We start from the raw sequence: 72,089 nt of genomic DNA, 5'->3' as shown, positions 1-72,089 counted from the left end.
GAAACTTTCTCAAGATCACACAACTATAAAGTAATAGAGGGAATAGAAATCCATGTGTGGCAATTTTCAACAAATGCACATTGTGTGGCTACTCCTCTTTCATCTATAGGCCACTATGTTTAATGGATTAATGAATCAATCAACAGTATGTGAATGAAATTATGGAGATGTATTAGCATTAGGTTTACTGTTCATGACCAAAAGTCAAAATAAGTGTTTCAAATAAGATTTTTTTTCCTCACATGAACCTGGGCCTAGTAGGAAGATTCTTACCAGGACCCTAGTTTGTTCTGTCTCCTTGTTTTATTAACCTAAACACACAGCTTCTGCTTCAAAGTCCAAGATAGTTTCTCTAGTGCTGGCCATCATATCCTCATTTGAGTCATGGGAAAAAGGAGGAAAGGAGGCAGGAAGTGGTCACAGCATCCCACCTCCAATGATGTATCACACTTCCCACACGATTTCCATTCCTTCCCATGGCATAGAACCCCATTGCAAGGAAGGCCAGAGACAGTCATCTTTATATGGGGCAAATGTCTCCAGCTTGCATTAATTGTTCTATCACTGAAGAATAAAGGGAGACATGATTTTGAGGGACAATGAGTGTCTGAGCTACAGGAAGAATGAGAAAGATAGGAAGACAGGACAAAAGAAAGCAAAAGGGGGGAGGAAAAAGGAAGAATATTAATGTAAACTGCATAGAACCTAGTAGATCCTCAATAAAGATGAGTTATCTTTCCTCTTCCAATCCTCCTTTGGAGTTGATTAAGTACTATCACTAGCTGTTCTGATTATAAGAGGAAGTGGCCAATTATTTAAAACTAATAGTAAAACCTAAATGCAAAACCTAAACTAAATTTAAATTAAATGCAGACCAGAGTGCAGAGAGCAGAAGCAAGAAGAACTAAAAAACTGCAGCCTGTGGAGGAAAAAACACATTCACAGAAAGATAGACAAGATGAAAAGGCAGAGGGCTATGTACCAGATGAAGGAACAAGATAAAACCCCAGAAAAACAACTAAATGAAGTGGAGATAGGCAACGTTCCAGAAAATGAATTCAGAATAATAATAGTGAAGATGATCCAGGACCTTGGAAAAAGAATGGAGGCAAAGATCAAGAAGATGCAAGAAATGTTTAACAAAGACCTAGACGAATTAAAGAACAAACTAACAGAAATGAACAATACAATAACTGAAATGAAAACTACACTAGAAAGAATCAATAGCAGACTAACTGAGGCAGAAGAACGGATAAGTGACCTGGAAGACAGAATGGTGGAATTCACTGCTGTGGAACAGAATAAAGAAAAAACAATGAAAAGAAATGAAGACAGCCTAAGAGACTTCTGGGACAGCATTAAATGCAACAACATTTGCATTAGGGGTCCCAGAAGGAGAAGAGAGAGAGAAAGGACCAGAGAAAATATATGAAGAGATTATAGTTAAAAACTTCCCTAACATGGGAAAGGAAATAGCCACCCAAGACCAGGAAGTGCAGAGAGTCCCATACAGGATAAACACAAGGAGAAACATGCTGAGACACATAGTAAGCGAATTGGCAAAAATTAAAGACAAAAAAAATTATTAAAAGTAGCAAGGGAAAAATGACAAATATCATACAAGGGAACTCCCATAAGGTTAACAGCTGATTTCTCAGCAGAAACTCTACAAGCCAGAAGGGAGTGGCATGGTATACTTAAAGTGATGAAAGGGAAGAACCTACAACCAAGATTACTCTAGCTGGCAAAGATCTCATTCAGATTCGATGGAGAAATCAAAGCTTTACAGACAAGCAAAAGTTAACAGAATTCAGCACCACCAAACCAGCTTTACAACAAATGCTAAAGGAAATTCTCTAAGTGGGAAACATAAGAGAAGAAAAGGACCTACAAAAACAAACCCAAAACAATTAAAAAAAATGGTCATAGGAACATACATATCGATAATTACCCTAAACATGAATGGATTAAATGCTCCAACCAAAAGACACAGGCTTGCTGAATGGATACAAAAACAAGACTCATCTATATGCTGTCTACAAGAGACTCACTTCAGACCTAGGGATACATTCAGACTGAAAGTGAGGGGATGGAAAAAGATATTCCATGCAAATAGAAATCAAAAGAAAGCTTGAGTAGCAATACTCATATCAGATAAAATAGACTTTAAAATAAATAATGTTACAAGAGACAAGGAAGGAACCTACATAATGATCAGGGGATCAATCCAAGAAGAAGATATAACAATTATAAATATATACGCACCCAACATAGGAGCACCTCAATACATAAGGCAACTGTTAACAGCTATAAAAGAGGATATTGACAGTAACACACTAATAGTGGGGGACTATAACACCTCACATATACCAATGGACAGATCATACAAAATGGAAATAAACAAGGAAACAAAACCTTTAAATGACACAATAGACCGGATAGATTTAATTGATATTTATAGGACATTCCATCCAAAAACAGCAGATTACACTTTCCTCTCAAGTGTGCACAGAACATTCTCCGGGATAGATCACATCTTGGGTCACAAATCAAGTGTCAGTAAATTTAAGAAAATTGGAATCATATCAAGCATCTTTTCTGACCGCAACGTTATGAGATTAGAAATGAATTACAGGGGAAACAACATAAAACCCTCAAACACATGGAGGCTAAACAATACGTTACTAAATAACCAAGAAATCACTGAAGAAATCAAAGAGGAAATCAAAAAATACCTAGAGAAAAATGACAATGAAAACATGATGATCAAAAACCTATGGGACGTAGCAAAAGCAGTTCTAAGAGGGAAGTTTATACCTATACAAGCCTACCTCAAGAAACAAGAAAAATCTCAAATAAACACTCTAACCTTACACCTAAAGGAACTAGAGAAAGAAGAACAAACAAAACCCAAAGTTAGCAGAGGGAAAGAAATCATAATGACCAGATCAGAAATAAATGAAATAGAAACAAAAAAAAAAATAGTAAAGATCAATAAAACTAAAAGCTGGTTCTTTGAGAAGATAAACAAAACTGATAAACTATTAGCCAGACTCATCATGAAAAAGAGGGAGAGGACTCAAATCAATAAAATTAGAAATGAAAAAGAAGTTACAACAGACACAGCAGGAATACTAAGCAACTTAAGATACTACCACAAAAAACTCTATGCCAGTAAAATGGACAGCCTGGAAGAAATGGACAAATTCTTAGAAAGGTATAACCTTCCAAGACTGAACCAGGAAGAAATAGAAAAAATGAACAGACCAGTCACAAGCAATGATATTGAAACTGTGATTAAAAATCTTCCAACAAACAAAAGTCCAGGACCAGATGGCTTCACAGGTGAATTCTATCAAACATTTAGAGAAGAGCTAACACCCATTCTTCTGAAACTCTTCCAATAATTTACAGAGGAAGGAACACTCCCAAACTAATTCTGGTGGCCACCATCACCCTGATACCAAAACCAGACAAAGATACTACAAAAATAGAAACTTCCAGACAAATATCACTGATGAATACAGATGCAAAAATCCTCAACAAAATACTAGCAAACAGAATTCAACAACACATTAAAAGGATCATATACCATGATGAAGTGTGATTTATCCCAGGGATGCAAGGATTCTCCAATATATGCAAATCAATCAATGTGATACACCATATTAACAAATTGAAGAATAAAAAACATATGATCCTCTCAATAGATGCAGAAAAAAGCTTTTGACAAAATTCAACAACAATTGATGATAAAAACTCTCCAGAAAGTGGGCATAGAGGGAACCTACCTCAACATAATAAAGGCCATATATGACATACCCACAGCAAACATCATTCTCAATGGTGAAAAACTGAAAGCATTTCCTCTAAGATCAGGAAAAAGACAAGGATGTCCACTCTCACCACTATTATTCAACATACTTTTGGAAGTCCTAGCCATGGCAATCAGAGAAAAAAAGAAATAAAAGGAATACAAATTGGAAAAGAAGAAATAAAACTGTCACTGTTTGCAGATGACATGATACTATACATAGAGAATCCTAAAGATGCCACCAGAAAACTACTAGAGCTAATAAATGAATTTGGTAAAGTAGCAGGATACAAAATTAATGCACAGAAATCTCTTGCATTCCTATACACTCATGATGAAAAATCTGAAAGAGAAATTAAGGAAACACTCCCATTTATCATGGCAACAAAAAGAATAAAATCCCTAGGAATAAACCTACCTAGGGAGAAAAAAGACCTGTATGCAGAAAACTATAAGACACTGATGAAAGAAATTAAAGATGATACCAACAGATGGAGAGATATACCATGTTCTTGGATTGGAAGAATCAATATTGTGAAAGTGACTACACTACCCAAAGCAGTCTACAGATTCAGCGCAATACCTATCAAATTACCAATGGCATTTTTTACAGAACTAGAACAAAAAACCTTAAAATCTGTATGGAGACACAAAAGACCCCGAATAGCCAAAGCAGTCTTGAGGGAAAAAAATGGAGCTGGAGGAATCAGACTCCCTGACTTCAGGCTATACTATAAAGCTACAGTAATCAAGATAATATGGTACTGGCACAAAAACAGAAACATAGATCAATGGAACAAGGTAGCAAGCCCAAAGATATACCCACGCACCTATGGTCAACTAATCTATGACAAAGGAGGCAAGGATATACAATGGAGAGAAGACAGTCTCTTCAATAAGTGGTGCTGGGAAAAGTGGACAGCTACGTGTAAAAGAATGAAATTAGAACACTCCCTAACACCATACACAAAAGTAAACTCAAAATGGATTAGAGACCTAAATATAAGACCTATAAAATACACTATAAAACACTTAGAGAAAAACATAGGAAGAACACTCTTTGACATAAATCACAGCAAGATCTTTTTTGATCCACCTCCTAGAATAAAGGAAATAAAAACAGAAATAAACAAATGGGACCTAATGAAACTTCCAAGCTTTTGCACAGTAAAGGAAAGCATAAACAAGATGAAAAGACAACCCTCAGAATGGGAGAAAGTATTTGCAAATGAATCAACAGACTAAGGTTTAATCTCCAAAATATATAAACAGCTCATGCAGCTCAATATTAAAAGAAACAAAAACCCAATCCAAAAATGGGCAGAAGACCTAAATAGACATTTCTCCAAAGAAGACATATGGATGGCCAAGAAGCACATGAAAAGCTGCTCGACATCATTAATTATTAGAGAAATGCAAACCAAAACTACACTGAGGTATCACCTCACACCAATTAGAATGGGCATCATCAGAAAATCTACAAGCAACAAATGCTAGAGAAGGTGTGGAGAAAAGGGAATACTCTTGCACTATTGGTGGGAATGTAAATTGATACAGCCACTATGGAGAACAGTATGGAGGTTCCTTAAAAACTAAAAATAGAATTACCATATGATCCAGCAATCCCACTACTGGGCATATACCCAAAGAAAACCATAATTCAAAAATACACATGCACCCCAATGTTCATTGCAGCACTATTTACAATAGCCAGGTCATGGAAGCAACCTAAATGTCCATCGACAGATGAATGGATAAAGAAGATATTGTACATATGTACAATGGAATATTACTCAGCCATAAAAAGGAATGAAATTTTGTCATTTGTTGAGATGTGGATGGATCTAGAGACTGTCATACAGAGTGAAGTAAGTCAGAAAGTGAAAAACAAATATCGTATATTAACGCATATATGTGGAACCTAGAAAAATGGTACAGATGAACCTGTTTGCAGGGCAGAAATTGAAACACAGATGTAGAGAGCAAGCATATGGACACCAAGGGGGGAAAGCAGTGGGGGGTGGGGTGTGTGTGATGAATTGGGAGATTGGGATTGACATGTATACAATGATGTGTATAAAATGGATGACTAATAAGAACCTGCTGTATATATATATATATATATATATACATATATATAATTAAATTCAACTTTCCTGGTATTTTTATTCAAACAAAGAACTAAGGGTTTCATCTCATTCTCTTTCTAACAGCTTTTTCATGTGAAACATCGTTATTATAATATTTTTAATTCTAGAGTTGTATTCTGCTGCTTTCTGACACTAATTCATCATATCTGCTGTGCTTACAGCCTTTACTTCTAAGCTGGTTTCCCCTCAAAGCTGTAGGAACACAATATATTATTAATTTTTTTGAATCTCATGCTCATTTCATAGCAGATGGTGTAGGAAATATATTGCATGACAAATGGTTATTAAAGAAGTTTGCTGGTCAATCACAACCCATGTGGACTTTTTGTTTACAGGTCTGATCATGCACTGAAAGGATACATTTAAGGAATTCTCAGAATAATTTACATTGTTTTCAACAACTAAAACTTGAGGCTGAATTACTTTTCAGTTACATATTTATGATGGATAATTTCATTATGTTTTTGGTACTTAGCAAACTATGTATCAAGAAAAAAATACTTCATACATTTATTCTATTTATTCAAAAAGTTTTCACTGCATATCAGACGTTGTTCTAAATGCTGAAGAATATTGCATCATATTGAGAGCAAATGAAAGGTAGAGGTAAGACTCTCAGATCTGCATCATCTCCTGTAGAAGTTTCTTCTGGACCCCAGGTTTAAGGCTGGCATCCTTCCTCTGCACTCACACATCAGTCTACCCATGACCCTCTCATGGAACTCTCCCCACAGAATCACAGTGCTGGTTCCCTTGCCTGTCCTCCTCTTAGTTTGAAAGCTCCTTGAATAGAAGAATCATCTTTGTCACCGCTAAATACTGCGTACCTAGCACTGAACACAAGTTGGTTGGATGAATAAAGAAAAAAAATCACAACAAAATTTACAACTCGTATTTTATTTAATTCAACAAAAATGCAAACTATGGGAATATACACTAAAAATTATTCAAAGAAACAAGGAATGATGTAGATTTGAGAAGCCATGAAAGGCTTCAAGAAAAAAAGTAATGAAAATCTTTATCCAAGTAAAGGTATTGGCTCTGTCTCACAAGGAACATTCTCACTACTCTAATATTAAAGTTTCAAGTTGTCTGTAACTTGCATTGTCAAAGGAAAAGGAAGCTCTGAGATAGTCAACTCCCTCTTCAGCAAGTAAAATTCTACATTTGCAACTCCTAAGAACTGGCTCTTGAAAAGCTACCATTTTCTAAAGAAATAGCTATGTAAGAGATACCTACTTGAATGGCTAATGCTTTCTCTTTACTCTGTTGGATACGTTGTCCTAGGGTGGCTGAATTCACACTGGCTGACAGGCTGACAGCTCTGCAGCTGCAAATGTCACCAAGAGATAGATCTGATCAGGCAGACTTCACAGTGACCTGGTAGGAGATGAATCAAGAATGATGAAATGATAAATTACTTTGTTTTATAACAAAAAAAAAACTAAACCAAGTGAACTGTTATGCAAATTTAGCACATTTTGCAGACATTAAAATTTGATATTGGAAATAGTTTAAATGGCTTCAAAACTCAGTGCTTTTTCTCTAGAATACTGTATTATGTTTTACTCTATATTTATTACTAATATAATGCTATGAAAAACACCCAGAATTTGGGAAACTGTACTGTGCAATGTGATTGCACTAACAGATTTTGGAGTGCTTGGTAGGCAAGCAGTAGGGCACTAGAGCAAGCCAGTAGAAATTTATGCCTTCTTTACTTCTCTCCATCATATCCTTTGTTACTTTATTTGCAACTGATTGTAAGATGTACTTTGTACTTTTACCCATTTAAGTGACACTTCTGAAGAAAATAATTTTTGCATTTTTCTATAAAAGTATTTCCTTTGCAGCCAAAGCACAGACCTACTGTTTCATTCATTTCCTTTTTCTCTCTCTTTCCTACCACTCATATTTTTATTCAATGGGTATTTATGACACACTTTTGCATAGAACCATGCTTAGTCATGCAAAAGGTAAAGAAAACACATATATTCCTTTTAGGTCAATCTTGTCTGAGATGTTAACTGAAATATTTCCTGTTGCTCCACAATTGGTGACCAGAAAACAATGGTGAAGGCAAAGGCATGAAATGCTCATTATTCTGAAGAGAAACCCAAACAACCAGTGAGAGACACCATCTTTAAAATATTTTGAAAGGCCATTAAATGAGTTGTGCTGCTCCATCTCAGCCACTGCCCATCTTCCATCCCATTCTGTATTTGAAGACTGGGAGAGCTAGAGAAAGGGTAGGAGCATTATAGTTATGAGTTATTGGCTATCTGTAACTGCTGGAGCTTGTTCCTGCCTTTCCAGGAAGGAGAGGAAAAGGTGCTTCCTTGACAGCAAAGTGGCGGAGGGAATCGCTAAGAAACGCAAACGAAGACTTAGGAAATCTCTTAGAGTTGGCATGGCTAAGGAGACAACAATTAAATGCAGTGTGTGATCTTGGGTTGAATCCTAGAACTAAAAATTGATGTTAGTGAAAAAGTGGTAAGATTTGAATACGGAACGTAGTATAGTTAACAGTATTGTACAAATATCAATTTCCTAACTTTGACCATTGCACTGACTGTTATGTAAGGTGTTGAGATTAGGGGAAGAGGGGTAACATATATATAAAAACTCTCTGTGCTAATTTGCATCATTTCTAAAGTCTAAAATTAATTTAAAATAAAATAATTTAAAATAGGTAATGTTGATACAAGAGAATATATAATATATATTAAATATGTACATATATAGTAAATTCACTCTCTCTCCAACACACACACACACACAAACACACACACATGCATGCACTTGCCATCCTAAAAACAATTCTGCTGCAAATTACATAGAAAATCAAGGTAAAATACAACAGCATATGCTCAAAGAAGAAGTTCAAAACCAGAATGGTAAGCATGAAGTGTCCTGATATGCCAGCTTTTCTGAGAGAATTTGATGATCTCTATCACAAAGAGCAGTAGTTCTCAAGCATCAGTGTGTATCAGAGTCACCTGGAGAGTGTTAAAACACACATGGCTGGGGCTCACTATCAAGGTATCTGACTCAACAGGTCTGGGCTGGGGCCCAGAAATGTGCATTTCTAACAAGTTCCCTGGTGACACAGATGCTGCTGGTCCAGAGAAGACCCACTGAGAACCAGTGAAGTGAGAAATGGGGAACTAAGAAGTAGAGCAGGTGCCAAAAAGGATTTCATACACATGACTCCTCCAACACAGTCTTGTCAAGGTAATCATGACCTCTATGTTTAAAAAAAGTGAAACCCCAAGGATCAATTCTATCCCTCACCTTACATGAGCTATCATTAGCCTTTGCCACATATGAGTGTTTTCTCTTTTTGAAATATTTTCTCAAGTTGTGTTCTACAACACTAACTCTCTTGATTTCTTTTTCTAACTTCACTGACCTTGACTTCTCAGTCTCCTTTCCCTGTTCCTCCACATCTTCCAAGCTTTAAGTGCTAAAGTAGTCAAATAGCATCTTAGGCTAAAACTCATAAATGTATACCTCCAGGCTAGACCTCTCCAGTGAATTCCCAACTCATATATTCATTTTCTCCCTAGACATTTCCATTTAGACGTCTGATAGATTTATAAAACTTAAATGACTTTGTATTTGTCTCCCCATAAACTGCATGTTCCACAGGATTCCCTATCCCAAAGAGCAGCAATTCAAAATATTTCTAGTTTTTCAGGGAAAAATGTTGGATTTAGTTGTTCTTCCCTGTATTGCATTCTGCTTTTATTGGTCTCCCAGCTTCACCTCTTGCTTTTTTCCATCTAGCAGAGAGAAAACTCTCTTAAATTGTAAATGAGATCACATCACATTGTAGTCTAAATCCTACCAAAGTCAACATCTTTTCAACTGTTAAAAGCTCCTCTCCTCCTGCCCTGTCACTCACTGACACAAGCTTCTACCAATCTCTTTCCTCCCACCCAAATTCGCCCTCTTTGTAGTTCTTTTAATTTATTCAACTTGCTCCTCCATTGACAGGTACTTGCTTCTCTATCTGCCTAAAACATTCTTCTCCCATTCCTTTAATCCTTCAGGACTTTATTCAAAAGTTGTTTCAATAGGCTCTCCATGTCTACCCTGTACAAGATCGTCAGCTTCCAAGACTCCTTGTCCCTTTTGCTATGCTTTATTTTTTTCCATAACACTTCTTGCAAACTTACACACTATGCAATTAATTGTACATTGCATATTTCTCTCTACAGAAAAATAGAAAACAAGAACATAAGTACCTAACATCAGGGACTTTGTCTACATCTTTCACTGCTCTATTCCCACACCTTAAATAGTTCCTGGCATACTACTGTTTGTCAATAAATATTTGCTAAACGAATGAAATTACCCAGATCGCAGATCAGATAGACAGATGAAAAATCTCAAAGATCGGTTAAGAGATATGGAAAACAAAATGAGTAGGTCTAATATTTGTCTAATAGGGGCTCTAAAGAAAGAGAATTTGTACAATGAGGCAGAGGCAATATTTGGAATAAATGGCTGATAACTTTACAGAATTTATATAAGGCATGAATCTTCAGAATTAAATAATGTAATGAATCTCAAATAGCATAAATAAAATGAGATCGTGTACACTTTAAAAGGTTATGGTGAAACCAGAGAACATCAAAGACAAGAATAAGATCTTCAAGGAAGTCAAAGAAAAAGGTCAGAATAGCTACAAAAGAAAGCGAGACTACAGCAAATTTTTGACATAAAAATGAAGGCCAGAAGACAGAGGTATTAGAATAAAAGCATTGAGATAAAATGATGGTTGTATACTAGCATCTTGCAAGAACAAGAAATGAACAAAGAAATTTTTTTATCAAAAAAAAAGTGATTCGCCTGTAAACCCTCACTAAAAGATAAACTTTAGGAAGAAAGAAAGTGAGATGGAAGAAGAAATGATGAGTAAACAAATAGGTACATATTTGGTGACTAAAATATATATAAAGCAGAAACCACAATGTCTTACAAGATCAAAAATTATTGAAATAGAATACTGGAAAAATTACATATAAGGCTAAGGACAGTTGAAGAAAACTAATTTTCTATTGTTCAGGAAGGAATAGACTCACTTTATAATTTGCCAAGTATTTATGTAACAATATATTTAAAATAGAGACAGAGTGGGAGAAAGGAGATACAGTGTTTTAAAATTAACCAAAGAAAACAAGAGAGAAAGAGAGAAATAAAGAGAGAGAAGCCTACAAAAGCTGGAAAATAAAAAAGCACAAAATATGGTGACAAAACAAATCCATACACAAAACAAATAACAATAATAAATGCAATAAATGTAAATTATTAAAAGCACTAATTTAAAGAAAGGTTATCATACTGGATTCAAACATTAAGTAATTACTCCAAAAACATAAGTCCATAGAAATGTCGAATGTTTAAAAAAAAGAAGAAAATATATATATTTGTCAACTTCTAACCAGAGAAATTAGTGAGGTTATATTATTAGGCAAAATAGACTTTGAGGGGAAAAGCATTACTAGAGATTAGTAGGGCCAGTACATAAGGATAAAACTAGTTGAGGAGAAAAAACAATTCTAAACCTGTGTGCCAGAATTTCCGGCCAATGGACCCAGAACATTGGGGTACCCTGGTGACTCATTGTTGTACCATGCAATACTGATGAATGTATATCATGATAAAATTTGAAAGCAATGTTTGCAATAATTTAAAACTTTACAAGGGCTAAATTATATTTGGCCATTATTAGTATGACTTCCTTTGTAAATTATCTAAATTCAAACACTCTTATTTTATTTTGTCACCTTGATCACATTTATATCTCTGCACTAAAGAGTGCTCTGCACTATCTACACCACATAACACCTGCTCTTGACCTCTGGCTTAATCACCCCAACTAGTCCATTTGTCACTTTAGATCTAATTTTTAAAATACTCAATTAACTTCTTTGTACTGTGTTTGCATGTATACATTAATATCCAAAATAAGAATCTTTAAATTTAATTTGCTTTCAGCTTTTACATTCTTCCTAATATGCACAGCACGTATGATTGGAAACTGAGACCTTACTGTTACTGGCATTGTTAATTTTTTTCTCAAGCATTTTTTCTTTATTGTTTATTTTTTTAAACAGCTTTATTAGGGTATAATTGCTTTACAATGGTGTGTTAATTTCTGATTTATAACAAAGTGAATCAGCTATACATATACATATATCTCCTCCCTCTTGCGTCTCCCTTCCACCCTCCCTATCCCACCCCTCTAGGTGGTCACAAAACACGGAGCTGATCTCCCTGTGCTGTATGGCTCCTTCCCACTAGCTATCTATTTTACATTTGGTAGTGTATATATGTCCATGCCACTCTGTCACTCGTCCCAGCTTACCCTTCCCCCACCCGTGTCCTCAAGTCCATTTTCTACATCTGTATATTTATTCCTGTCCTGCCCCTAGGTTCTTCAGAACCATTTTTTTAAAATTGATACAGCCACTATGGAGAACAGTATGGAGGTTTCTTAAAAAACTAAAAATAGAACTAACATACGACCCAGCAATTCCACTACTGGGCAAATACCTGGAGAAAACCATAATTCAAAAAGAGTCATGTACCACAATGCTCATTGCAGCTCTATTTACAATAGCCAGGACATGGAAGCAACCTAAGTGTCCATTGACAGATGAATGGATAAAGGAGATGTGGTACATATATACAATAGAATATTACTCAGCCATAAAAAGAAATGAAGTTGAGTTATTTATAGTGAGGTGGATGGACCTAGAGTCTGGCATTGTTAATTTTGTTATCTGCTATTAGAAGTTCCAAAGTAGAATATAAGCTATATTTATTTTTACTTCTTAATTTATTTGGTTTTGTTTTCTTGTTTATTGGCTTTGATATGGTGAATAGCTAAAGTAGGAAGGAATCTGATTCTATGAAATTTCTAATGAATTATTGTTTGCTTGTTTATTTTTTAGAGTACTTTCAGATTCACAGAAAAACTCAGCAGAAAATACAGAGAGCTCCCATATACCCCCCGAACCATCCCCTCACACATACACAACCTCCTTGCTATCAACATCCCACATCAGTGGTCCATTTGTTGTAATCAATGAACTTATATTGACACATCATTATCACCCAAAGTCCATAGTTTATATTAAAGTTCACTTTTGGTTTTGTACATTCTATGGGTTTTAACAAATTTATAATGACACGTATCGACCACTACAGCATCATACAGAAGAATTTCACTGCCTGAAAATCCTCTGTGCTCTGCCTGTATATCCCTCCTTTCTCCCTAACCCCTAGAAACCACCTCTCTTTTTACTGTCACCATAGTTTTGCCTTTTCCAGAATGGCATATCATTGGAATCATGCAATATGTAGCCTTTTCAGACTGGCTTCTTTCACTTAGTAATATGCATTTAAGTTTCCTCTATGTCTTTTTATGGCTTGCTAGATCATTGTTTTTTAGTGCTGAATAATATTCCATTTTCTGGATGTACTAGTTTTATACATACATTCAGCTACTGAAGGACATCTTGGCTGCTTCCAAGTTTTGGCAATTACGAATAAAACTGCTACAAACATCCATGTGCAGGTTTTCATGTGAATATGTTTTCATTTCATTTGGGTAAGCACCAAGGAACACTGCTATTTTTTGCTTTTAAAAATTAAAAACATTTTAAAATAGATAGCTAGTGGGAAGCAGTCACATAGCACAGGGAGATCAACTCGGTGCTTTAAGACCAGCTAGAAGGGTGGGATAAGGAGGGTGGAGGGAGGGAGATGCAAGAAGGAAGAGATATGGGGATATATGTATAAGTATAACAGATTCACTTTGTTATAAAGCAGAAACTAACACACCATTGTAAAGCAATTATACTCCAATAAAAATGTTAAGAAAAAATTTAAAACATTTTACAAAAGAATATTTGAAAACAATAAAATACTTATTAAACAGGGCTCTATCATCTGCTGTTTCAACTATAGTATATTTATCAAAAATAGTTTATTGTACATGAATTAAATAATATTCATATTTTGTGGATTTTTATCTCAAATATGGATTTATGTGCTTCAATAAGTCTTCTGTTCCTCAGCCTAAATTGTTCCAAACAAACTATACCAGCACCTTAAACTCAACAAGCTATTTGAAGCAGAAAAGAGAAAGAGAGAGAGAGACAAATAATTTTTTTTAAGTGTTTGCATTTACAAAGTATAAAACATATGAATTTAATTAGATTGCTCACCGAAGTATCAGGTCAAATATATAAAGCAACAATGAACTGAGTTACAAAGAAAAATTGATAAATCTACACTTCTCTCAGTAATTGATAGATCAAAACTACCTTCCTCATCACACACACACAAAAAAAGACATCAAAGATGAAAACAATGCATAAGCCCTCTATTTCTTTGTACACTATATTTTCCTATTTTATTGGGTTTTATGCTGACAGTAGCTCCAAGCCATTTCTTTTGCCCTTCTGCAAGCAACTTGTATTATTGTGTCATTTCTTTTTGTCAGATCAAATTACACTTTTATTCTGTTCTGTATTCTAATCCTCACAATTGTCTTACTCTAGCTTCTATACTCAGATATTTTCAATGTTCCGTAGCTGTTCTTTTTCTTTAGTTCCCACTTCCTCTAGCATGAAAGTTTTATTTAAATTTATTTCTCTCTCTTTTCTGATCTAAATTTATCTTAACTATTATTTACAATTTACCCATATTAACTTAATATACCATTTTATTTATTTCAAACCAAACTACCTATTTAAATGTTATATTTTTAAAGCTTAAAAGAACTAAAAGCATAACCAAATCATATTTAAACAAGTTCTAAAATAATGCTCATAATAGTTGACCCATAAAATACAAGTCACTTTATTTGGGACTTTAGGGAGAACAAATGTACACATAAAAGATTAAATAGATAAAACGTGCAATGTGATTGTGTGAAAACTCTGCACCTATTTCTTTTGGGACCAAAAATATTGAATTTAGTTTTACAGTATATTAGTCTACATGATACTCTCTGTTAGTAGTATTTTAATACAGTACTAGTTATTTGGGAAAAAAAAAAAAACAAGTTTCAACCTACAGTTAGGAGATCTCTGGAAAGAAGCCTGGTATGTAGACAAAATATTATATAAGTAATAAATTAGAAACTATTCACAGAAACAAGTTTTTCAGATTTTGACTAATATTTTTTTTACCTTTTTAACATTATATCCAAGTACAAACCTAGATTTTTTTCAGTATAAACATATATTTGCTAGTGGCTGAGGTGGGCCCTAGCTCTCTGAGTTCTAACAACCACCCCCAGGTGATTCCGAGACACTAGGGTAGATTATGTCAATACATTACCCACAAAAGGGTATTGTCCAGAAGGGTGTGAAAATTATTACTTGGGAGAGAAAAAAACCTTCAGTATTACAGGGCTTACGCCAAAGCTCTCCCTTACCGAACAAGATCTTATTCCTTAGTATTTAATTTCATGGGAGAAGAGCAAATGTCCAAAAATTTCTCTTATGAGAGCCTAAGAAAAAAAGTTGAGAAACATGGGGGTTGATCAACAAGGATAAGGGAAGCATGAAAGCCTTTGTAGATGAAAAGAACACTGATCCGAGCCCTTTAAAAAATGAGTAGCACTGAGAAAAGCAAAATGCAGAAGAGGAAGTGAGTTCCAATCGAATCCATGCCCACTTCTCAACTGCACTGACCAGAGTAACTCTAGTACGAAAATGGGGTCAAGACAAGGGTAAGATCAAAAACTTTAATTCAAAAGTTATTGGGCCGGTTCATTATCTCAAAAGGACAGAAGTAGTTGTTGTCTCAGAAGTGAGTAAAATAAAATCCTAGTTAAAACTGCTGGGTGTCCAGAGCAGTATGTAGAAGTGGCACTGAGCATCAGATCCAAAGTGGTTGTGCAAATCCCACTACTGGAATCAAGACACTGATAGTTTGGGATTCAGGAAAATCAGAATAAGTTTGGGAAATGAGGTCCAAGATACATGAAAAAAAAGGATTTAGAACATATAGGGTGAACAATAAAGGAAAAAGAAAAGTTCACTTTGGGTACTAGTTGCCTGGAACAATGAGTGTGTGTGTGTGTGTGTGTGTGTGTGTGTGTGTGTGTGTGTGTGTGAGGAGAGAGAGAGAGAGAGAGAGAGAGAGAGAGATGTACAGTGATTGCATAGATCAATATGCAATCTGTTATTACTGGTTTGTTCCCTTTACCAGTATAGAATTCACTTGTTGCTGGTTTACTACTATATCTCCATTATCAAGCACATAATAGATGTTCAGTCAACATGTGTTGAAGGGATAAATCTAGGATGTGGTAGGACTGCCATTGCTGTCCTTGAAAACCTAGCTTTGTCCTTTAGGCCTGCATATATTAACTTTATGAGACAAGGAACATTTCAGAATATAAAGAAATCTGTACCGTGCATGTGTACCTTTTTGTGCACAATTTCTGGGGATCCCCAGTTGCCTAGTACCCTTCTATAGAAGAGCCAATGTTGCAAGCACTCGGGGACTTTGACATTTCTCAATAATGACTTCCAGTTGGTTAACATCAAAAAATGCTTTTTACAAAACGGCAAAAATCACAAGGACTGATTCTATCTTTGCAGTGGCATTTAAACTTGATGTTCCTTCAGGCCATTTCCTTGTCCTTCCTTTGGCCTAGTGGTTCCTATACTACCCAAAATCTAACACCCAGAATTTCACACTAAGAACCCAGGAGGAAGTCAGAGAAGTTTTTATCAATTAGTGATCACTCCCAAACTGGGTCAATTTTATGCTCAGAATCATGACCAAAATCTAAAATCAAGCCTGTCTCTCCTTTCAAATTAATATGAGGATCTTGGACCCCTGTCTGTGAAATTTCTATCCTAGAGTTTGTAAACCATGTGCTTTTAAATAATTTAAAACAGATGAAACAATAGAAATCTCTAGCAAAGCCACATAACCTTTTCACTAGAAATCACAATAAAACTTCTCTAAGTACATACATTTCACTAATTACAACAACCTGAAAGGATTTAGTGTCACTTCTAACTGGTTGGCACGTCAAAAATGATGCTTGTCAGACCTAACAATCTTTTCATATAACTCTTGAAAGAGCCACAGCAAGATGAGAATGGAAAGCACGTAACACAAAGCTTTCCTTCTCCTTCATTTTCGTCTCCCTTTTAGTTATGTCTCATACTGGCTAAATCTTTTCAGAAAGAGTAATTTAAGCACTTACAGCTGCAGAGGTGCAAAGCCAACTGCACTCTGTTTAAAGAAAGAGTGAGTCTAAGTACTGCATTCCACACACCGGGGCACCAGGGGAGGACAGACGTTCATAAATCTCACATTCGTCTAAGGAAGTAAGACTCTGGTGCATGATGGATGTGTAACAAGCTTCCCCCAAACCTCCTTCTGGAGGCATGTGTCTACTTATAAGAGCAAGAGGCCCAGGGTTGTGTGATATAGCACTTGGTCACACATTCAACAAGCTTATTTAGCACCATCTGTATGCAAGTCACTTTGTGTAACCTGGATGATTTAGAAGATAGCCTTACTAAGAGCTGCTGCCTGGATCGATCCTATGTGTAGAAAGGGGCAATGGCTGTTAATATATCATGATTTAAAAGATACTAGAAGGCCTCCTCTGCCTAAAACTACTGCATCTCATGGCCTGGTATGGCTTGAATAAAAAACAGGGAACTCTGACTACGAGACCTTCTGACCAGGCAAATTCCTATCTCTGTACAAGCTGAGGACTTTAACTTTATAGCAGTACCTACATGAGAAACAAGGGGATTTTAGTAGGCTGCCATGTAGATTGCATATGTATTCTCTGGCATTATTTTTTTGTTGATTAAGTCAAGCAAATAATTTCAGTTAAGATTCAGTCATCATTCTCCCCAGACATTGACAAGGGCAAGCATTCTAGTCTAGCCTAACTCAGTATAGGAAATATGAAATCCCAGCTTAGAAGCCTGCTCCCTTAATTGGAGTGTAGTACCTGAATTCTTTCCAGGAAGCCATGGAGCATAAACCCCTAGGCTGTCTTCAAATGATGTGCTGTCTCCAAAGCAGAGCCATTATCGAAATTTCAAATCACTAAAGATAGATGACTTTGTCACTGAGAGAGGAACAGTGAGATCCACTAGGAGATAGGAGAAGCTGGCCAAGATATTTAATATATGATTTTATGGAAATTAAAGGAAGAAATTAACTGTAATCAAAAACTTTAAGCAGGTATTTCCAGGGTTTTATTGCACAGAATGTCAATTCTCAAGGCTTAAATAATTGCATCTTGGCAGACTACCCAGTAAAAAGAACATGAGTTCTGATATCTGGCAGATCCAGTTTGACACTTAGTAATGTGACATATTCTCTTATTTTCTCATTCATACCACAGATATTTATTAGAGTTTAACATGGATCTGTGAGGAATACAGATTTACATAGGACAAACACAGCCCCTACCTTAATGGAACACACTATCTACCTGGGGGAGAATAAAACCAGCTGTTTTTAAATAATATACAAATATATAAATATAAACATTTATGAGACATATTAAAGAAAATACATCATGCTCTACAAGTATTAATGGGGGCATCTGATTTAGATATTTAAAGAATCTCCATCTTAGATTGGAAGGATAAGGAACTAATTAGGCAATTCTGGGTGTGTGTGAAAGAGTTCCAGGCAGAGAGAACTGTCTTTGCAAAATACCCTGTACATTTTTCATCTGATTGGTAAATATCACAGTTTGGTGATACTCTCTAGTGAATTCATGGAGAAAAATTTCTCTTCTATACAGCTCATGTAAATTGGTAAAACACCTATAAAGAGCAATTTGGAAAAATCAAAGTAAATTATTAACCCACACACCTTTTGATCTATTAACTCAGTGTCTGCGACTATAGCCTATTCATGTACACATATGGCAATATGACGAATGTATCTGTAATAACATTTTGTAATAACAAAATGTTGTAGCAACATTTTGGTTGATAATTCAAAAATATGGAAACAATTTAATATTTATCAACTGGGGGGCTAGATCAATAAAATATAATAGATTCACCCAAAGGAATACCATGACACAAAACATCATGTAGTTATAAAAAGGAATGATGTAGTGTTAGAGGTATCAGTCGGTTGTTTTCTCTTTAGGAGACACTGCTGGGATCCTGCCTAGAGCCTCTTCACTGGGTTGGTGGACATATTCTCAAACTATGATGAGTGCCAGCTGCTCAGGGATGTGACCTTCCTGGAGAACTACCTTCAGCCAATGAGAGCTTCCACTTCAAACAGATATGCCTGGGAGATTATACACCCTCCAAGAGTCTAAGGGATGGTTGTCTACAGCCAACATCTGACTGATTTAAGGGCATAAAAGCCAGCCCCCTTTCCTCAAGGTAAAACAATTAGTGATGTGATTACTACTCAGGACTTCTTGTGGGAACAGGTTGAAGCTTGACTTCAGGAGAAGCCCAGATGTGTCCATCTTCTTCTCCTGCTGTACTCCATCCCTCACTTATAGGTTTTCCACCTGAGAGTACTTGTTCAATAACTCATTAGAACAAAAATATCCATTTCAGTATCTGCTTCAAAAGAACCTGAACTAAGAGGGTTTTGTTTTGTTTTGCTTTCAAGATCTCCCAAACCATTAAATATATAAAACCACATTTCATAAGAAGATCATAAGTAATTGAGAAAGAAGGGGAAGTGGTTTGAGACGTGGATAGTTGATCAAAACAAAATATCCATCCACTTTTCCAAAAAAGGTTTCAAAAACAACTCAATTTACTCTGCAAGCTGAAAAATCCATTTATTCCTTAAATGCTCAAATCAACTAATCCCTACTACCTCAAAACTATGATCAAGTTTTCTGCAGCAGTTCTTGACAACCTGACACCTGTCCTGAGGGAAAATGGATTCCTAGAGCCTCTCAGAGCAGATAAATATGGCCCACATGCTCCCTAACAGAGCCCACAACTGGGATAGATGGAAAAAACAACCCAAAATAAACCAAAACAAAAGGAAACAAACACAAAATCTCACCCCCGAAACAATCTCCACTGATTATACTCAGAAACAAATGGCTAGAGATACAGTGTATAGTCATTTCCATTAATTCTCTTCTGATTCCCATTCCATTGTGAAGTTACCTTCCATCCATCCTTATAAGCCTCCAAGTCACATTTCTGGAATTGTTATTTCAAGCTTAACATAAACATTCATTAAACATTCTTGCCCATTGGGAACCTATAACTGAAATGATCATTTCCACAGCTGCCTTTAGTTTGCCTTAATCCAATGGAGTTGAGCCACCATATGTACAGTTCACATTTTTGGTGCAAATTTGAAAATTACAAACCACACCTGATGGTATATGAAGGTCTGCTCCCTTATCTGTGTTTGAAAAATCTATTTTGTAAAAGTCCAGGAATATCATGGCCCTTTAGTATTGTGGGTCTCTAAACAATGGTGATTGATTTTGTTTGGTCTGGCAAACACAAATTATCCCATAATCATTTTAGCCTGCCAGCCATGCTTACACTGATTTGTTTGTGTTTTAGAGAAGAAAATGCAGTGACTGTTATGCAAAATGGAAATGGTTAGAGGCAAATAAAAGATTTCTCTGTGCTGAGGAAAAATTCAGCTACTTTAATTTTCTACACTGAATGGGTTTCATTTGATATCAGAGTAAAGTGAATTTGAAAATAGAAAAGGGTACTTCACTTTTCAAGTAAACTGGTCCTTTAGACATCCATTATGAATTTTTGCTTCACAGGCTTGCTCCATGCAAAAAAGAAAAAGCAGATGCTAAATGGGATGACAGTTTCTACCTTTCCCATTCCCAAAACAGTGCTACTTATAATGACACCACAAAAATTCAGCAATGGGTTTAACACACACACACACACACACACACACACACACACACACGTAAAATATTTTCATAAATATTTTAGAGGGAAGAGGAAAAAAAAGAAGGAAGGAACAGAGGAAAGAAAGAAAGGAGGGAAAAAAGGAAAGGGGATAAAATAATAATCTTTGTGTCTGCATAGCTGATCCAATGACATCTGTTATCAGATAAAGGATAGTGTAACACTGTGGAAACACTAGGTCTTCCTTATGCTACTAACTAAGTCTAAGACATTGAAAGTCAGTATCCTTTTCTAGGTATCTATTTCCTCAACTGAAAATGAGCAAGCAGCTCTACTTCTTCTCTAAGTCTCCTCCTAGTGTTGACCTCCTATGATTTTAAAGTAATTTCTGCAACAGCAGGCATTTGATAAATGTCCCTATAGTACCAGCTGGAAGGTTGATAAAAGACAATAGGGTACCAGGTTTCCAGAGAACAGTGCATAGTTTGAAAAGTAAAGAGTCACTGAAATGTTCCAACAAAGAAAAGTGTCAAGTCAGCAATGTGGAAATACCCTTTTGGGTAAAATAAGAAACAATTATCCTCCATCAGATATTTCTGAGTAGTCGCCTTGATGGTCTTCACCATTTCAGCTTTGTCTCTGAAGCATATACCTCCCACATTAGATCTAATTACTCTTCACTTTGGATACTCTAAGTTACTCTGATGGCTACAAAGTTTAAATGCAAAGTATCATCTATTTTCACAATGTTCATTTTCATTGTTTGACTCTTCCTTCATTTAGAGATGGGGATAATATGGCCAATTGTGCAATGATTAACAAACTATATCAAAATAAAACAAACAAAACAAAAATACATATGCCAGGTATTTTTGGTATTTGCTGCTGTTGTGATTGTTTCAGAAACTGAATCTGAGTAGATATCTAAGTTTCCAGTATCCCTCTCTATAGCCCTGAAAATTTATGTATTAGTTTCAGCATTATTGTCCCTAATAACATGAAAGACAGTAAACCCCATGTGAATCTCATTGAGGTCTGTATATACATTCAAATTAGCTCAACATTTATTGAGCACTTCATATGTATAATGATCTCACAGGGAAATTCTGGAATAGAATGATGTGGAAGATAGCAAAATTAAAGCATAGGGTTCAAGTTTCAATGAAATTATAATTTTCTGTACTTTACTACTCAAAGGTAAGCCATATCCATCATCTATTTTGGTCCTTTAGTCCTAAAGGTCTTTGGATCTTTTGTGGTAAGCAGTGCAGGAATTCTCTCTTTTCATAGACATAAAAAACTAGATGATTATGACTTTCCCAAGTTGCTTCAAACTTGTGGAAGAATCAGCAATAACACACAAGGCTTTATACTAAAAGCAAAACCTCTCTCTTACACATCAGATTAAACCCATAGGCTACCAAACTTGAGTTCAAGGAGACAAGCATGAAACAATACTATTAAAGACAATAAAATATTGCATATGTGTGGCAGATAAAACATCTGGTTTAACAATTCAACAAATATTCATTGGGAACATAATATGTGTCAATTCCTATACTAGGCATCAGGAATAAAATGATGAATAAAATGTAATCTATATCCTCGAGAATCTTCAGGTCATTTCTATTATAAAAGTCAGAATAAACCACAATTTAGAAAACAAAACAGAATAATTATTATAGTAATATTTAAAAATTAAACACATTTGTAGCCTTAATGAAATAATCAGTACCAGATTTGCCCTATGGTCATTTAAAAAATAAAACCCAAAAAACTATACAGAATGTACAAAGCATCTATTTTTTTTTTAACATTAGACAACATGCAATATAGGGCTGTGATCCCTTAGACAAGGTTAACCAGTAAGTTGAGCCCTACAATGGCTCCGGCTTTCTGCCAGGAGGTACTTTCTGGACCACAGTGTAAGATACAGAACAAAACAGACACTGGCAGTTACAATGAGTTTAAAAAACAGATGTCAGGGTTCAGGAAAGTGGATCCAGTTGATAATTGTGAGGCAGACTACTGGAGAATAGATAAGTGTATAGGACAAACATCCCCCAAAGTACAGGAATCTCCATCGGGTTTATCTTGAATCTTTAAGCCTGAGGATGGAACAACTGCTAGACAGCAGTAAATTGAAAAAAAAAAACTTCTAGAGATCTACAGATTCCATATGATCTTTATCAACATTCCAAAGGTCTTTTTTGAAGAAATAGAAAAGCCAGGCTTCAAATTTATACATAGAATTGCAAAGAGCCTTGAATAGCCAAAACAACATTGAAAAAGAACATAGCTGGAGGACTCACAATTTCTGATTTCAAAACTTACTCCAAACCTATAGTAATCAAAACAGTGTGGTAATGGTAGGCACATACACTAACAGAATAGACTTGAGAGTCCAGAAATAAATCCTTAAATATAGGGGCAGTTAATTTTTTACCAGAGTTCCAAGTCCATTCAATGGGAAACGAATAGACTCTTCAAAAGGTGTTTCTGCGACAGCTGGATTCTCACGATCAACAGAATAAAGTTTGGCCCCTAACTCACATCATATACCAAAAGGTACTGAAAATAATCAATGACTTAAATATAAGAGCTAAAACCATAAAATTTTTAGAATAAAGCATAGGATAAAATCTTCATGGCCTTGAATTAGGTAATGGATTCTTAGCAGGAGCAACAAAAACAACAAAAACAAAAAAAAATAGATAAATTTGATTTCATCAAAATTAAAAACTTTTGTGGATCAAAGGATATTATCAAAAAAGTGAAAAGACAACCCATGTAATAAGAGAAAATATTTATTATCTTCCAACTTTCCTCTAAGTCTTTGTGCATATTCCTAACTGTTTTAAAGGCTTTGTCTGCCAGTTCCATCACCTCTGTCATTTCTGGGTTTGTTTCCATTGTTCAGGTTTTTCTCCAGACTATGGGTCACATTTTTCTACTTGTTTCACATATCTCAATTTTTTAATTGGATATTGAATAGTGTGAATATAGAATGTTGAGTTTTCTGCATTTTGTTGTATATCTTTATGCATTGTCAGATTTTGTTTTGGTAATTAATTTACTTGTATATCAGCTTAATCCTTTTACATCTTGTTTCTTAAGCTTTGGTAGGTAAGATCTATAATGGACTACTATACACAGCTAATAAGGTGTAAAACTTCTGGTGTCCCTGTTGAATGTCCTGGGTTCTCATTAAAATCTTGTTCCTCCAGAGAGTAAGAATTGTTTTGTTTGTTTTGTTTTAGTGTAAATAATTTGTTCATAAGAACATTGCACAATTGGCCATATTTTCCTTATCACTAAATTAAAAAAGAGTCAAACAATGAAAATGAACATTTCTGACTTTAATTATTGCATCTTCTCTCTTTCTTTCTTTGTCAGTTTAGCTAAAGGTTTGCCAATTTTGTTGATCTTTTAAAAGAATGAACTTTTGGTTTTACTTTGTTTTTCTGTTCTGTATTTTATTTACCTCCACTTTAATCTTTTATCATGTTCTTCTCTCTACTTTGCTCTGGTTTTTCTACTTCCTCAAGGTGGAAAGTAGTTTATTGATTTGAGAGCTTTCTCCTTTGGAGAAAAATTCCAATTCTGATTCAGAGAGGAATTCTGACTGAAGACATTCTATCAGCATTTGATTAATTCATCTGCTCAGGCAATCATAATTTCCAATACAGTTAGACATTTATAAATTTAAAAAAATTAAATAAACCTTCACCTACACCCAGGAAGTATAGGTAAGATGGATGGACACTCTACTTGTAGGTTTCATAATCTAATGTAAGAAAAAAACCCATCTCATTTAATGAATATTCTCCCCTAAAAAAACAACTCTGAAGCAGAACAACATTGCAAAATGGCACTCCGACCTGAACTAAATATCCTCAAACATTTGGAGATATATATTTATTTAAAAGGAAAGATAAAACTAGAATCAAAAATTTGAAAATTAAGAACAAAAAATGATCTGTACAAAAAGGAACAAATTTAATGAAATTTATTAAACTCAGAAGAGAAACCGAGAAAAAGGCAAACTCATCTAAGAAATAAAGAATAAATTACAAATTGACAAGGAATAATAAATCTGAGTTAAAATTTAATAGAGTGCTTTAAAGAAAATTAAAATACACACACACAAGAAAATTAAAATAAGAGAAAGGAATGAGGACCACAGAGAAAGTTGTTAAAATGGAAGACAAACCAAAAATGTCCAACATATATATATAACAGCTTCTAAAAATGTGTGCAGTAGCAAAAGAACAGGAAAAAATATAATTCAAGAATGTGTTACAGAAATAGAGAAAAATCTAAATCTTTATATTGAAATGTTCCACGATGTACCTGTCAACATTGACCTAAAAGGATCAGTTCTCAGACATTTCCTCATGGGAGGAAAAGGATAATATCTAAAGCCTATATTCTGAAAAAGTAGAAAGACCACAAGTCAAAAATAGGGGGGAATAGGAAGAAAGAAAAGTAGATAAGTTAATTGATTGTTGTGGAGGAAATAGGTGGAATCAGAGATTACCATTTAAAACTGACACACTATATAGTAAAATATCAAGTAAGAAAAAAAGGAATTGAGGACAGTATGTGGTGTAAAAGTACAATATACTTTAGAACCAAAATGCAAACTTCCAAAATAAAGTTTTAGATAATAAATAAGATCCAGCAAATAGGAAAAGAAATATAGTAAATTAAATGTAATTAACACATTAATATAAAACAAAATAATAGAGTTGGCACTAAACATATCAATCATATCAAGAAATGTGATTACATTTAATCAACCTATTAAAAGAAAAATTATTTTCAAATTCACTTACAAAGGAAAACCTATTTATTTGCTATTTACAATAAACATACCTTAAACAGTGATTTAGTAAGAATCCTCACAGCATGGGAAAAGTGATGGCTCATTCTAAGTGAAGCTGAAATGCCAGAATTGCTCTGGCAGACACTGGAGAAAGGCAATGAAAGGCTTGGTTCTTGGGGAGGACCAAGTTCCTTCATTTATTAAGACCATAAGTATATCACTGGTAAAAAGAAATTAGTGCCACCCTAAGTATCTAAAAAGTGATGAGGAGGAATCTATTATATCCCCATTTATTTCACAAGGCCGGCTCCTGAAGAAACCAGACATATCCTGGTGGGTGATAGTAAATGATCACATACTCAAGCAAGTAATGTTCCCTATTATTGCAATCACAGTGCCAGGTGTAATATCTTTGCAACAGCTGAGTAACACGGCCTAAGATATGTGGTCAGCAGCCATTATCTGGTAAATGCGTTATTTTCTCTTGATCAGAAAAGAGAATCATAAACAGCTTTTATTTACATAGAAAGGACAAAAATATATATATTTTCAGTTTTCCCTAGGGCTAAATTAACTATCCTACCTATATTATACTCTAGAGATCTGGGCATCCCATAAAATATCACATTAATCTATTACATTGATAACTTTACATTGATTAGGCCAGATAACACAAGGTTGTCAGCATGCTATAAGGCTTTGTAAAGCACAAGAGCTCCAGAGGGTAGGAGATAAACCCTATGAAGTTTCAGAGACCTGGTGGGACTCTGGGTTCTGGAGACTGTGAAGTCCATATCTAGTGATACTGGACTAGAGTTTGTATATTGGGTGATGAAAATCTTCCAACTTTGATTTAGGGCCTGGAGCAGGAAAGTGCTCTGGGAATGGTCCAAACTAACATGTAGGCAGTCCTCTGGCATGGGACACAGAAGAGCAGATTATATGGTATAGGATGTATCAATGGTAGAAAAAGAAGTGGTTTGAGGTTTGTGGCAAGCCTCAGTGGGGGAATCACAGTAAATGTGGTGTTCTAAAATAAAACCATGACATCTCTTAAAACCTTTTAAAAAACAGTCCCTGCTCTCATAGAGACAGAATTCTTGACCATGGTTCATTTAGTACTATTTCTTGATGACACCAACCCCCTTGACTGTACCAGGCCCTCTTCATTCTGAAAGGGACAACAGTTTTTCCTCATGGATATAGATACCTGTTCTGGGTACAATTTCACTTTTCCTGCCCACAAGGTGTCAGCATCATCATTTTCCAAAGGCCTGTGCCATAGTTTACTTACCAGCATGGAATCTCACTTAGCATTTAACAGACCAGGGAACCTACTCCAAAGCAAAGAATGGGATTATAACTATGGAAATCCCTGGTCATATTACTACACTGCACCTGAAAGCTGCTGACCTGGTAGAGTGTTTCCTGCTGAAGTCATAGCTGAAGTACTCCATAGTTTGAAGGCAATACATGCAAATACAGTGCCCTCCTCCAGAATGCAGTATATGTGTTGATTCAAAGATCTCCATATGGCAGTGTGTCCACAATGGGAAGAGTACAGGAGTCCAAAAAACAGAAAGTGGGAGCAAGAATGACCCCACTCACCATTCTTCTCAATATTCCACTGCGAGCCACGTATTTCTTGTTCCTGCAACTCTAGTTTCCTCAGAGTCAGAAGTTCTCATACTTAAAGGGGACACACTCTCAGGAGGAACAAAGCAAGAGAACCATTGATTTGTAAGCTATAGCTGTTGACAAGGCACCAAAGGCCCCTTGGATCTAGGACCAGTGGCAAGAAGAGGAATAACTGTCTTAGCAAGAGCGAGAGACCTAAATTATCAGGAGGAGGGAAGTTTGCTGATATACTATGAAAGCAGGGAAGAAAATAGGTAAATCCACAGGATTGACTTGGGCAGCTCTTAGTACTGCTTTTCCCCATTGGGACTGTAAATGTGCAAGTATAGTACCCCTGATCTCATATTGGAGCTCAGGGATCCCTGGCTGTTGGGAACAGGGGCTTAGACTCTTCATATATGAGGCTGTAAATCACAGTACTAGTAAATCACAGAAGTCAGCAGAGGTGGTAGTGGAAGGTGAGGAGAACCTAGAATGGACAGTGGAGAAAGGAGAAAATAACTATTAATTGTGGCCCTGAGACTCTCTTACATGTTTTATTTCCCATAAGGGACAGAAGTTCACTGGTCTCCTATAAAAGCTGCTTTCTGAAGGTATATGGAGAAGGAGATCTAAGTATTGAGAGGGATGGGATGTGATAGGCAAAAAAAAAAATTTTACTTTTTTTTTTAATCCAGATCCTCTCGCAAGGAAAGATGGACCATGAGGTTGCAGAGATTGCAGTCAGGAGCCTCCAGTTCTTAGCTCCTTTAGCATCTGCCCCAAATGCAGACCCAAGCTACCTCACCCATGGGCATGGACTTCCCAGGAAAACTCACATCTGGTAACTGAGCTAAATAGGTAAAATCTCAGCCATTTCTCTTGTTACAGGACAGATCTGACAGGTAAAATAGAATCTATCTCAGCCTCTTGTAAGAATCAACGCTATGGCACTTGGATATTTCCAAAGGCAAAGAACAAAATATTTACTAAACAATGGTCTTCCTGCTCTAACACTTATGCAACAAGCCTAAAAATGATCTTGTATGTTGGTCCTATCACAATGGAATTTTTGCAGTGTGGCACTTTTGTGTGAGGAAAAATGATATGAATTCAATTAATGGTATTCAGTGGTATATGTCATTATTTTAATGAGTTGAATTATAATGGAGTTGATTTTTACACTCCAGGATGATTTTATAATTGATAAAATCACCTTTCTCAAATAACCTCCTCTCTTAGCTACTCAATTCCATATTGTTGGTTTTCTTTCTCAGTTTCCCTATAATACGTATCTCATATTATAAGAATGAGAAGTAGTGTTCTTCCTATACAAAAGTAATCCTGAAGCAGAAGTTTTTGCTGTCAGTGGGTTAGAGGGCCTTTTCTTTGTAAAGTCAGCCTGGGAACACTGATTCATGGCAATGATTCGAGACAGAAGGCTAGACTTAAGGAGTCCAAAATTCTTATTCTATGTATGATCTTAAATTTATTTAATCTCCCTGACACATAGTAGCCTTATCTTTTCTATAGAGATCATATTACCTGCCCCATAGGACGATATTATTTTTGTAGGATCTGAAACGTTCTCATAAGAAAGTGCACGGAAAAGTTAATGATAGAGAGAGACCTTCAACATGGTGGAAGAGTAAGACATAGCTATCAACCTCTTACCTACAAATACATCAGAAATACATCTACACGTGGAACAACTCCTACAGAACACCTACTGAACGCTGGCAGAACAGCTCAGACCTCCCAAAAGACAAGAAACTCCCCATGTACCTGGGTAGGGCAAAAGAAAAAAGAAAAACAGAGACAAAAGAATAGGGATGGGACCCGCACCAGTGGGAGGGAGCTGTGAAGGAGGAAAGGTTTCCACACACTAGGAAGGCCCTTCGTGGGCGGAGACTGCGGGTGGTGGAGGCGGGAAGCTTTGGAGCCACTGAGGGGAGTGCAGCAACAGGGGTGGAGAGGGCAAAGCAGAGAGATTCCCGCACAGAGGATCGCTGCTGCCCAGCACTCACCAGCTCGAGAGGCTTGTCTGCTCACCCACTGGGGCTGGCGGGGCTGGGAGCTGAGGCTCAGGCTTCAGTCGGATCCCAGGGAGAGGACTGGAGTTGGCGGTGTGAACACAACCTGAAGGGGTTAGTGTGCCATTACTAGCCGGGAGGGAGTCTGGGAAAAGGTCTGGAGCTGCTGAAGAGGAAAGAGACCATTGTTACGGGGTGTGCGAGGAGAGGGCATTCAGAGTGCCGCTTAAAGGAGCTCCAGAGACGGGCGTGAGCCGCGGCTATCAGCGCAGAGCCCAGAGACAGGCATGAGACGCTAAGGTTGCTGCTGCCGCCACCAAGAAGCCTGTGTGCGAGCACAGGTCACTCTCCACACCTCCCTTCCGGGGAGCCTGTGCAGCCCACCACTGCCAGGGTCCCGTGACCCAGGGACAACTTCCCCGGGAGAACGCACTGCACACTTGTGCAACGTCAAGCCAGCCTCTGCCGCCACAGGCTTGCCCCGCATCCATACCCCTCCCTGCCCCCGGCCTGAGTGAGCCAGAGCCCCTGAATCAGCTGCTCCTTTAACCCCATCCTGTCTGGGCAGGAACAGAGGCCCTCAGGCGACTTACACGCAGAGGCGTGGCCAAACCCAAAGCTGAACCCTAGGAGCTGTGCGAACAAAGAAGAGAAAGGGAAATCTCTCCCAGCAGCCTCAGCAGCAGTGGATTAAAGCTCCACAATCAACTTGATGTACCTGCATCTGTGGATTACCTGAATAGACAATGAATCATCCCAAATTGAGGTGGTGGACTTTGGGAGCAACAATATATATGTATTTTTCCTTTTTCTCTTTTTGTGAGTGTGTATGTGTATGCTTCTGTGTGTGACTTTGTCTGTATAGCTTTGCTTTTACCATTTGTCCTAGAGTTCTGTCTGTCTGTTTTTTGTTTTGTTTTGGTTTTGTTTTTAGTATAGTTTTTGGCACTTGTTATCGTTGGTGGATTTGTTTCTTAGTCTGGTTGCTCTCTTCTTTCTTTCCTTCCTTCCTTTCTTCCTTCCTCCCTCCCTCCCTCCTTATCTCTCTTTCTTTCTTTCTTTCTTTCTGTCTTTCTTTCTTTCTTTCTCCCTTTTCCTCTGAGCCGTGTGGCTGACAGGGTCTTGGTGCTCTGGCCAGGTGTCAGGCCTGTGCCTCTGAGGTGGGAGAGCCAAGTGCAGGACATTGGTCCATCAGAGACCTCCCGGCTCCATGTAATATCAAATGGCGAAAGCTCTTCCAAAAATTTCTATCTCAACACTAAGACCCAGCGCCAATCAATGACAAGCAAGCTACAGTGCTGGACACCCTATGCCAAACAACTAGCAAGACAGGAACATAACCCCACTCATGAGCAGAGAGGCTGCCGAAAATCTTAATAAAGTCATAGACACCCCAAAACACAACACCAGACACAGACCTGCCACCAGAAAGACAAGATCCAGCCTCATCCACCAGAACACAGACACCAGTCCCCTCCACCAGGAAGCCTACACAATCCACTGAACAAACCATAGCCACTGGGGGCTGACACCAAAAACAACAGGTACTACAAACCTGCAGAATGCAAAAAGGAAACCCCAAACACAGTACGTTAAAAAAAAAATGAGAAGACAAAGAAACACACAGCAGATGAAGGAGCAAGGTAAAAACCCACCAGACCAAATAAATGAAGAGGAAATAGGCAGTCTACCTGAAAAAGAATTCAGAGTAATGAGAGTAAAGATTATCCAAGATCTTGGAAATAGAATGGAGAAAATGCAAGAAATGTTTAACAAAGACCTAGAGGAACTAAAAAGCAAACAAACAATGATGAACAACAAAATAAATGAAATTAAAAATTCTCTAGAAGGAAACAATAGCAGAATAACTGAGTCAGAAGAATAGATAAGGGACCAGGAAGATAAAAGAGTAGAAATAACTATTGCAGAGAAGAATAAAGAAAAAAAGAATGAAACAAATCGAGGACAGTCTCAAAGACATCTGGGACAACATTAAATGCACCAACATTCGAAATATAGGGATCCCAGAAGAAGAAGAGAAAAAAGAAAGGGACTGGGAAAATATTTGAAGAGATTATAGTTGAAAACTTCCCTAATAGGGGAAAGGAAATAGTCAAGTCCAGGAAGCACAGAGAGCCCAATACAGGATAAATCCAAGGAGAAACAAGCCAAGACACATATTAATCAAACTATCAAAAATTAAATACAAAGAAAACATATTAGAAGCAGCAAGGGAAAAACAACAAATAACACACAAGGGAATCCCCATAAGGTTAACAGCTGATCTTTCAGCAGACACTCTGCAAACCAGAAGGGAGTGGCAAGACATATTTAAAGTGATTAAGGAGAAAAACCTACAACCAAGATTACTCTACCCAGCAAGGATCTCATTCAGATTTGATGGAGAAATTAAAACCTTTACAGACAAGCAAAAGCTGAGAGAGTTCAGCACCACAAAACCAGCTTTACAACAAATGCTAAAGGAACTTTTCTAGGCAAGAAACACAAGAGAAGGAAAAGACCTACAATAAGAAACCCCAAACAATTAAGCAAATGGGAAAAGGAACATACATATCAATAACTACCTTAAATGTAAATGAATTAAATGCTCCCACCAAAAGACATAGACTGGCTGAATGCATACAAAAACAGGACCTGTATATATGCTGTCTACAAGAGACCCACTTGATACCTAGGGACACATACAGGCTCAAAGTGAGGGGATGGAAAAAGATATTCCATGAAAAGGGAAATCAAAAGAAAGCTGGAGTAGCAATTCTCATATCAGACAAAATAGACTTTAAAACAAAGACTATTACAAGAGACAAAGAAGGATGCTACATAATGATCAAGGGATCAATCCAAGAAGAAGATATAACAATTGTAAATAATTATGCACACAACATAGGAGCACCTCAATACATAAGGCAGATGCTAACAGCCATAAAAGGGGATATCAACAGTAACACAGTAACATAATCACAATAAAGTAGGGGACTTTAATACCCCACTTTCACCAATGGACCGATCATCCAAAATGAAAATAAATAAGAAAACACAGGCTTTAAATGATACATGAAACAAGATGGACTTAATTGATATTTATAGGACATTCCATCCAAAAACAACTGAATACACTTTCTTCTCAAGTGCTCATGGAACATTCTCCAGGATAGATCATATCTTGGGTCACAGATCAAGCATCTGTAAATTTAAGAAAACTGAAATCCTATCAAGTATCTTTTGCGACCACAATGCTATGAGACTAGATATCAATTACAGGGGAATAAATGTAAAAAATACAAACACACGGAGGCTAAACAGTACACTATTAATAACCAAGAGATCACTGAAGATATCAAAGAGGAAATTAAAAAATACCTAGAAACAAATGACAATGAAAACACAACAACCCAAAACCTCTGGGATGCAGCAAAAGCAGTTCTAAGAAGGAAGTTTATAACAATACAATCTTAACTCAAGAAACAGGAAACATCTCAAATAAACAACCTAACCTTAACCCTGTAACATTTAGAGAAAGAAGAACAAAAAAAAACAGAGTTAGCAGAAGGAAAGATATCGTAAAAATCAGATCAGAAATAAAGGAAAAAGAAATGAAGGAAACAATAGCAACGATCAATAAAACTAAAAGCTTGTTCTTTGAGAAGATAAACAAAATTGATAAACCATTAGCCAGACTCATCAAGAAAAAATAGGGAGAAGACTCAAATCAACATACTTAGAAATTAAAAAGGAGAAGTAACAACTGACAGTGCAGAAATGATGAACAGACCGATCACAAGCACTGAAATTGAGACTGTGATTAAAAATCTTCCAACAAAAAAAAAGCCCAGGATCAGATGGCTTCATGGGTGAATTCTATCAAGTAATTAGAGAAGAGCTAACACCTATCCTTCTCAAACTCTTCCAAAATATAGCAGGAGGAACACTCCCCAACTCATTCTGAGGCCACCATCACCCTGATACCAAAATCAGACAAAGATACTACAAAAAAAGAAAATTACAGGCCAATGTCACTGATGAACATACACACAAAATTCCTCAACAAAATACTAGCAAACAGAATCCAACAACACATTAAAAGGATCATACACCATGATAAGTGGGATTTATTCCAGGTATACAAGGATTCTTCAATATACACAAATCAATCAATGTGATACACCATATTAACAAATTGAAGGAGAAAAACCATATGATCATCTCAATAGATGCAGAAGAAGCTTACGAAAAAATTCAGCACCAATTTATGATAAAAACCCTCCAGAAAGGAAGCATAGACGGAACTTTCCTCAACATAATAAAGTCCATATCTGACAAACCCACAGCCAACATCGTTATCAATGTTGAAAAAGTGAAACCATTTCCACTAAGATCATGAACAAGACTAAGGCCATCCACTCTCACCACTATTATTCAATATAGTTTTTGAAGTTTAGCTACAGCAATCAGAGAAGAAAAAGAAATAAAAGGAACCCAAATTGGAAAAGAAGAAGTAAAGCTGTCACTGTTTGCAGATGACATCATACTATACATAGAGAATCCTAAAGATGCTACCAGAAAACTACTAGAGCTAATCATTGAATCTGGTAAAGTAGCAGGATACAAAATTAATGCACAGAAATCTCTGGCATTCCTATACACTAATGATGAAAAATCTGAAAGAGAAATTAAGGAAACACTCCCATTTACTTGAAAGAAGTGAGAGAGTGGCATGGACTTATATATACTACCAAATGTAAAATAGTGGGAAGCAGCCGCATAGCACAGGGAGATCAGATCGGTGCTTTGTGACCATTTAGAGTGGTGGGGTAGTGAGGGTGGGAGGGAGATGCAAGAGAGAAGTGATATGGAGATATATGTATATGTATAGCTGATCCACTTTATTATAAAGCAGAAACTAACACACCATTGTAAAGCAATTATATTCTAATAAAGATATTTAAAAAAATTAAAAACATATATATATATATATAAAGAAAAGTTAATGATAATATAGTATAGAGCAATTTTAATACCTCAGATACAACCTTGGAAAAGTCTGAGATATTAACTCATTCTTTATATTTAAATAAAATAATATTTTGAGTTAATTTTTTTCTAAGCAATAAAAATGTTGATTTGGCTAGAAATGGGGAATAATTAAAGACAAATAATAATAAAAATAAGAATGCTATGGGAATTAGCTCATGTTCATGCTAAAATGTGTGAGATTATTTAATTAATGCAAGAGAGAATAATAATGATAACAAGCCAAGCTTTTTCCAAAATAAACCAGTATCCAAGAAATTACTACTTAAAAACTAGCAAATTAGATTGAATTAGTCTTTTATATTACAATGAAAAAATAAATAAATAAATCAACAGACCTTGAAAAGGCAGAGCAATCATTAGATATAAATTACATAGGATTACCCCCCCCCAAAATTATATTCAATAAACTTTATGGCTATGTAACTATCATTTCCAAAATAATGAAGAAAATGCATCATGAACTGTGTATTGGGATATTCCCAAAGTATTTGATTGTCATGGCTCATAAAATTTTACTGGAAAAAAATTAGTAAAATTAGTTCTATATGAGCAGAGGACCACGGCCTGAAACCCTGGAAGAAAATAAAGGAAGTCAGATAGGACAGTAAGTTGAGATGTGCCCAGTGGGTCTCGGTTGCTTATCTGTAGAGCAGCTGCATAAACTCTCCTGGGCCTTTGTTAATAAATGGGACATATGTGTTCATATATGCCCATATACACATACATCTCCTAACAGAGAATCTCTGGTGAAACTGAAGAATCTGTATTTTTAACCAGATGCTGGTATGCAACCATGTTTGTGGATCATTAACGTGGCCAAATTTGTTGGAAAAGGGATAGCCTAAGCTTAACCAATAGCCAAAATGCAAAGTTTATTTAAAATGTTTATGCAAGTGTCCTATCTGGAAGAAACAGGAAGGATAATTGTCTGAGCCTCTAAAGCAAGACTGTGTTGCCAAACCAAATCCATTAGCTTTGGGCCCGGCTTCACTTTCCACCTGTCAATCAACACATTCCCGGCTGATTCATACTTGCATGTGACCCTCTGGTTGTACCAGTTCTGCCACAAGAATGCACCCTTCTTACTCCTATTGCATCAGAACTGTCATTCTAGTCCAGTACTTCTCAAAGATTGTTCAAGTGTTACATGAATAAAAATGTTTGGTGATTAAATAAATATGAGAAACTTGGTTAACAGTACACTATGGAGCTCCAAACATAAATTATAAGAGGCGGTGTTTCCAAATCATAAACAGCCATGGAACACTTTTAAATTTCATGGAATGTCTCTTGGGTCTACTTTTCTGTGGAACATATTTTGGAATCACTGTTCTATGTACAAATGTTCTATTAACATAGAATTTGAAAATAGAACTGTTCTATGTTCTATGTTCAAAATCCTAGTTCCAATTGTGAAAACCTCAGGTCCCTTGGCACCTGACATTGTGTACTAGTCATATTTCATTTTTTTTCTGGTTTCCCATCATCCAAATCATTTTTTTGTTGGAAAAAAAATTCTAACTTCGTCAGTCTTGGTGGGAAACAAAGCTTTGATTCACAAAAGCCCTGCAATTGTCTGATTTACTATTGAGTTAATCCTTTGTTCCACTCCTGACAGTTATATGATGATAGTGTGTTCTAGGCTCAGCTAATTGATACTTCCATCAAGGACTTTGTGATAATGAATCAATAGTTCATACTCACTGAGGTAAGAATTAATCCAGAACAATGACATTTAGTGTGTAATAAGAGCAGTGTGTGCAGTAGTGGTGTGAGTGGTACCCGGCAGACAGTGTCTCATAGTGATGCTCCTATGAGCTCCTCCAAGTCCTACAGTGCAGCCTTTCCTATGGTGCCAGGTTTTTACTCTCCATTTGCTGCTGCTTATCTTCTAATCTTAGTTCTCCAGGTCACTAGTAGCTTCATAAATCACTCAATGAAATCCTGGAAATAAATTTCCTTACTGCTTAAGTTATATTGTGTATGATCAAGAAATATGATACATTCGAACAGTCATTAAAGACTGATTGTCATAGCATTCAGTTTCTTCTCATAAGGTAATGGAATTAGATCTTCTAGTTTTAACAGTTTAAGGTTACTAGTTTCTTCAAACCTGGTTCTATTTGATTTAAAATCTTTAAAATTTTTACACCACACTTTGGTTTTTCTAGAAGAATATATATATTTGAAATAAGAAACATCAAAACAAAACCTCCAGAATAATACATCATTATTAAAATAATTCAAGTCAACAGATGTTTAGGACATCTACTTCCTTTCAAAATAGGGTAATAAGGACCATACATCTTGCCATGATAAAAAAAAAAACTTAAAAATGGACAATATGTGAGAATCAATGGCACTAAAGACATTGGAAATCATATAACAAAGATCTTAACTCAATTTGACCTCAGATTCCACCTTATAGAACTAGAAAAATAAGATCCCGTCTGAAAATATATCTGTAGAAATTACATGAAATATGCCACAAATAATTAAACAATTTAAAATAAAATATATTAAGAGATTTGGATGGTATAAAAAGTGTTGATATGTTTCTAATCAGTTGCAATAATTTCTAAACAGTCTTAGGATAGAGAATTATAAGACTGTAGGAGAAAAACTATTCAAAGAAATAATGGCTGAAGTGTTTCTATAACTGGTAAGAAGTACGAATTTTGATTCAGAAGCACATCAAATTCCTAGCAGCATAAATAAATCGAAGAAGTGTCACATAAATCAGGTAGTTGTAAAGCACAGTACAACAATGTTAATAATAATTTTCAATATTGTGTTTAAACTGCTCTAAAGCATTTTCTGAGAATTTTCTCTATACACTAACCTATTGATTCCCTTCTGTAAAAGACATTGTCATTAATTTAAGAATATTTAAAAATTAATTCTACTATCAAAAATATCACAAATAACAAAAGTTGGCAAAGTGTGGAGAAAAGGGAGCCCTCGTATACTATTGGTGGGAATGTAAACTGGTGTAGCCACTGTGGAAAACAGTATGGAGGTTTCTCAAAAAACTAAAAATGGAACTACCATATTACACAGGAATTCCACTCCTGGGTATATATCCAAACAAAACAAAACAAACAGTAATTCAAAAAGACACGTACACCACAATGCTCTTAACAGCATTATTTAAAATTACCAAGATATGGAAAAAACCTAAGGGTCCATCAACAGATGAATGGGTAAAGAAGATGTGGTTCATATATACAGTGGAATACTACTCAGCTGTAAAAAAGAATGAAGTTTTGTCATTAAGTTAAGTGAAATAAGTCAGAGAAAGACAAATACTATATGATCTCACATATATGTGGAATCTAAAAAATACAACAAACTAGTGAATATAACAAAAAGGAAGCAGACTCACAGATATAGAGAACAAATTAGTGTTTACCAGTGGGGAGAGGAAAAGGAGGAGGGGCAATATAGGGATAGGGGATTATGAAGTACAAACTATTATGTATAAAATAAGCTACAAGGATATATTGTACAACACAGGGTATATAGCCAATATTTTATAGTAACTATAAATGGAGTATAACCTTTAATAATTGTGAATCACTCTATTGTTCACCTGTAACTTTTATAATATCATACATCGACTATTCTTCAATTTAAAAAATTTAAAAAAAAATTCACTTAAGAATACTCAGAAGTGTTGTAGTATAGCAAAAAGAAAAGTGAAGCTGTATTCAGAAGACCTAGGTTGAAATCTCACCTGTACTACTTACCAGCTATTTACTACTGCTCCCTTTACAAGCAAGAAGCAGTCATTGTCTGAAGGACAGAGATAGAGATATTCATCCCAATTCTACCTATAATTTATAAACTCATCACCAGTAAATCATTATTTTTTACCTGAATTTTTTTTCTGAAAAATGCTTTTAAATTACCTTACCTGTTGTTCAGGGATATCAACAGAAGATAATTATATTATTCTAATAATATTTTAATAATAATATTAGAAGATAAATGCTAAAAGACTTTGAAAACAAGAACACAAAAATGCTACCTATTGCTTGAGAATTTTTTTAATTGAATATTCTGGTCTTGCTAGCTATCATCTATAGAGACAGAACCTTCTACTTTTGCTGCTGTTTCATACGTATGATGTATGTTGTACTAGATAAGAATTTGGGAGACTGCTTCTAGGAGGGCATACTTACTTTACCACTTGCTAGAAAAATGCCTTGAGTCATGTAAGAGAATCTCAGCATTGGAAGGGATGATAAAGGTCATATTTAGGGCTCAAGTATTTATTAGTAAACAATGTATTTATTAGTAAACAATCTAATCTTCTCTACTAAAGTCCTGTCAATGTGTGGTTAAACTTATGGTTGAATATGTCTCATGATAAGAAACTCAATACTGCCTAAGGAAGCCAATTCTGAGTGTTAAAAATTATTCAACCTTTGTGAGATTTATTTTCACCCCAAAGAATAATGGAGTGATATTGGGTTCGGCCAAAAGTTTGCTCATGTTTTTCCATAACATCTTACTAAACACTGGAACGAACTTTTCGGCCAACCCAATAATTGCAACCATTTATCGATTACCTACTATATATCAAGCATGGAATTAGGCACTTTATATAGTTAAATTCTAATCATCACAAAAACCCTGCAGGATAAATATAACTATCCTCCTTTGACAAGTGAGAAACCTGAGATTCAGATTTAAGTGGCTTGCCTAAGGCCATGCACTTCTCATTAGCAAAATCTAACTCTTGCTTCTAGTCTGCCAAAATTGCTGTAACAATCTCAATGAAATCATAAGAAAAAGATCTGCAAACTGAAAAAAAATTAATATAAGCTGCTTTTATAATTACAGAATATGCCTGTGTGGTAGAAACAATGTCCAATTTCATAAAGGCAAGCTCTGTTCTTGGCATGACAGAGATACTCAATAACAGTTTATTTAATTGAATCTTGAAAACAGAACAGTGCCCTATTACATATATTCAGTAATGCTGAGATCTACTGAGCCTTCATTCCAGCAAGGAAATTCATAAACAAGAAAGGCAACATTTCCATAAAAAACAAACATTTTCACTACCTCTAAAAATGAGGAAATACTGTTCTTTCAGAATCATTCTGATGATTTGGGTTGTAAGTATTTTGAGGATGTATGTTATATTTTCTATTCTGATTTGAAATTAAGAATTTAGGAAAGAGTCCAGGAAAACTCCCGACTTACCCAGGACATACCATTATGGAAGACCATCATGATTTTTAAAGTCTTAGGTTTCAAAACTGTGAGAAAGTGTCAAGAGGGCAGCTTTTAAGATTTCAACTTAAAAATAATTTTACTGTAATATTCCCTATCAATCAATATTTTACTGACTGAATGACAATTCCAAAAAATTATAAAATTGTGCACATACTGACAGGCATAAAATTTAAAATTCCTCAGAGAAAACACCAGGAAGGGAATAAAACAAAGAGTTATCATCCTGCCTTTACTCTCCCAGGGACTCCACAGACACCTCCAAACCTGAAGGTACATTGAGGGCTTCCTGCCATTGGCAGGTACACCTCAGGTTTCTCAGACTCCTCCTCTCCATTCTTACCCAGACAATCACCTTGGGACCATGATCTTTCATCTTATAGACTTCTTAGTCCATAACTTTCTGCCTTATTCCCATACATCTGACCTTAGCGGAATTCACCACTTGAGTCTGTCCAGATTTTTCAGTTCATTTTAACAAATATATTTTTCAAGTTTACTATTCCCCAGACTCTTTGCTAAATCATGAAGATAAAATGATAAACAAAAAGCAGAAGGTCCTGACCCTCATGGAGTCCAAAGTCTGGTGAGAAATGATCACATCAATAAAGGCAACATTAGCACTTAAATAAGTGCTTTAAATGAGAGGGTCATGCAGCCAGAAGTACCTTCAACAGGGGCAATTGATCATTCAAGGGGGTCAGGAAATGTTAAACCTGGAGACATGACAAATGTGCTGAGATCAAAGCAAATTTTTTAGGAATTAAATGCAAAGAAAGCCTAAATCTATAGTGACTGAAACAAAAAAAACAGAAAAATATATTTATATTTTTTTGTTCACAGTTCCCTATTTATGTGCTTTATCAATGTGCTAGTTTCCTACTGTTGCTATAACAAGTTGCCGTAAACTTGATGGCTTATGAAAACACCTACTTATTCTTCTACACTTCTGGAAGCCAGGCAGCTTACCACAAAAGCTCCCAGTGCCTGTAGAGACAGCAGACTTCTATTTTAAAGGAGATATAAAGAAATTCTAAGCTCCTTACAATTTGGTTAGAGCCAGTAGTTCTCTATCCTGACTGCACATCATTATCACTGGGGACTTTTAAAAGTGAATTATGCATCAGCTACACAACATGAATTAAATCAGAATGACTGGAGATGGGTTCAGGTATATCAACTTTGTAAAATCCCCCAGATGCTTGTAATACGTAGCCACTTTGGTGAACTACTGTGTTAGTCTACAGGTAATGAAGTCACTCAACAGGTAAAAGGAGTAGAGAGCAGGGGTCCCATAGGCTGGTGAAAAGGTAAAGAAACTAAAGCCAATCATCTAACATCAGGAAGATCCAGGATTCAAGGCCAAGCTATGGATCTTGTCCACCACTTTCACTGTGCACACCACTATCTAGAATAGAGACATTTATATCATTACTTGCTTGATATTCCTATGTCTTAGAGAGTAAGTGTGGTAGGCTGAATATGGCCCCCAAAGATTTCTATGCCTTGATTCCCAGACACTATACATTATGCTACCTTGCATGGAAAAGGAATTTTGCATATGTTGTTAAGTTAAGGATCTTGAGATGCGCAGATTATTTGAATTCCTTATAGCCACAGGCAGAAATAACTCTCATGTCAGTTTCATCTTCCCACCACTCCTGCCCTGTTCTTCCTGCTGCAGAGGATATTAGGAACCCAAAAGGCTAGACAAGCATCAAGAAGTGAAAAGCTTGACTGTGTCCTGAATTATAAATGGGAGTAGGTCAAGTGCGGACGGTTAGGGAGTGGTTGAGAAAGGCTTATATGTGAAGTGGGATTAGGTTGGACAGGTGGAGACAAAAAGACAAGAAACAAGAGAGAAATGAGAAGAGCGCTTTATAAACAGTGAAAAGATGAAAAGTAACACAGAAGGAAAAAAATGAGTATGACTGGAACAAAGGATATGTTGAAGGAAAACTTGGAATGATAACGTTTAAGAAGTTACCAAAAAAATCTGAGCTTAGATTTGTTTTGATAGAGATGTTTCAGATCACTGAGAAGGGAAAATAATATATCACCAAGAATGCAATTCCAAAACTCTCCCCTGCCTGACATAAACCACTGACCAATATAGAAGTATATGCTCTTATTCTTTCTCAACAAAGGTAAAACCCTGATTCAGGCACAGGTATACACCCCACAGGACATTAGCATGAGTCAGCTCCAAACCCATGCTCTCCATGTTTGTCCAGACTTCCTCTAATTCAGTCTGAATCAGGTCAGATATGCCTTATGGCAATTCTATGTCTTGGGCTAAATGCTAAATTCAACCTTTCTCTGGCACCAGTGACTGAAGAGAAAGAAGGAATATGGTCCTAGGTAGACACCTTGCCTTCAATGGGTCTGTGGGGAAACCAACATGTCGACAACTGCAATACAGTGTGGACATTTCTGGGATGGAATTTTACACATATGTACTCAAATGTTAGTCCTATTCTCTGAAATTAGATTGCAGCCTCCTTGAAGTTACACTTTACTCTCTCCTAGCATCTAGATTCAGGCTGATAATCACCCATTCATTATTTATTGAATGCACAGACAGAAAAACAGAAGTTTTAATGTAATTATTAAATTAGTGCAACTTGTCCTAAATAGAGCCAACTGCTCATATTTTTCAATAAAATTACCATTGTGAAGAGTGAGATGCTTTTCACTCTAAGCTTTAATAATGATTAGATTATACTCACTAATGTAGAAAAGCAAATTCAAATGAATCAAAATGTTTTTCATTTAAAGGTGATTTAGGAGATTGGTTCAAGATGGCAGAGTAGAAGAACATGCACTCACTCCTTCTCGTGAGAGCACTGGAATCACAACTAACTGCTGAACAAGCATCAACAGGAAAACACTGGAACTCACAGAAAAAGATACCACACATTCAAAGACAAAGGAGAAGCCACAGTGAGATGGTAGGAGGGGCACAATCACAGTAAAATCAAATCTCATAACTGCTGGGTGAGTGACTCACAAACTGGAGAACAATTATACCACAGAAGTCCACCCATTGGAGTGAAGGTTCTGAGCCCCATGTCAGGCCTACCAACCTGGGGGTACAGCTACAGGAGGAGGAAATTCCAGAGAATCAGACTTTGAAGGCTAGTGGGATTTGATTGCAGGATGTCAACAGGACTGGGGGAAACAGAGACACCACTCTTAGAGGGCACACACAAAGTAGTGTGTGCATAGCGACCCAGGGGAAGGAGCAGTGACCCCATAGGAGGCTGAACCAGACCTACTTGTTAGTGTTGGAGAGACTTCTGCAGAGGTAGGATGTGGCTGTGGCTCACTGCAGGGACAAGGACACTAGCAGCAGAAGTTCTGGGAAGTAGTCCTTGGCATGAGCCTTCCTGGAGTCCACCATTAGCCCCACCAAAGTGCCTGCAGGCTCAAGTGCTGGGTTGCCTCAGGCCAAACAACCAACAGGGAGGGAGCTCAGCCCCACCCATCAGCAGACAAGTGGATTAAACTTTTACTGAGCTCTGCCCACCAGAGCAACATCCAGCTCTACCCACTACAAGTCCCCACCATCAGGAAGCTTGCATAAGCCTCTCAGATAGCCTCATCCACAACAGAACAGACAGCAGAAGCAAGACGAACTACAATCCTGAAGCCTGTGGAACAAAAACCACATTCACAGAAAACTAGAAAAAGTGAAAAGACAGAGGACAATGTACCGGATGAATGAACAATATAAAACCCAAGAAAACACTAAATGAAGTGGAGATAGGCAATCCAGAAAAAGAATTCAGAATAATGGTAGTGAACATGATCCAGGACCTTGGATAAAGAATGGAGGTAAAGACCAAGAAGATGCAAGAAATGTTTAACAAAGACCTAGAAGAATTAAAGAACAAACACCTAGAAGAACTAAAGAACAAAAAAACAGACATAAACAATACAATAACTGAAATGAAAAATACACTAGAAGGAATCAATAGCAGAATAACTGAGGCAGAAGAATGGATAAGTGACCTGGAAGATAGAATGGTGGAATTCACTGCCATGGAACAGAATATGGAAAAAACAATGAAAATAAATGAAGACAGCCTAAGTGACCAATGGGACTACATTACGCACCAACATTCACATTATACGGGTCCCAGAAGGAGAAGAGAGAGAGAAATGACACAAGAAAATATTTGAAGAGATTATAGTTGTAAACTTCCCTAACATAGGAAAGGAAATAGCCACCCAAGTCAAGGAAGCACAGAGAGTCCCAGGCAGGATAAACCCAAGAAGAAACATGCTGAAACACATAGTAATCAAATTGACAAAAATAAAAGACAAAGAAAAATTATTAAAAGCAACAGGGAAAAAATGACAAATAACATACAAGGGAACTCCCATAAGGTTAACAGTTGATTTCTCTGCAGAAACTACAAGCCAGGAGGCAGTGGTAAAATATATTTAAAGTGATGAGAGGAAAGAACCTACAACCAAGATACACTACCCAGCAAGGATCTCATTCACATTTGACAGAGAAATCAAAAGCTTTACAGACAAGCAAAACGTAGGAGAATTCAGCACCACAATACCAGCTCTACAACAAATGCTAAAGGAACTTCTCTAAGTGGGAAACACAAGAGAAGAAAAGGACCTACAAAAACAAACATAAAACAATTAACAAAATGGTAATAGGAACATACATTATTGATAATCACCTTAAATGTGAATGGATTAACTGCTCCAACCAAAAGACACAGTATCGTCGAATGGATACAAAAACAAGACTCATAATATACTGTCTACAAGAGACTCACTTCAGACCTAGGGACACATACAGACTGAAAGTGAGGAGCTGGAAAAAGATATGCCATGCAAATGGAAGTCAAAAGAAAGATGCAGTAGCAATACACATATCAGATAAAATAGACTTTAAAATAAAGAATATTACAAGAGACAAGGAAGGACAAAATAATGAACAAGGGATCAATCCAAGAAGAATTTATAACAATTATAAATATATATGCACCCAACATAGGAGCAGCACAATATATAAGGCAAATGCTAACATCTATAAAAGGGAAAATTGACAGTAACACAATAATAGTGGGGGACTTTCACACCTCACTTACACCAATGGAAAGATCATCCAGACTGAAAATTAATGAGGAAACACAAGCTTTAAATGACACAACTGACCAGAGAGATTTAATTGATATTTATAGGACATTAAATTCAGAAACAGCAGATTACACTTTCTTCTCAAGTGCACATGGCACATTCTCCAGGATAGATCACATTTTGGCTCACAAATCAAGCCTCAGTAAATCATATCAAGCATCTTTTCCAACCACAACATTATGAGATTAGAAATAAATTACAGGGAATAAAAAATAAAAAAAACACAAACAGATGGAGGCTAAACAATACGTTACTAAATAACCAAAAGATCACTGAAGAAACCAATGAGGAAGTCAAAATATACCTAGAGGCAAATGACAATGAAAACACAACGATCCAAAACCTACGGGATGCAGCAAAATCAGTTCTAAGAGGGAAGTTTATAGTAATACAATCCTACCTCACGAAATAAGAAAAATCTCAAATAAACAATTGAATGTTACACCTAAAGTAACTAGAGAAAAAAGAACAAACAAAACACAAAGTTTTTTTGTAGAAGGAAAGTAACCATAAGGATCAGAGCAGAAATAAATGAAATGGAAACAAAGAAAACAATAGCAAAGATCAATGAAACTAAAAGCTGGTTGTTTGAGAAGGTAAATAACATTTATAAACCTTTAGCCACACTCATCAAGAAAAGGAGGGAGAGGACTCAAATCAATAAAATTAGAAATGAAAAAGGAGAAGTGACAACAGACAATGCAGAAATACAAAGCATCATAAGAACTACTACAAGCAACTCTGTGAATAAAATGGACAACCTGCAAGAAATGGACAAATTCTTTGAAAGGTATAACCTTTCAAGGCTGAACTCAGAAGAAATAGAAAATATGAACAGACCAATCACAAGTAATGAAATTGAAACTGTGATTAAAAATTTTCCAACAAACAAAAATCCAAACCAGATGGCTTCACAGGTGAATTCTATCAAACATTTAGAGAACAGCTAATACCCATCCTTCTCAAACTCTTCCAAAAAACTGCTAAGGAAGGAACATTCCCAAACTCATTCTCTGAGGCCAGCATCAGCCTGATACCAAAACCAGACAAAGACACTAAAAAAAAAAGAAAACTACAGACCAATGTCATTGATGAACATACATATAAAATTCCTTAACAAAATACTAGCAAACAGAATCTAACAACATGTTAAAAGGATCATACACCATGATCAAGTGGTATTTATCCCAGGAATGCAAGGATTCTTCAATGTATGCAAATCAATCAATGTGATACACCATATTAATAAATTGAAGACTAAAAACCATATGATCATCTCAATAGATGCCCAAAAAGCTTTTGACAAAATTCAGCACCATTTATGATAAAAACCCTCCAGAAAGTAGACATAGAGGGAACTTACCTCAACTTAATAAAGGCCATATATGACAAAACCACAGCCAACATTGTTCTCAATGGTGAAAAACTGAAAGCATTTCTTCTAAGATCAGGAACAAGACAAGGTTGTGTTCTCTCACCACTATTATTCAACATAATTTTGGAAGCTTTAACCACAGCAATCAGAGAAGAAAAAGGAATCTAAATTGGAAAAGATGAAGTAAAGATGTCACTGTTGGCAGATGACATGATACTATACATAGAGATCCTAAAGATGGAACCAGAAAACTACTAGATCTAATCAATGAATTTGGTAGTGTAGCAGGATACAAAATTAATGCACAGAAATCTCTTGCATTCTTATACACTAATGATGAAAAATCTGAAAGAGAAACTAAGGAAACACTCTCACTTACCATTGCAACAAAAAGAATAAAATACATAAGAATAAACCTACCTAAGGAGACAAAAGACCTGTGTGCAGAAAACTGTGTGATGAAAGAAATTAAAGATGATACAAACAGATGGAGAGATATACCATGTCCTTGGATTGGAAGAATCAACATTGTGAAAATGACTATACTACCCAAAGTAATCTACAGATTCAATGCAATCCCTGTCAAACTACCAATGGCATTTTTCACAGAAACTCACAATTTTTATGGAAACAAAAAAGACCCCAAAGAGCCAAAACAATCGTGAGAAAGAAAAATGGAGCTAGAGGAATCAGACTCCCTGACTTCAGACTACTATATAGCTACAATAACCAAGGCAGTATGGTACTGACACAAAAACAGTAATATAGATCAATGGAACAGGACAGAAAGCCCAGAGTTAAGTGCAAGAAAGCCCAGGCAGCTATGGTCACCTTATTTTTGATAAAGGAGGCAAGAATATACACTGGAGAAAAGACAGGCTCTTCGATAAGTGGTGCTGGGAAAACTTGACAGCTACATGTAAAAGAATGAAAGTAGAACACTCCCTAACACCATACACAAAAATAAACTCAAACTGGATTAAAAACCTAAATGTAAGACCAGACTCTATAAAACTCATAGAGGAAAACATAGGCAGGGCACTCTATGACATAAATCACAGCAATGTCCTTTTGACCCACCTCCTAGAGAAATGGAAATAAAAACAAAAATAACCAAATGGGATCTAATGAAACTTAAAATCATTTGCACAGCCAAGGAAAATATAAATAACATGAAAAGACAACCCTCCGAATGGGAGAAAATATTTTCAAATAAAGCAACTGGCAAAGAATTAATCTCCAAAATTTACGAGCAGCTCATGCAGCTCAATATCTGAAAAACAAACAACACAATCCACAAAGGGACAGAAGACTTAAATAGACATTTCTCCAAAGAAGATATGCAGATTGCCAACAAACACATGAAAGGATGCTCAACATCACTAATCATTAGAGAAATGCAAATCAAAACTACAAGGAGGTATCACCTCACACCAGTCAGAATGGCCATCATCAAAATATCTACAAACAATAAATGATGGAGAGGATGTGGAGAAAAGGGAACCCTCTTGCACTGTTAGTGGGAATGTAAATTGATACAACCACTATGGAGAACAGTATGGAGGCTCCTTAAAAAATTAAAAATAGAACTACCATACAACCCAGCAATCCCACTACTGGGCATATACCCTGAGAAAACCATAATTCAAAAAGAGTCATGTACCACAATGTTCATGGCAGCTCTATTTACAATAGCCAGGACATGGAAGCAACCTAAGTTGCTTGGACAGATGAATGGATAAAGGTGTGGCACATATATACAATGGAATATTACTCAGCTATAAAGAGAAATGAAATTGAGTTATCTGTAGTGAGGTGGATGGACCTAGAGTCTGTCACAGAGAGTGAAGTAAGTCAGAAAGAGAAAAACAAATACCGTATGCTAACATATATATATGGAACCCAAAATAAATAAATAAATGGTTCTGAAGAACCTAGGGGCAGGACAGGAATAAAGACACACATGTAGAGAATGGACTTGAGAACATGGGGAGGGGGAAGTGTATGCTGGGACGAAGTGAGAGAGTGGCATGGGCAAATATACACTACCAAATGTAAAAGAAATCTCTAGTGGGATGCAGCCACATCACACAGGGAGATCAGCTTGGTGCTTTGTGTCCACCTAGAGGGGTGGGACATGGAGAGTGGGAGGGATACACAAGAGGGAGGAGATATGTGGATATATGTATGTGTATAGCTGATTCACTTTGTTATAAAGTAGAAACAAGCACACCATTTTAAAGCAATTATACTCCAATAAAGATGTTAAAAATAAAATAAAATAAAACATGTAGGAATAAACGTATCTAAGGAGGTCAAAGACCTTTACTCAGAAAACTATAAGACACAGATGAAAGAAATCAAAGATAACACAAAGAGATGGAGAGATATACCATGTTTTTAGATTGGAAGAATCAATCTTGTGGAAATGACTATACTATCCAAAGCAATCTACAGATTCAATGCAATACCTATCAAATTACCAATGGCATTTTTTACAGAACTAGATCAAAACATCTTAAAATTTTGTACAGAGACACAAGAGACCCTGAATAGCCAAAGCAATTTTCAGGGAAATAAACAGAGCTGGAGGAATCACAGTCACTGTCTCCAGATTATACTAAAAAGCTATAGTAATCAAGACAATATGGTACTGGCAGCAAAACAGAAATATAGATCAATGGAACATGATAGAAAGCCCAGAGATAAACCCATGCACCTATGATCAACTAATCTATGACAAAGGAGGCAAGGATATACAATGGAGAAAAGACAGTCTCTTCAATAAGTGGTGCTGGGAAAACTGGACATCTACATGTAAAAGAATGAAATTAGAACACTCCCTAACACCATACACAAAAATAAACTCAAAATGGATTAAACCTAAATGTAAGACCAGACACTATAAAACTCTTAGAGGAAAACATAGGAAGAACACTCTTTGACATAAATCACAGCAAGGTCTTTTTTGACCCACCTCCCAGCGTAATGGAAATAAAAACGAAAATAAACAAATGGGACCTAATGAAACTTAAAAGCTTTTGCACAGTAAAGGAAACTATAAAAAAGATGAAAATACAACCCTCAGAACGGGAGAAAATATTTGCAAATGAATAAATGGACAAAGGATTAATCGCCAAAATATATAAACAGTTCATGCAGGTCAATATTAAAAATACAAACAACCCACTCAAAAAATGAGCAGGAGATCTAAATAGACTTTTCTCCAGAGAAGACTTACTGCTGGCCAAAGGCACATGAAAAGCTGTTCAACATCACTAATTATTAGAGAAATGCAAATCAGAACTACAATGAGGTATCACCAGTCAGAATGGGCATCATCCGGAAATCTACAAACAACCAGTGCTGGAGAGGGTGTGGAGAAAAAGGGAACCTTCTTGCACTGTTGGTGAGAATGTAAATTGATACAGCCACTATGGAGAACAGTATGGAGCTTCCTGAGAAAACTAAAAGTAGAATTATCATATGACCCAGCAATTTCACTACTGGTTATATACCCAGAGAAAATCATAATTCAAAAGAACACATGCACCCCAATGGTCATTGCAGCACTATTTACAATAGCCAGGTCATGGAAGCAGCCTAAATGCCCATCGACAGATGAATGGATAAAGAAGATGTGGTACATATGTACAATGTATTACTCAGCCATAAAAAGGAACGAAACTGGGTCATTCATAGAGATATGGATAGACCTAGAGACTGTCATGCAGAGTGAAGTCAGAAAGAGAAAAACAAATATCATATATGTGGAATCTACAAAAATGGTAGAGATGAACCGGTTTGCAAGGCAGAAATCGAGACACAGATGTAGAGAACATATGTATGGACACCAAGGGGGAAAGCAGAGGGTGGTGTTGGTGGTGGTGTGATGAATTGGGAGTTGGGATTGACATATATATACTAATATGTATAAAATAGGTAAATAATAAGAACATGCTGTATAAAAAAATAAAATAAAATTCAAAAATATAAAATAAAATATAAAGGTGATTAAAAAGGATCTACTTATGCCTTTTATCCATGAAATTCAATGTTCTGTATCCTCATGTTGTCAAAATAAGCTCTGTGGATTTTCTTCAATAGAATCCCCTGAGACACTTGAGAAAAATGTAGATTCCTGGGCCCCATAGTGGAACTGCTGCATGGGATTCCCCGGAGAGAGAAGGGTTTTATATTTCACAAACACATCAAGTGAATTGTTACACACTAAAGTGTGAAAACCACTGCCGAGCATTCTATATAATTGGTGTTTGTCCCTATTTGTCCAGCTAGCAGTCAGCTTTACTCCACTCTGAACTGAAAGAAGATAGCCTTTCTTGTCTGAAAAACTGGAGATTATATAGTAAATAGAATGTTAAGATCTCATCTTTTTATTTTTGCTTGAAGACTGCGTATTTACATCTAAGATGTTATTCCCAACTAAAATTGTTAGAAGTGACTAACTGACCAGGCAATAAAAACTAAATGTATTGAATCACTGATAAGTGCTAGGACTGTGCTAAGACTTTTATCATGCGTGATGTATAGTATTACTTCTCTTTTCTCATATTAGAAAACTTGTGCTCATATAGTTTAAGTGCATGCCTAATATCACACCATACACTTAATAACTGGAACAGCTATTCAAACTCAGTTCCAACATCTTATATATTCTCTACTTATATTATCTAGAGGGTCAGACTGTCCTCTGAGATCAGTCTCAGATTTAAAAAAATAGGAAAGAAGGAAGAGAGGGAGGGAGGCAGGGAAGGAAGAAAAGAAAGGAAAACCTCTAACAATTTTACAGAATCTATGTGTATTAAGAACCAGAGTATAGGTCAATTCAGACTCTTCAGCCCCTGAATATTCTTCCCTTGATGCTCCCCTCATCTCTGGGGCATGATTTTACTTACTTGTTATGGTCACAAACGTTCATTGTATATTTGGAAAGTTTTGTCAATTAGAATGAAGCCTTCCTGGGCCAATAGGTTAAGAAAGATATAAAGAGACTTTTAAACTGTGGACCAAAGGGTCCAAGAATTTCCTTAACAATTACTTTAATAATTGGTGTCTTGGGCTCAACCACTGAATATCAGTGTGACAGGTTAGATTTATTCCTTTTAGTTTGTGTGTTTTCATAAAGAAGAGGGAAAAAAAATATCTAATATGCAGTATGTGGGAAAAGAAAAGTCTGTTTCGGTAACAAAGCAGATTAACTTTAAAATACATGTTCTTTTCTGCAATCTGCAAAGTCCATACATAAAGCAATAGAGAAGACATACATCAATGGGGGCAAATTATATTTTAAAATAGGTCAAGTTCTATGGACTTGATTAGGATTATCAGATCAGCAGTTTTTTTTTTAATTGTAGTATAATTGCTTTACAATGTTGTGTTAGTTTCTGCTGTACAACGAAGTGAACCAGCTATATGTATACATATATCCCCTCCCTCTTGGACCTCCCTCCCACCCACCCCCATCCCGTCCATCTAGGTCATCACAGAGAACCAAGCTGAGCTCCCTGTGCTATACCGCAGGTTCCCACTAGCTATCTATTTTACACACAGTAGTGTATTTACCAGATCAGCAGTTTTGAATGTCATTTTTTATAAACTTGGTTTCCTCATATGCTGATGAAATTAATCGTATATTGTTTTATTTATCCTGAAAAGAAATTATATGTTGGTCCTTCGTTTACATGCTAAATCCACACCAAACATTCACCCAGCAATCATTGCATCTATCAGCCATTTTTGCAGCTCCATCCCACAACCTCGTATCTTCAGGTAAGACCCAGCCAGAATCTGCTGATATCAGTCAGTGCTTCCCATGTAGGAGACTACAGACGACAGCTCTATGAGACTGAGTCTCCTTCCTAACCATTCTTTTATTAAGGATCAAAAACGTACATGAGGTAAATGAATAAAATAATGATTGATTTTTCTTCAATCCAAAAACACTAGAATTTACACATCCACATTCAAGATGCACAGCAGGGGAATAAGCAATATTCTCAATCCACCAAATTTTATGAGAAGCCTCTTTTGGAATTGGATTTAGAGCTATTTCTAAACCCCACAAGAAAATTATCTTACTATTTTATAGCTACACTAGCTGGACCCAAATTTGTTTATCCAGCTAACACTATTTCTAAAATCACAAAGAATAAAAATGCACCACCATCGTGGCTACTCAAAAGAAACTCTGAGGGCAGTTCCAAAATCAGAGTTCCCCAAAATGCTGTGAGCAACTCGTTATAAGCACACAGCAGGGAAATCTCAGTTCGGAAAGTAACAACGCTCATTTGGAAATAGTATGTCTCTTAACTCCTGTTTACAAAAATAAAAACAAACATGAAGAACCTAGTTTGGCTTTAAAGACTAGTTACAGCTAGAGTCATTAGAACGGTGCCCAAATGAAATACAGAAAGAAGGCATTTTAGACAATGGACGGGGCAATGGGAATTGAAACTGATAATGGCTCTGGTGATGACAATGGCATAACAGATAACTGGTAATGGCATTGGAATGAGTAAAAAGTCACCCTCCTGTTTTCCGGGGGTGTGTGGGGTGGCCGTGGCTGCCGCGGCTTTAAGCAGGATCTCAGTTCCCTGACCAGGGATTGAACCCAGGGCGCAGGGCTGCCCTGGGTCTTTTTTCCCTTTGGAATGGAATTTCAACAAAGAGACGGAAAATAGTGAAGTAGGTAGATGTTTATTAAGAGAGGAATACGCGCAGATAGACACACAAGCAGGCTCAGTAAGAGAGAGAGAGCGACGTGGGCTTTTGGGGTGGATTAAATCACTTACACGGGGGCAGTTCTTCCAGGTCTTTGTTTTCCTCTGGCAAATCATCTTGCTTTGTTCTTTGTTCACTTAGGGCCCTCCCCAGTAGGCAGGCACACCCTTTAGCCAAAATGGATTTCAGTCCGAGGGTCCCCAGGAAGTTAGCAAAACTTATTATGATCTGGAGTCTCCTCCCTTTTTGACCTGGAGGAGCCTTTTTGCGCATGTGCGGTCGAGGCTTCCCTGACCCCAAGGATGAGAAATATGTGACCTCTTTACCTTTCACCCAAGCAGGGCTTAGCCCCTCTCTGCCCCTTCCAGTATTCATAGTCAAAATATGAATTTCAAAGAATTATGAAGGATGATTAAAGGAAGAGGAATGATACTTGACATATATCTCCAAGTTTTTAATTGAGGCAGCATAGACAGGAAGAACAATAGATGGAGAGAAAGGAAACCCAAATGAGCTCAAGCCCTACCACTAAGTAGCTGAATGCTTTGGGGCAAATTTCTCTTGAGCTTAATTCCCTAACTTGAAAAATGAAGAGATGAACTAGTCAATCCCTTATATACCTTTTATTGCTGTCATTTTCTTATTTGGGGACTTCATGAGAGGAAGAAGGAAGAGGGGATGACAGTTGTATACAGCCTACAGATGGCCCAGAAGGAGCAAGGATGTTTCCTAAGAAAGAGAGTAAATTGATGCTCACGAGTGATTTTTTTCCTGAGCATTGCCTTTCACAGAGAGAATAACTCTGGGAGTCAGAGTCCCCACACAAGCCTGATTACAGTTTGAAATATTGACATTTGGTGACATCACCCCACTACAGCCTATCCAAGATTTTTGCTGTAAGATGAAGCTTCTTTTAAATATAAGCCAAACCCATATCTTTAGAGCCCATGCTGTTTCTTCTTGTCTCAAATAGCAACCAGCAAATGGATGTTAAATGTACAATCCATCCAGCCTAGATTTGTTTCCTCTGGTGTCTCATGTATTTTATGATCAGTATATCCATTAAGTGCTCTCCAACAACTTCATTAACTCTCTCTCACCTTTTAGAAGCCTCTCATTGCCTTCCCTGCCTAAAATCATGTTCCTATCTGTGCCCTAGACTCTTCAATTGTATACAAATATGTTTCATTTGTTTCTAACTGGAAGGCACACATTTTCCTGTGACTTATACCACCTTTTAATATCAGCTTATTTCTTTCCTTCATCTCCTTCCTCTTTCTATATGCACCTTCTTCCAGTTAAATTTCTCTCCCACGGCACTCACTGATGAGCTGATGAGGCTTCAGGTTGCACTGACTGTGTAGCTTATTTGTTCCACAGCTGCCTGGCACGGAATTGCTCCCGATCAGAGCAGTTGTGCACTCAACGAGTCAGAGACAGTAGCAACTTCACAGGCAGTCAGTAGCTCATGCGTGCTGTCAAATTAACGTGGCTGAACTAGCACAGGGAAGCCAAGTCTTTGCTCTCATGGTGGTGTTCTGGTAAGGAGATAATATGCTGCATCCTAGTCTCTTTATTTTTCCTGTAGGACATTTGAAGAGCTCTTGGGGGAATTTCTTAGCACTCCTGCAAGTTGCTCTCAGCCAACCTTCCTATCGTTTCTAAACTGTGTCCTCAAAAAAAAAACAACACCGGACCTTCCCTGGCAGTCCAGTGGTTAAGACTCCACACTTCCACTGCAGGGGGCACGGGTTACTTCCCCGGTCGGGAAAATAAAATCCCTCATGCCACACGGTGCAGCCAAAAGAACCAACCAAACAAACAAAGAAACCTCAACGCCGTTCTAAGATTTTCACAAAACAGAGCCTAGAGTTAGAAAATAGAGGAGCCAGAAGAGACCTGAGGTGTCTTCTAGCCCAGACAGCTGGTTTGTCAGAAGGAAATCAAGGCGGACAGAGGTGAGCTTGCTTAGCCAAAGGCACCTCCTCAATCAATACCTTAATTTTTCCCAGTGGGCACAGGGAGAATTTAAGCTAAAATAAATGTTTAATGGTTGATCTACCTCAGTAAAGTGTTGACAAGATAAGTTTCAAATTTATATGAAGCTGGCAGAGTTGCAGGCTACTAGCTCACCCATCAGAGCAACTCAGTACGCACCAGTGGAAACAGAAGAAGCATTTTCAGTGAGGTAAAGATGAGACATTCCCATGGGAAGTGCTGTTCGTATCGCAGCTGCACCTAGGCTGGGTTCTGGGTAGAACCAGCCTGACAGCAGGGCTGTTAATAATGTAATGCAAATTGGTGGAGTATCCAAGAACCACATGGGTTAAAGGTTTCACTTTTGAGCTTAATTTTTTTCTTAACCAACATATTTTTATTGACATGAAATATGCTAATACACACATATTCCCATAGACATTGTTTTCACACACTGGGAATAGGCAGTTCTCTTCTGCAACTCTGCTTCTTTCACTATGCAATATACAGAGGCTGTGCGTTCCTCCCAGGGTGCACATCTAGATCTACTGCTTTCTTTTTGTTTGCTGAATAGTATTTCAGTGTTCATATAACCATATTCATATATTTACTTTTTTAAACTAGTCTTTTTCTAATAATAGAAAAAGTACAAGACCTTATTAAATAAAAATAATTTGAATGCAGGAATAAAATAAAAGTGAAACAATCTTCCTTTCCCTCAATCTTCTTCCTACTCCCCAGATCTCTGCCAAGACTTTTTGTTTTCTGTTAACCTTCATGGCTTGAGATAAAACACTTTGCTATCTTTTTGGAATTTACCAACTTGAGAGCATTTACTGATGCCCTGTCATCAAAAATGAGGAACTTGGTCTAGTTAATCTTCCTTTGTCACCCCTTTCATGATCCATGAACTCCTCATTCCAATGTTACTGTGTTTATACTTTCAATATAAACATTCTCAATGTTTAATATATTACATTTTAAAATGAGACTATAATTTAGTCTTCTATACTTTGTATTTAAGGTGTTGCTAAAACTCAACATTGGGACTTCCCTGGTAGTCCAGTGGTTAAGACTCCGGGCTTCTACTGCAGGGGACATGGGTTCCATCCCTGGTTGGGGAACTAAATCCCACATGCCACGTGACCAAAAGATAAAAATCAATCAATCAACATTTTCTTTATTATGACTTTGTAATTCTATACCAATAACAGTTTATTGGTAGAAGAAAAAATTTTATGTACCTTTATTCAGAAAATATCATATTTTCTCTTTCATTTCTTGGACCTCTTTTGGGATATAGTTAACTGCCACTGTTTCTGATATTTGATGTTTTCTTTTCCCAGGATTAATTTTTCCTTTTCTTTTTTTCCTAGAGAATGCCCTAAGGTATACTTGTTCATATAGGATGCCTAGGAGAAAAATTTTCTGCATTCTTACATGTCCAAAACGATATTTATATTTTGCTCTTAAGCTTATTTGAGAACTTTCCTAGAAATAGAATTCTAGGTTCAACTTTTTTCTATCAGATTTTAAAGATATTGAAATATTATGCTCTGGTGTTCAATCTGTTATTGGTCTGATTCTTAATCCTTTGTGATTAACATAACTTCCTCTTAATAACCTCCACTTACTAAAATTATGAACAGTCAAATTTGTATGATTGGTTTGTCATCATTAACTTCAGGTTAAATTCATATTCTTTCTTTTCTTTTTTCAAAAATTGAAATGAGTAGGCAATTTGTGGACTTTAACATTATGGATGTATTCTGTTCTCCAACAGCATTTTACCTTTGACGACCTTTGCCTGAAGCAATTTTCATAGTGGTGAATTGCAAAGTAGCAATTTTCTAAATTGTTCATTCCTTCTATTAAAAAAAAAGAAGCTTTTAAAAAAATCTTTCCCTCTTTCTGCCTCTGTCTCTCTGTCTCTCTCTTTCTCTCACACATACACACACACAAATATATACATATATACATATGTATATATGTATATCTTGACTATTAATAAGGACTCATAAAATTATCTTTATTCAATATTTACAATTCAAGTTCTGATTTTAGTAAAGTGGAAGTAACTTGTTTTGTACTAACCCTTCCAGAAATAACAACTATAAACAATGGGAAAATATAATAACTGTTTGAAATCCCTGAAGGCAGAACTTAGAAGGAATCTGAACCTTGAAGGGCAAGAATCATACTGAGTGAGACCCAAGTTTATCCACCCTTTCCCCAGAGAGCATCCCCCAAGCACAGGGCATTGCACAGCTAGAATTCAAAAAGAGAGCTCCAGTATCATTTGTCTGAGGAATCAGAGGAGGAGTGTGGGACTCTCAGAGTTGCAAAATTGAAGGGAAAATCCTAGAAAGAGGGAAAACTTAAGGAATCCCAAATCTACATATAAACTCTTGTCAAATCCTTCGCCAACCCCTGAACTTACATCTTTAGAAGAGGCCTGAGAGACCAAGAAGAAAAGAACAGCTAAAAAGCTGAGACAGCTGAGTAGAGGTGTCAGCAGGTGGACATAGAATTCAGAGTTCTAGTCCTGCCATGATAGAGGGGCTTGGTAAATACCCCAAGTGTTCTGCTGAAATCTCACAAGGCCCACACATTAAAGACATAAAATAGTTAAACAGATTTGCCTTAGGACTAAGGGAAAATCCAAAATAGACTCACACTAACAATGCATAACCCTAAAGATAAAGAAAAATATCTTAAAAGCTGCTTAAAAAATATGACACATGATTTACAAAGAAATGACAATAAGAATGACAGACGATTTCTCATCACAAACAATGGAAGCCAGAAGATCATGTTTTGACATTATTAACTTACTAAAAGAAAACAAAAAATCAACCTAGAATTTTGTATTCACAAAAGACAAAATAAAGATATTTTCATGTAAATGAAACTAATGAAATTGTTACTAGTAGACCATCATAAAAAGTATTAAAGGCCTCTATTCAGGTAGCAGGGTAATGACACCACATGGGAAATTGGATCTAGGGGAAGAAAGGAAGAACACCAGGAAATATATGTGTAAATATAAAAAAATTCTTTTTCTTTATTTTTTTTTAATTCTTCAAAAGTGAACTAACTCAAAACAAAAATAATAACACTGTACTGTGGAGTTACAACATATGTAGACATAAACTATATGACAACAATAGCACAAAGGATAAGAGAAGATGTACATGTGTCATTCTGGTGTAAATGATTCTTACTTTATATATAATATTATTTTACTAATATTTTATTTATTTTTTACTGCAATTCAAAATTAAGTTGGTTTGTAGTTTTCGTTTTTGTGCTACTTTATCAGGTTCCAGTAACAATGTTGCTGGATAATAATTTTCTATACTCTGGTAGTACCATTTAGCATTAGAATTATCTAGTCTTTGAAATTTTGGTACAATTACCGATGAAACCATCTGGGACTGTAGCATTTTGGGAGGCTATTTTCAAGAAAACTTGCATTGCTCAAAAGGAACAAGAAATCTGAGAACAAGTGTTGAGGACTAAAGGTCAGGAGGAAATCCAGCAAAGAGAGCAGCACACAAGAATTTGACTTTTCTATTAATTCTAAATTGAAAAGAAATCTAAGAAAATGCAATAATAAAGGAAACAACTGGCCTACTCAGAAGACTGGCAAAAAGCCACAAAAACTAGAGGAGGATAGTCTAGTAGGAGCCATTCAGTCAATTACAGACACCAACATGGTGGAAGGAGGAAATAAATCCTCTGGCACAAGATGTCCTCAGGGAGAGGGAAATCAAGCCTCTGGAACAGGATGTCCTCAGGGAGAGGTAAGAGAGAACTTAATATTTATTATTGATGGTGTACCAGGTACTGTATTGGGACTTTCACATGCATTTTTTCTTAATGCTGACAACAACCTTATGCAGTAAATAGTATTATACTATTTACTAGTATAATAATAATAGTATCATTACTTCCTTTTTCTAGATAAAGAGAAAGGCGTATCCAAAATTAATTAACCTTCCTAAAGTCACATAGCTAACAACTGTTGGCAAAGCTGAGACTTAAAGTCAGTCATGCTTGACAAAAACCCTTCCTTTCTGGTTGCCTTACATTCTTACCTTTTTCTTACTTTTTTATTGCCTCTTGTTTCCACAAGACCAGTGAGACCAATAAAATTAGGCGTTAGAAATGAGAATGAATACTGTAACATATAGATATTCATGTACTAGAGAAGCACTGCTCTGCTCTAGAGGAAAGAGACCAGACAACTTGTCATGAGTCATGAGCACGTCCCTCATGTCAGAGCCAGAGCGGAGTCTTCCTTGGTTGTAGATTTATAGTGGCCTTCTTCCTCTGATAGATTAGCATAATTTTATCAACATTTTAGGTGCAATCCCTTTGTTGTAAGGTAAATCTTACAAGGAAAATAGCAATCCAGCATAGAGCTTGAGCTTAGAGGCCCTGGAACCCAGCTGCCCAGTTCCACCACTTACTAGTTATGCGAACTTGAGCAGGTTACTTATTCTTTCTCTGCCTTACTTTCATCATCTGCAAACTGTGGACAGCCATACTACCTAATTGTAAGGTTTTTTTAATTAAATTAAACTAATTGAGTTTATACCTGTAACGTAGAAAGAGCAGCTTCACACATAGTAAGCATGCACTGGTTAAAGAAAGGTGAATATGCATAGAATCTTCAACAATGACAATGTCTGCATAGATTTTATAGAACCCCTTAAGATACCACAAAGCACAATCATAAAGTGCTGTTCTCAACCCTCTCATTTATAATTTTCTTGAAATGGCCCAACATAACACGGAAACAGAAAAATAAAACCCTCTCTCCACCTTCATGCATCAAAACTGAGAGAGAGATCTTCTTAAAATGTTTTGTAAAAAGGTCCAGAACACTAGGACAGGCAGTTTTACAGATACATTTTTACCAAGTTATAAGAGAATAAAATAATCTCTCTTGAATTAAAAAAAAAAAACTATTGCAGAAAGTATAAAAACAAAAGGTTAATCAAAAATGAATTAAAGGATAGCAAAATAAGAAAAAAAAGTGTTAACTAATCTCATGTAAATATAATCATCACCAAAAAAAAATAATCATCACTTATAATCTTAGCTTTCATTATATATATTCAGGTATTTTATGTCCTTCAAAAATATTTTGTATTTTCTGCATAGATGGCTTAAACAAATTTGTAAAACTTATTCTAAAGAACTATGTATATTTGTTGCTATTTTTAAATAAAACTCTTGAAGATTAAAATCCTACAGTAAAACACTATTAAATATAATTCACCACAGTAAAATTAAAATTCATGTTTCAACATCAGAAAATCTATTAACACCGCATTAAGAGAGTAAAGGGGAAGATCATATAATCTTCTCAATAGGTATAAGAAAAAATATTTGATAGAATGCAACAGATGTTCATGGTAAAACTCTAAGCAACCTAAGGATGGAAAAGAAATTCTTTAGCCTGAAAAAAGATATCAGTATAAAGTTGATATACTATCAGCTTTAGTAGGTAGTATACATAACAGTGAAAAGGAATGTCAAAACATTCCCATTAAATTTAGGAAAGAATTAAACATGCCCTCTATTCCCACTTAGAATCAGTATCACACCAGTGGTCCTGGCTAATGCTTTGAGTCAACAGAAAGGAAAAGGAAAGCATAAGAATTAAAAAAGAAAAATAGAAATGTCAATATTTTCAAATTTATGATTATTGCTATAACAAATCCAAGAGAACCTATAGATAAACTATTGACATTAATAGCAGTTAGCAAGATTCCTGGATACACAAACCAATTATATCCATGTATACCACTCCCAATCAAATATAATCAATTATATATAACTGACAATAACCAGATATCAAAAGCACAATATTAAATAAAACCCTAAGTTACAGAGTGGTATATACAATATTTTATTATTTAAAAAACTTAAAAACGTGTACGATTTGGGAGTGTATACATAAGTAGATAAAAGTGTAAAAGCTTCATGAATATGACAACCAACAAATCAGGCAAGGGTGGGCTACAGGAAAGGAAGAGGAAAAGAATGGGAGTAGGGAGGAGTATACAGGGGTCAACTGTTTCTGTAAAATGGCCTTTAAAAAAACGAAGCAAATGGGACAAAACGGTAAGTTTTGATAAAGCTGGGGGTTAAACTGACTTCAATGTATTGATCTCCATACTTCTCATATATTTGTAATATTTCCAAGATGCTTTTACTACACCCCCGCCCCCCAAAAATGAAAAGAAGTAGTGCAATAAGGGAAAATGTGTGCTAAAATTTTAAATAGCATTAACCTCTCTACACAGGTGGACCTATTACAAGCTCCTGCCAGAAGGAGGGGTCTTCCTCTAGCTCTATCCAGGCAGTACCAATCTGCAGCTTTAGAAACTGACATAACATGACATTTGCAGCAACATGGATGAACCTAGAGATTGTCATACCGAGTGAAGTCAGACAGAGAAAGAGAAATATATGATACCGCTTATATACAGAATCCACAAAAAAGTACAAATGAACTTATCTACAAAACAGAAATAGAGTTACAGATATAGAAAATAAACATGGTTATCAGGGGGTAAGGGGGGAAAGGATTAATTGGAAGATTGGGATTGACACATACACACTATTATACATAAAATAGATAACTAATAAGGACCTACTGTACAGCACAGGGAACGCTACTCAATACTCTGTAATGGTCTATATGGGAAAGAATGTAAAAAAGAGTGGACGCATGTACATGTATAACAGATTCACTTTGCTGTACACCTGAAACTAACACAACATTGTAAATCAACTCTACTCCAATAAAAATTTAAAAAAAATACAGAGGTTTCCCAACCGTTGCCAATAACTCATATTCCAAGGCTACTGGAGAAACCCACAGGCCAGCACAGCTGCCAGAGCAAGTGAGATCTGCGGTGCCTCGGGGGTACTTTCACCTCTGGCCATGGATTGTTGCTTCTCTTTTTTCCCCAGAGGAAAACAAGAGATCAATAGATGCATTGCTGGATGAAGACAAATGACTTCATTGCTTGGAAAATAAACGACTTCCACTACATGTTTTATGCTTTTCTCGTTTTGCATTGTTGTCATTCATCCTGTCCCTAGAACTTGTCTGTGTCATTAAACCCTAGGAGTTTCTGAATATTTGGAGAATATGGAGTACAGTCCTTTATCTCCCATCATTTAATAGAAATCCTGCAGACAAATCCATTTTGTCTTTGTGGTTATCTGTCATGGAGACATGAAGGTATTTTCCCACAGTCTTTTCTGTGTGATCCCTTTTAGACACAAAGTGTCTCTACCCTTCGGGTATGAGACAGCCCAAGCAAGGCCCCCTGATACAAACCAGGATGTAACTTGGCATTATCCTCAAGAGAGCTCAGAAAACACCCACTGGATGAAACAAGTTAGACAAGCAGAATCAAAGGCACACTCCTGAGGAGCTTCATGCTGAAATACAAAATTTCAAGTCCCTAAGGGCAAGGCTCACATCAGACTGATTACAACATTTTTCAAATCAGTTCAATATTGAGAGCTCCCTAGTCAAGGTAAGAGAAAATGCATTGCTATCACATTAGGTGTCCTCACCTCTTGGCTCATATAAATACCCAGGGGGCTTAGGTGAGATGGGGAGGAGTCTAGTTCTTAATCCTTGGCTCTTGGCACCATCATTGCTCCTTCTGCCACTTGAGGATCCTGGTCTCAGCATGTTGCACCACGTGTTGGGTCCTGATGTTCTCATCCGGCTCAGAGATGGCCTCACATTTATCCTTCTGCTGACTTCAGACCAGGCCACCCACAGGTCCATGCTTCTCTGTCACACATGTGTACCATGCAGTCACCCTATTTCTGCTCAGAAACCCTAACACCCCAGCCCCAGGAAATGGTCTCTATCCATCCCATACTGAGCCACTGTAAAACCTGATTCTCTTTTCTTCCTCATCATTTAGGTCTCCACCTCTTAAAGTAGTGGAGTAAAAAGGGGATGTAAAAGGGGGATGGTAAGAAATGATGGTAAAAAGGGATGGTTATTATAAGTGCCTGACAGATTCTAGTATTGGTCCTCAAGCACATAGGCACATGAAAAGTTTAGAGGCACAATGCAAGTGTTGGGCATCTGATGTCTCAGGAGCTGCCTCAATAAAATGGGAGACTTTGGTTAAGTCAGTCGTTTATAAATTGTGATCCTTGGAACATTAGTGTTTCCTGAAGTGCCTTACGCCTGCTTCAGAGGTCAAGTGTGGCCAAGTCAGTAGGGATCCAAGACCTCCCCTCTTACTTTCCAGGTTCTCTCTTTAAACCAGAGAAGTTTTGTTTCACGTACATAATTTATATAAATTTCACCTAACAAATGAGTACATGTCCTTTAGCTCTCATAGTTTAACATATGGGACAGATTTGCAGACAAATCTAGATTAATTGATCTCCATGTGTCCTGGATGTCAAAAGGAGCTCTGTGTTGTTAAAATCTACCAGGCACTATAGCATCTGTAAATCTGTGTAGAATATTGATTTTTATCCTTTAACATACCTCCAAGTTTCTGTACCAATCCCAACTGTACAGCATAATACTTTTAACTATAGTATTTTCTCTTTATAGACATGGCCAAGTTTATCTGAATAGAAATTCAGTGTCACAGAAGATTATCCAATGCACTTTTTTAAAAAAGTAGTGAATTAAGGTGAGAAAAAAAAGTATGAGTATAGCCCTTCTTTCACTTACAATGCAGTCAGGAGCCAAACACTATTGGAAGAAAATGTAAAAACATAAGGAGTTGTGACATTGCATCTGACTCCATATATTCATCCCATCAAGTGAAGTCATAGAGCAATTGTTTGCTAAAGAGCCATTGTAGCCAGCCACAACCATCTTCATCTGTTAAATTTGATCTGCCTTGATCTGATTCTTCACTTGGTGCCTGTTTTCTAGGAAACCCTATGAAGAAGAAAAAATTCCCAGCAACAATGTCAGCCAAGTGTCTCTGGCTGACAGTTTGTATAGAACTTCTCCAGTTTCTATAGCCACACTCCATGAGAGAGAGAGAGAGTCTCCATTCTGAGAACTCTAATTCTATCGTTTGTCATGGATGTCGGAAGCTAATTTTTATAGCTTTGCAATAAGCAGCAGTTTGTAGATTACCCCATGGTAAAGCCCTTTGGGATTTTCTAATAAAGGTAGTACAGCAAAAGTTTAGGCCATGCCAGAGCATCAGTCACTACATTGGTATCATCCATGTGCCCCCAGAGAAAGCCTGAGTAGATTAGAAAGAGATCTGGAAACGGAGGATGCTGCATATTACAGATCTGGACTTCAGAAAAGAATGTTCTTTTTCATATTGTGCTGATAATGTTATCTAGTTTATATGGATATCTGGTTTATATGCCTCTGGAAAGCAAGCAGGTCTCTGGTCTGTGGACCCAAAGCAGACACACCTTGTGTACTGGGTAATGAAGGAAAGCCAGGCAGTTTGGAATTGCTCTAAACTGTTGCCTCAAGGCCATTTTCGTTTCCTGCACTTAAAAGACACAGCGACTTGATGGGACCTAACAAATACAAGAGGAGTTATGTTGGCATCTTAAGACCTGTTAAAATGAGGAGAAGGAAAACCATACTCGAACTCATTCCTTCTTCAAGGAAATCATACTCAAACTCTTTTAATGGCAGTCAGTGGATATTTCAGAACATCATGAGAGAACTATCAGTTGAAAGGTATCGTGTATTGTTTCTTGTTTGGTTTTTCACTGTCCCATTATTTTCTGTAAATTATATTGCTAAACAGTATATAAATTTTCATTGTGTCTGGAAGAGGTATTTGTTTGAGTAACCAAAAAGTCCTTCTATCAGGATTATATGTACCTCTATGTAAGAGAAACCTTACATCACTGGCTTAAACAAATAGGGATTTCTATTTCTGACATGACAAGTAGTCGAGAAGTAAGCGATTTGCACAGGTGCAGTGGCTTTACCATGTTACCAGGAGTTCGTGTTCTTCTATCTTTCTTTTCCACAACCTTCATTTCAGTATGCCCCTCGACCTACAGTGACATGATAGCAGCCTGCATATGTGTTTCAGGAAAGAAGTAAGCACAAAAGGTGAAATGTGTGTGATAGCCAAATCATCCTTTTTTTCCCCTCAGGATAATAATAGATCTACTGAAACGTCCACTAAGTCATCTAAGTCTTAGATGCCAAAACTGGGGCACAGGGCTGTGCCTAGCTGCGAGGGAGTCTGAAGAGGTAAGTTTTTGGTTTTAAACTGGAGACATTGCCATCTGCAACAATATCAGGGAATTTTTGTTAATAAATACAGGTTCCAGTGTTGGGTAAGAAAGTAACAGTGTCTAACACAGTCTGGATTTGCTTTGGTTCTCTCTAAAACTTAGTAAATTTCATGCTATCTGCGGCATAGCATTCTAAACTTTCTCTTTTTTAACCCGAAAAGATATCTTTTATCAACTAACTTGGGGACTCCGTTTATCTCCCTAGCCCTTGACTTAGCAACAAGTAGTTACCTTGAGGCAATCCAAAATAAGCTTCATTCGGAAACAACCCCTTTGCCTGTCAGCTCACCTCTTAGCAGAAAATACTTAATGGAAGATGCCTGAGAAAGGCTAGAGGCCACAATGTAATCTGCTAAGGCTCACTACCTCATAGCAGTGCTTATGATGGTTTATGTTTGATGCACAGAGGTAAATATTTCCAACATTGCAAGGCTTCGTATTATAGGACTTTGGTCAATTTATACTGCAAGGCACAAGCAGAAAGCATCTCCATTAGCAAAGCTATATTTTCTTCATATCCACTTGCAGAATGGCTAGCTCTACCCTAATTTATTCCACTCTTGAAGAGTTTTGCTAAAATAAGAAAGAAGTAACCAGCATATGCCAATTATCTGATTTTTTTCCTTCAATATCCTTCAAGGCTATATCTTTGGTCAACATGTGGTCTATATCCCATTTACTACAGGTGACAACTTGACCAAAAGTTTTTCTGCTACATAACAAGGATCACCAGCTTGCAATATCTGGGTGCTCACCACTCATAGCCTACCTCTATCCCTCAGCCAACTGTACATTGTTCTACATTCTATAACTGTAGGACCCCTATCTAATCAAATTCTCTATTAGTTAAAACTGCATATAGCTGCCTATGACAGAACATTAACAACAATGTTTTCATCAAAATGTCTCTCATGAGACAAGAGAGCGATATAGCGCACTCGTGATGTCATCAAGAATCAAGCTTCTTCTGTTGTTCTGCTCAGCCATCTTCAGCAAGTGACTCTCATCCTTGTGATCAAACTTTGGATGTTTTATAGAACTGTGTCATAAAGGATGTAGGGAAGTATTTTTAACTTGGGACATTTTCACTTCCAAACAATGTTGGAGTTCTCTTTGTAAGAAAGAAGGGAGAGTGGATATTTATTAGACAGATAGCAGTGTTTGCCACAGGTTCTGAACCCCAAGCTGGCGTAACACACTTGGTAAGGTGCATAGAGAGAGTCTGTCTTGTGAACTACAGCCAAGTCCTGTGGGAGCATTTGATTTCAAGTGAAGTGTGATAGGAAGAGATCTTCTGATCCCCTTTACTACATACTCTGGTAGAAAAAATATGGAATCATGATGACATCTAGTTGATTATCTTAATATTTTGATTAATTCACCTGTTGCCAGAGTAATACTGTATAACACAACTCCATGGTACTAAACAACCATCATTTGTTTTCTTCCTATATCTGTGGATTGTTTGGGACTTGGATGATCTAGGTGGGGCTCAGCCAGTCTTGGCTCCAGGCCGTAAGGACAATGTCGGCTCAACATGATTGTCATTCTCCTGTATCAGTGGACTAGCTGATATCTGTTCTTCCCAGCCAAGAGCCAAAAGCACAAAAGGGCACACCCATCCATGCAAGCATTATTTCAAGCCTCTACCAGTATTATATCTGCTAACGTCCTATTGACTAAAACAAGTCACATAACTAAACCCAAACTCACTCTGCTTCCTTAAGTAGAAACTCCAAAGACACATAGCAAAATGCGTAGATACAGAGAAGGGTAAAGGATTGAGGCTAATAATCAAATCTACCATAAGCCAGTACAGTCATAATATCTAACAAGGCACTCATTTCCAACTTAAAGCAAGTGGGACAATTTTTATATATTCTATTATAGGTAAATATATATAAAAACAAAAAATAATTTCTAGACAATAAGATTTGTTTGTAAGAATGCATGGTGTCATTCTTCACTTTGTACAAGAGACAGTGATAGTAATAGTTGCTTCATTTTGTGTTCTTCCTATAAGAAAGGAAAATTACTCCATAGTTTATGTCAGAGAACTTCAGACTCATAAAAAGATCAATCAAGGGACTCTAGTTATTTGCAAATACTTTTGGAAAGTTGTGGTTTATATTTTTAAAGATAAATTTAGAGATAATATATCTGTTTATGCCATGGAATGTTATTCCTGGAAGTATTCTATGAAACTGTTTATTCCAAAATCCAGCCAAGTCTAGGAATTATTTTTCTACCTCCTTTATTGATGAACAATCAGTCTGTACTATACTTCCAGTGGTGGGATGGCCACATTTTCAGAAGGCAGATCATTCTATTGTTCCATAAGCCCAGTTGGCAAAATTACAGAGTCTTCCTCCCCTTGCTCTTAATTCTTAAAATCTAGAAAATGTTTTGCCAATTTTATTTCAAAACAGTATTCATTACTAAGGCTGTCATAGTAAATTGCCACAAACTGAATGTCTTAAAGTAACAGAAATTTATTATCTCATAGTTCTGGAGAGTAGAGCCTAAAATCAAGGTATTGGTAGGACTATGCTTTCTCCAAAAGAGATTCCCTCCGAAGAGGACTATGTTCTCTCTGGCAAAGAATCTTTTCTTGCTTCTGGTGGCTCCTAGCATCAGGTGGTTCCTGGCAATCCTTGGCCTTCCTCGGCTTATAGTTAAATTACTCCATCTCTGCCTCTGTCCTTATAACACCTTCTTCCCTTGTGTCTTCGTGTATCCTCTTCTCTTCTTATAAGGACACTGGTCATTGGATTTAGAGCCCATCTCAACCAGTATGATCTCATCTTAATTTAATCGCATCTGGAAAGACTCTATTTCTAAATAGAGTCACATCCTGAGGCTCCAGGTACACATGGATATTTGGGGGACATTATTCAACCACTAAGAAGACCATTTCAAATATTTGAAGAGATATTATGATCCCACTTTGGTCTTATCCTCTTTAGCCTAAAACCCTGAGTACCTTCAAGTGTCCTTAAATTATTTTGCCCCAGACCTTTACCATTTAGGCCAACTTCTTTCAATTATATTCACAGGCAACCATAAATTGGTGTTGTGAACTGTTAATAGGTAATTTTATTTATTTCAAGCATAACTACTTTAAAAACCTTCATGAAAAGTTATTTGTAACTTTTCATACCCAAGAAATAGTACGTAATTTTGTCTAATTAATAATTTAGCCTGGTGAGCAAAATACCTGCCCCTTGGATCCTGTACTTGGCGATCCAAGATGAGAAAGATATTACATTAGAAATCATCTGCTGATGCTGACTCTTATACTCCATCGGGTGCTTTTTTTATTGTATTTTACTACCTAAGTCAAAGACCAATACTGGTCAAGACTTACTACCCACGATTGAGCTGTAAAGAGAATGCTGAAAAGGGCATCAGAGGCTACTGAAAATATAGGTCATACTCTGCTAGGGCAAAAATGCCCCTGGCCCAGGACTTTATTAGCATTAGAGTTTCATTACTGCCCTTTCAGCTCTGCTTCAGAGCCTCCCATTGAAACCCAGGGATTGCAAAAGGATGTGAATATTGAAAATATGCCTTATCCTACCCTAAAACACCACAGTAGGGACCACATCTCAATTAATTAGATCAGATAAATAAGAGGTAGAATAAATGCAACTTTGTAGATGAATGTTCAGCCTCTGAACAGAAATGGGCTTGCATTCACAATTCTGGATCAGCTACTTACTCATTAAATGTGACCTTGCTCAATTTACTAATCGCACTAAGCCTCAAATTCTTCATTTGGAAAATGGGAATGATAATCATTTTATAGTTTCGTTTTTTTTTTCAATAGGCTGGCCTCTCACTGTTGTGGCCTCTCCCGCTGTGGCGCACAGGCTCCGGACGCGCAGGCTCAGCGGCCATGGCTCACGGACCCAGCCGCTCTGCAACATGTGGGATCTTCCCAGACCGGGGCACGAACCCGCGTCCCCTGCATCGGCAGGCGGACTCCCAACCACTGCGCCACCAGGGAAGCCCCCATTTTATAGTATTTTATATGTATTTTATAGTGTTGTTTTCAGGACTAAATGAACAAATGCATGCAATGTACTTAACAGAATGTCTGGCACTCAGTATAACATAAGTTGTTTTCATTAAAATAGCGGGAAACAAAAGAAAACAATTTCAAAAAGGAAGAACAAAGTTGGAAAACACACACTACTTGATTGAAACACTGATACCACATCAATCAAGACCGTGTGGCACTGGCAAGGGACAACAATAATTTGATTTGAAAATAACAGGTAAACTATTTGAACACATACTTCACCAAAGAAGACATATGGATGGCAAATAAGCACATGTAAAGATAGTCAACATGCTTAGTCATTAGGGAAATACCTATTAAAGCCACAGTGAGATGCCACTACCCACCCACTAGAATTTTTAAAATTCAGAAGATTGAAAACACAAAGTGTTGGCAAGAATGTGGAGCAGCTCTAACACTCACACACTGCTAGTGGGAAAGTAAAATGGTACAGCCACTTTGGAAAACAGTTTGGCCGTTTCTTACAAAGCTAAACATACTCTTACCATATAACCCAGTATTGCCCTCCTAGGTATTTCCCAAGAAATATGTTTCTACGCAAAGACCTGCACATGAATGTTTATTGTTGCTTTATTTCTAATCACCCAAACCTGGAAACTACCCAAATGTCCATCAACTTATGAATAGATCAAGAATTGTGGTATATTCATATAATGGATTAATGTTCAGCAATAGAAAGGAACAAACTACCGATATGTGCAACGACATGGATAAATCTCAAAAACACTGTGCTAAATAAAAGAAGCTAGACACAGAATACCACATACTATATGATTTCATTGTATAATGTTCTAGAAAAGGAAAATCTATAGAGACAGAATATAGATCAGTGGTTTCATGCCAATAGCTCAATGGGCTGCAGTAGTGGGGAAGGGATTGACTGTAAAGGGACATGAGGCATATTCTGGACATAATGAAAATGTTCTATATTCTGATTGTGATGTTGGTTACATAACTATGCACATCTGTCAAATCTCACCAAATTCCACGCTTCAAAATAATAAATTTTATTTCATGTAAAACATACTTCAATAAAAATAGTTTATTATAGTAACATTTAAGACATTATAAGGCAATGTTTGATTTATCATCAAAGGAGACAGAAAACTAGAGAATCATATAGTCATCTGAATGTTAGTACATCTTGTCCAATGAACCCATTTTTTAATTAATTTTATTGGTGTAGAGTTGCTTTACAATGTTGTGTTAGTTTCTGCTGTACAGCAAAGTGAATCAGTTAGATTGACATATATACACTACTATGTATAGAATAGACAACTTATGAGAACCTACTGTGTAGCACACGGGAACTCTATTGAATGCTCTGTGGTGACTTAATGGGAAGGAAATCTAGAAAAGAGGGGATATATGTATACATAAACTCATTTTTTAAAGGAGGACAAAAGTCCAGAAAGTGAATGGATCACTAATTGATTACACATGAATTGACCTTGATCATCTAGGAAGGCTTTTTTTTTTTTTTTTTTTTTTTTTTGCAGCGCACGGGCCTCTCCCTGCTGTGGCCTCTCCCGCTGCGGAGCACGGCTCCGGACGCGCAGGCTCAACGACCATGGCTCACGGGCCCAGCCGCTCCGCGGTATGTGGGATCTTTCCGGACCGGGGCACGAACCCGTGTCCCCTGCACCGGCAGGCGGACTCTCAACCACTGCGCCACCAGGGAAGCCCTAGGAAGGCTTTTAAATCGAATGCAGTTGCCATAGAAATGCATTGCTAAACCCCCATTAATTAAATAAAATCCACAGCCTTCCTTCCTATCACTCCTCAGTTTTAGGTAAGTGTTTTAGGTAAGTGACTGGTGTTGGTGAGGAAGAAATTTTCCTCTACCCTTCTAGGATCTTCTGGCTGTTCTAAGAAATAAATTGAGATGAGGGAGATGAACAGAAGAAAGTCAAACAAAAGTTTAGTAACATGTACACATGGGAGAGACCCAGGAAAACTGAATAACTCACCAAAATGGCCCAAAATTTCACCTTAAATACCATTTTCAGCTAAAGACAAAAAAGAATGTTGTGGAGTAGGGGGTGGAGACTTCAAAGGGGAAGGGAATTGACATGAAGATTGCAAAGCAAATGTTTAGTAAATAAATGTTTGTTGGGCCCTGCAGAGACAATGGGACACAGAGTGGATTCTGATCTCTAAGAGTTTCTCCCAGCACACCTAGCCCATATATTTTTTTAACATCTTTATTGGAGTATAATTGCTTTACAATGGTGTGTTAGTTTCTGCTGTTTAACAAAGTGAATCAGCTATACATATATCCCCATATCCCCTCCCTCTTGCATCTCCCTCCCATCCTCCCTATCCCACCCCTCTAGGTGGTCACAAAACACCAGGATGATATCCCTGTGCCATGTGGCTGCTTCCTACTAGCTATCTATTTTACATTTGGTAGTATATATAAGTATATGCCACTCTCCCACTTCGTCCCAGCTTACCCTTCCCCTTCTCCGTGTCCTCAAGTCCATTCTCTACGTCTGCGTCTTTATTCCTGTCCTGCCCCAAGTTTCTTCAGAACTTTTTTTTTTTAGATTCCATATATGTGTGTTAGCATATGGTATTTGTTTTTCTCTTTCTGACATACTTCACTGTGTATGACGGATTCTAGGTCCATCCACCTCACTACAAAGAATTCAATTTCATTTATTTTTATGGCTGAGTAATATTCCATTGTATATATGTGCCACATCTTCTTTATCCATTCATCTGTCGATGGACACAGGTTGCTTCCATGTCCTGGCTACTGTAAAGAGAGCTGCAATGAACATTGTGGTACATGACTCTT

This window comes from Orcinus orca, chromosome 7 (assembly GCF_937001465.1).
Source record: "Orcinus orca chromosome 7, mOrcOrc1.1, whole genome shotgun sequence".
NCBI classification, from domain to species: domain Eukaryota; kingdom Metazoa; phylum Chordata; class Mammalia; order Artiodactyla; family Delphinidae; genus Orcinus; species Orcinus orca.
This window is presented reverse-complemented; position numbering follows the sequence as displayed.